The sequence below is a fragment of the Cinclus cinclus genome, chromosome 1 (assembly GCF_963662255.1).
Source record: "Cinclus cinclus chromosome 1, bCinCin1.1, whole genome shotgun sequence".
Taxonomy (NCBI): domain Eukaryota; kingdom Metazoa; phylum Chordata; class Aves; order Passeriformes; family Cinclidae; genus Cinclus; species Cinclus cinclus.
In genome coordinates, this window is record NC_085046.1 from 112,334,711 (window position 1) to 112,406,799 (window position 72,089).

Consider the following 72,089-nt stretch of genomic DNA (forward strand, 5'->3'; position numbering starts at 1 on the left):
CCACCGTAGAGATGAGGATAGTGAGCCTAGAACAAATGAAGCTACAACTCCGGGCTATATTACAGAATAAAACTAAACAAATTATTCCAAGAAGTGAAGCAAAAATTGCAGAGCACCACCAGCAGTTTCTTCTTTGTTCCCTGAATGCTTTCATGGGTTTGCATTTCAGGCAGTGAAGAAAGCATGGCCAGGAAATCTTAGGAAAGCCCTGTGATCCCATCAACCTGTCCTTAGGCAAGGGAATGCAAATGCAATCAGTCTTTAGCTCCAATTTCTGATGTAGTTTGGGAAAAGGGACTGGGGGAATGGGTTAGGAAGAGAACTTGGGCCAAGGAAGAGAGCAGGGCATCCATCTCCAGGCTTCTGTGGAGACAGCTGAGGAATCAGTCCAATAGGTGGAAAAGTTTAGCCTGAACTGTCTTCTACATTTCTTATGTAATCAAAGAGAGCTCTGACATAGCATGTGCAGTCTTAAATGCCTTATTAACCAAAGTAAAGTGAGACATCGCTTGCCAACTGTGTTTTTCCAGTGTCCCTTGGCTCAGCTGTGCGCCATCTGTCTTTAAATCATAAATAACATTTACCCTTTAAGTCTCTAATCACCTAGGCTTGAGTAGCCCTCAGGTCATAGGCTCATATTCAGCTCAAGTCCACTACACAGACCAAGTGCAACAAACGGAGATAAGCTCTGCAAGATTTGGTTGATGAGAATAGATTCTTCTGAGAGCAGAAGATAATTTAGATAGACAGGCTTTTAAGACATGACATACATTTTTTCACAGCAGGAGTGTTGCCTACTATATATGTTCCATTATCATTTAAACATTCAAGCAGTAAAGCTTCCACTGTATTAATTGGGAAATAATTCTACAAAAATAGCCACAAAATGAAAACAAAGTTGGATCATGATTTTCCTTTAGTTTTTATGTTTTATCTCATTCAACATTTTGAAAACAAATATGCTCATACAAATGAAAAAATTTAGGAGGCAGCTGAATAACTCAATGATTTTAATAATATTTTCTTTTTACAAACCTTCACCATCTACTGTAGCTCCAAGACATCTTCTAAAGAAAGCAGTGAAGAAAGAAAAATAAGAGGTTGAAAAAAGTCAAGCAGAGAAAACCTCCTTGGCCTTTTATACCTTCCTGTCAATAATTCTAGGGCCAGTTTTAGCACAACAGCTTCTGACATGGCAATATTTCCTGTGCCACACATTTGTAGGGGTATATACATCTGCATAAAAGTGGAAAAACAACAACAACAACAACAAAAATAAATAAATATATCGATATTGTAAAGAAAGGATGCACAAAAAACAGAAAATCAGGAAAGCTGAAAAAAAAACTGAAATAAAAGACCAGAAGAAAAAATTGCGTTAACAGAATCAAATAGTATTCAAAAATTTATATTCACTCTGGGAAAACTCGTTGCATCCTCTTTATTGACAGTGAAACAAGTGTGTCATTTCAGAATATGTGCCCACATATTGTCTCTGTGATAGTATAAGCAAAAAGACATAAAAATAGAAAAGAAAACAAGAGGCAAACTCAGGGCAATTATTTCCCAACTTTTCAAGCAATGCTCCTTTTACCTCATACAGTTGCAATTTCAGCTGTCTTTTCCAGTCCCTAACTTTGCTTTTAGTAGCAAACAGAGCTTATTCTGTAAAGAACATTACCAAAGCTGCTGGACTGTATTATTTTACTGTTCTTAATAGTTACTATTTCAAAGACAACAAATGAAGAAAATCACTGGTGGATAAACATTCATAAAAGAGATGGAAAATTAAAGATAAACCATTGTCTTATATGTGCAATGGTTTGTTCAGATTTACTGTATTCATTTTGAATGATATTTTATGCCCTCAGGGTGAAAAGTTCTGTTTATTGTACAAATTAATTTCCTACAATTTCTTACCATTTTAAAAGTAGACTCGAATCTGTCCACCTCTGCAAAGATACAGCAGAAAAGTACTCTGAGCTCTTCAGATACATCCAGACTACTTTGAAACACAAGTGGTGCCTGACGACAGAATTTCATTTGAAGATAGCAGTTAGAATATTTAGCATTGCCTAGTCACACCAAGAAGAAGAAAATAAGAGGCAGTTGTGGGAAGATGGCTTGTAAGAATAGTGCAGAAGGCAATTTTCCTCAATGAATTAGAGCTGTACTGATTATGAGGCGTGGAAACAGCCTTGCCTGTGCAATGAGGATGGATGTTATAAAAGTGTGCATTACATGGTCCAGAGTATGTTGGAGTCGGAGTCTGCTAGTTGTGGGGAGGAAGGGATATGTGGTTGTGCCAGGGACAGATGAGGTAAGAAGATTCTGTGTGAGGGACAGACAGGGTTAGGCAAGGGTTAGGTTGGGTTTAGCTGGTCAAGCAGAAAGAAGAAGGAAACTTGCAGAGGGAAGGAGTCAGTGCTGCATGGAGCTGCCTGAGAGAAGTCCCCTGAGAGAAGGCACACAAAGTTTTCATAAGGGACTGGGGATGGTGCCAGTTGTGCCCATCTCAACAACTGCAACAGGGAATAACTGAGCTAACCCAAAACTTCAGTTAAGGTATTCTAGCAGCTCACTAGCATTTCATTGACCTATTCTGAAGAAGTTAAGAATTTGCATCACATGAACTAGTGGGTAGCAAAAAGCCAGTTGTGATTCTTACATATGAGATTGTCATGGCGTGGTGTGCTCAGAGAGTTCTGGTTAATAGTAGCACACAACAGGAAATGAGGACAGCAGAGAAACAGAGGTTACACAAACATTACCAAAAGAGGTGTGTGGAACTATTCATATATTGCCCATAAGGTTGCCTAATGATGTGCTAAGAACCACCCTATGCTATGGTTTTTGACTGTTTACCTGTTCTTGCAGTGTTCTGACATTGCCTTCATAAGACAATGCAGTCACCTCTGGTGATCTAGACCACCAGAGTAATGTGTGTAACTAGAGTAATTGGTTTTCGAATCACATCTGTGCTGCAGAGTAAAATGTTTTCCTAAGTGAGGATCTATACAATCATCCATAAGATGAAAGGGTCACAATACATGTGTTACTACCTCAGAGCAGGTCTGTCTGAACATTGGGGGGAAAGAGCTGCTGAGTGCCAGATGGCATAAACATAATGCTCATGTGATGTTCTTGTCCTGCACGCAACTGGAGCTTTGCATTCTTTGAAGACACACGCCACTGATGTGAATTTGTGCAAATCTGCCCCCTGCAGTCACCAGCCTCCTGCAAACATGGCCTTGTGTCTTTCCTCATGTTTTATATCAGCTGATCCTTGTCATCATTCAGATATACAAAGGACATATGGTGCAGATCTCTGGCAGGCAGGGACTCAGATTTGGCCAAATGGGAACCAAGCCATGAAGGACACAGAGAGAATGTTACTTTCATCACAAGCCAAGACTGTGAGAACAGTTCTAGACATTAGCAGACTTTTATATAGAGGTTTTTCAGCATGGAAGAAGATGCATAGCCTATTTCATGACAGCCAAACTAAACAGTGCTAGCAGGACTCCCTTATTTCTCTATTTTTGTGCTAGACATCAGAAACATTTGCCAGTGTGATGGTGACTGATATAAATTCAGTGCAAAAAATACCATCTTCACTGCTATTCATTGGCAATATTTTAATGCTGCTGCTGATCCTCTTCTGTACGGACCAGTCAGGCCAAAGACTGTTGCATATTTCTTTTTTTTTTTTTTTAAGTAAATCACATGAGGGGAATTCAGGCCAATAAAAATGAATACCAGAAAACTCTTTTGAAATACTAAGCATCTTTATTTTTTACAAAATTATTGAATAGGAATTTTTAGTCATAGCCTGGTTTTCATCCTCAGATAATTTAATGTCCCAGTACAGCAAGAATTCCTGGGTGGTTTGCAGTTTGTATCACTCTGGAGAGACATTGTCTTTTCCATTTCTCTGTCCAGCAGTTATCCAGGACTCACATAACTACTCACAGTTAGTGAGTACATCATTAGAGTGATGTTGGGAAAGCATGCAAGTGTTTTAAATATTTTTTAATAAAAAAGAAACATTCACTGTGTTCTGTCAGTTTCAAAAAAAGCTCAGTTACAAAATACAGTTCTGTCTATCTGATCATCCATCACATACCCAGCCACTAAGAGGGAAAGCCAAAACTATGTGATGCGTGTTAACTCAGTTATATAGAAGGGATAGTTGGCTTGTTCCTGTCTGTCCTGTATATAGAAAAAAGGTGTCAAGAAACAAGCAAAATTTTAATAGTTTAGGGAATAAGGGAGGAGAACTGTCATTCAAAATACTTTTTAATAATTTATCCTGGAAGTGCAGAATAGTTCCTGACAGACATAACTTTGCCTCTGGAATTTCAGATATGTCAAGGTTATCTCTATGCTATCAGAACAGCATTGAAAAATCTTCATTTTCTTGAAGGAAAAGGTAGGCCTAAAATGTTTTATAAAACTTCCTAATTATTGAGTACAGTCATTGCCAGTCTCCTGAAGTCTTATTTAGAAAGAAATGGGCAGAGTAAAAAGCACAGGCTTTAAGGCCAGAAGGGATCATTAGATTATCCAAATTTTTATGTGTTTCAGGCCAACACATCTTAATACATTTAGCTACCTACTAAGCCTAATAATTCATGAATTATCCTAGTATATTTTTTTTAAAACCCTCCACTTTTAATTCTTTCCTAATGCTCCCAGAGAATCAAACATAACTCAATAGATTAACTTTTTTCCACAGATCATTAGTGATTTAGGGCCATTCTAAATTTAAATCTGCATAACACCAGCTTCCAGCTTTTAGTCTTTATTGTACCTCTCCATACAAATTTATGAAGTCCCTTTGTGCCTTACTCTTGGGAAAGTAATTAAACATGGAAATCTATTCATTACTTGGTAGCCTTTAAAAATCAACTAGGCAGACTGAGCCCTTTAATTCTGTCATTCTAATGTATACTTTCCAGCTCCCAGACATTTGTATGCTGTCCCTGCTCTCTCTCCACTTATGCAACAAATCTACGTATCTTGAAGCTGTACAGATAAACGACAGATATGGAGGTAAAAAGATAAGTTTAACACTGCAACATATCACAAAGGTAGCACCACTTTTTTCCCTCAGTAAAAAACTTCTTCACACACCTAATATTAACCTAGAACTCTTCCCAGGGTTTTCAGGAAGTAATTCTTCATTCTGTATTTATGGTCTGTATTCCACATTTCTACATGTGTAGCCTTAGTTTTGCTGATATTAATGCAATATTAAAGCAGGTTTGTCTTATAAATCAGTCTGGACATCAAATAATCCATATGATTATATTTTTGTGATTACTTAATATGACTGTTACCAGAAATAACTTCATAGTTCCAAATCATAAATCAAAAATATTTAATAAGCTTTAAAAGCATTAGTTGATGGGGAGCCCTTTTTCAGCAACTCTCCCAATTAACAATGAGTTCTCATTGGCAGTTCATTTCAGATCAGCCTGTCAGCTGTTTGCAATCTGTCTGCAAAGACAAAATGCAGATTATATAAATCATAGAAAGCAAAATATAAATGAGATTGAGGAAATTATGAAGTTTATTAAAATGAGAAAAGAGCTCATACTGCCTTTTAAAAAAGAAGCTGATGGAATTCACTCAATAAAACACATGAAACTAAGATGGATAAATGTGTCTACAGTTTGGGGAGAAAAATCTGAACAGTCTTTATTTGATGTTGGGATCCTAATATAGCCATTGTCAGTTAGGATCTCATAGACTGCGAGGCAGTGAAGTGAATAGACATGCTCTCCTCCCACCTCTAATCTGTTTCTTCAGACTCAGCCTGTTAAAACAAATTGCACTTCTTTGCTTATTTGCATACTCAAGTTTGCTCTGGGAGGTGGTAAAAAGGTAGAGGGTATGTAATTCTTAGCAAAAGCTACAGCCACAGAAAGACCATGACACTTAAAACCACAATGCACTTACCAAGACTTGTGGGATCAGAGTATCCTCATTAAAACCTGTGCTGTTACTGGTTTTGCTATGCCCATGTAAGTTTCAGCATTTTCTTCCCTTACTCCAGTTCCCTATTTCCATATGATTAGATGTCAAAACATAACACAAATTAATCTAACTTTTATCAGTGGAGTGCTAAATCTTATAGAGTGTAAGTCAAGTTCCAAGGTCACCTCCAAAACTTTTTCTTATCATTGCATTACTTTAGTTAACAAGTGACAGGAATTCTATTTAGGAATGACAGATTTACTGTACAGACAGCTTCTTCTAGTGGAAGTTTTGACTAGATTTCATTTTCTTTGAGATATTTTGCAAATATCATGTTGCCAGTTATTATTAGACCTTACGTTAATTTAAAAATAAAAATTCCACTTGACAAAAATATTATCATTCATGTGCCTCCTTTGGCTCAAAGCTATCGATCATCATGATGAAGTAGACATAAGTTATGAGATTTCCATGGAAGAAAGAGTACTGGACCAGTGAGAGAATGTTATAACCCAGCTGTAGCAATAATTCCAAGCAGCTTTTAGGCAGTGAAGTCTTAATAAACTTAAACACTTGTTTAAGCCAGATTTATTGAAGCAGCTTCACATACTGTGGTTCTGGTTTAGGGTTTTCTATTCTGGGCAGAGCACCAACTGGAAAGGAGCTTTGGAATATGCACTCCCTAGTCCACTAGAGTCCTCTGAAAACATCTTATACCTTTTTCTCTGCTCTTCCCTGTCCTCCCACTACATGTATTATTAATGTTAAATAATAGCACAGTTCACTATTTTATGATGAAAAAGTAAAATTAAAGCAAACCATATGGATTGTGTTTTATTTGCCAAAAGAGGATTCATGTAACTAAGCCTACACCTGAGACAGCAGGTTTCAGACAATTCCCATGTGGGAATTTGCCATTGCCTTGGATGTCTCTGAAAACTCTTAGTTTTGCTTATTTTGCTCTGGTTTTGTTTTGTTTTGTTTTTATTTTAATAAAGAATTATTAAACGAAAAATTTACTACTGCATACTTCATGATACATTGTGTCACTCATCCATGGTATCTTGAACTCCCTTTTTTTTAAAAAAGTGTAATTTGCCCTATATTTCTCCCTCCAGAGCTTTAGAATCTTCTATTTAGATTTTGTATTTTAGTCATTTCCAGAAGCTATTGTCATTTCCATGACCACTTTTTCATACATTTCTTTCCTCCTCCCTGACTTACTCAGAGGAGTTTTCCATTGGTATCTATTTCATTTCTGTTTACAAATTTAAAGGCATATAGTGTAATTTTGTGATTTCTAACAATCATTCCTTCCTTTCAAACATAAGCAAGTCTGGAACTCATCTCTATTCTTTCCAATAATAATTTATACACATGAAAACAAAGATTACTTCTCTTGCAAAGCACATTAGTCTTCACCATACTGTGGGGTCTCCAGGATGTGTTTGAGTCTAACAAAATTTTAGTTTGGTTCTAGTCTCATAAACTAAAAGCAATGCCTGAAATATGCTGCTTTGTATTGTTCTCCTAAGCCTCCAAGCTTTCTGCTGCTTCTCCAAAAACTAGTATTGTGATGAAAGATACAGTGTGACCCCATCAGCATGTCTTATTATTATACAATATGGGTGAAAACTGAAACTGGAAAGAGAATTCTCTCAAACTGTCTCTACTATTGATGCCATCAAGTCTTAATGAAAAATTACTAGGAAAAAGTCTCAATCCAAAGCCTTCTTTAAGCAAAGCAGTGACAATGACTCTGACACTCTCCACTAGATTTGCATTTGGTTTGAGGAACTGTTATCCATCCTGGCCTGAGGATATCAGACAGTGGAGAACAAGGCAGTTTCCTCAGAACTCTGACATTCAGTTAGGTGTCAGCCTTCAGCCATGAAACTCTGTATGGATTAACTCCAAGAATTCAATCAGTATCATGGATACACTTATTTCATTTGGGAAAATGCAACATAACTCCATAAACAGAAAATCCAGTCTCACCAAGAGCAATTCAGCCCCAGAACAACTTAAAAACACATTCTGGTTCTTCAATTGAGAACGAAGTATCGGCTGAGTATTTATGTGCTGTGTCAATCTGCTGTGTGCCCTGTGTGTAACTGGGCATGTTCAAAACTCTGGAGTTCAGAAGCAGCCTTTTTGTACTTTATCTCTGGTTACCACCTGTAAATAAACCATAAGGCTGGTTCATGTGCCCTGAAAGCTGTACAATTCATGTAAGAGAGGTACAACTTATTCTCAGGATATGGAAAAAATGAAGGAACTCTTCAGAAGCAGGTAATGTTTAAGACCCTTTCTCCCCATCTTGCAAACTTCACTTTCTGCTGTCATCAGTGTTATTATTTTTCTTTGGGATATATATGAATGGGAAAGACCTCTTAAGATTCAGAATTAATCTATTAGACAAAGGCATTTTATAATCTTTTAATGAACATATTTTAATAAACATAACTGCATCCCCTAATAAAAATTATTAAAAACTGCAATTATGAGATTGTCTCAGAATGACAGTGAACTTATTCAGAGTCTTATACTTTCAAAACATCACAAAGTTTGTCCATAGTCAATTCCTATAGACTACACATCTTCCTGCAGTCTTTTCAGACAGTGAATTGCACCAAGGAGTTAGTGATTGATTCTGTATGTGTAAGGCATTAAGGATGTGGAGGTCATGCGATAAAAAATTATTCCCATTGAAAGTCCTAAATAGCTCAAGTTCACAGAAGTTTAGAGACACAGAAAATTTAAGCAGCATTTCCATATAGTACTCAAAGTGGTATTCAGGAATATGAAGTTATATGAAGTATGAGTTATATAGATCCTCTTACACTCTAGTTGGAGCAAGGAGAACATCATAAGGCAGGGGCATATTTGTTGGGAGAAGCAGAGTTCAAAATGGAAAAGGAAGGCTGCAGCTTGTTTGCTTTCTTAGCCCTCTCTTATGACCAAATGTGAAATATACCCCTCTCCAATGAAGCACAATCAAAAATTGATCAATTTGAAGTACTTTTGTTGATGATAAGAAGTCACTTTGGGCACCAAAGATGAAAGGTGACCTGTAAAATATTCCTACCAGACCTTAAGATACTGAGTGACAGGGAAACAATGAAAACAATACATTTTACCTGGATAATCACAAAGCAATGTATATGAGAAAAATCATATTGCATTTTCTGCACGGAAATAATGATGGGCTTCAAGCTAACATTTTCTGAGATATGGAAGTCAAATGCTTCCATGAAAACATAAATTCATTGTTCAGCTCTAAGTTAATATTACTAGAAAAAAAAATATCTGTTATACAAACTGGAAATATTTAATTTATATACTATTTGGACAATGAGTTTTAAGGGAGGCAAATGGTACAAATGGAGTTCATATTGCAGAGAACAGAAGACTACTGCAAAATGTGCTTCATAAGTAGAGTGCATGACCATCAGTGAAGATTTCAAATAAAGATAATGGTTTTGTTTGCAGTAAATGAATTAGTAATTATTCCTTGAACTTGTTGCTTCATGTGTAAAATGCAAAAATTACCATATTCAATGTAAAAATGGACAGCAATTGTAATGGCAGGACTATTCTTTTTAGAAGAAATGTCTTTAATAGGAGGGCACAAAAAATAAGCAAATTAATCAACTAATAAATCAAGGGGCAGAATTACTGCACTTCCATGGAATTGCAGGAGTGATAAGGACAAATAAGCACCAAAACTAAATTAATTACACTAATTACATTGTGCAATGTAATTGCATTAATAACACTCTACATGGATAGAAAAATGATGCTGGTACGGTTGAAAAAAATACTCATCCTTGGGTCTAAAATCAAAAATTGTGCTATCAAATGGTATAAATTTGTCTTTCAAAATACTTAAGAACTATCATCTTACAGTGAAGCTACATGAAAGCTTCAAAAATTATTTACACCATGTTCTTTCTTTGGCGGGCTTTTAATGATGAGAGCTTATATTTGTTTTTTGTTTTGTTTTTTTTTTTTTAATACCTGTGAGGATAAGACTTTCATATTTGTAGAGACCGTGAAGGATGCAAGACTGGGTGGAAAGTTCAGCTATTATATGCTTAATAGAGGAAGAAATAAATTAAATGCAGATCAGCAGCAAATATTAGCCATGAGAATTCAAATCCATATTCCAGAGTATTAAGTGCTGCTCACCCTCACTCCTTTCCTTTTCTTCTCTGTAGCTATCTTTCCCAGATCAGGTCCAGTGCAGGGAGCCCCTGATAATGGGATGGTGAGAGCAGTGGAACCTGTTTCAGGCAGATACTGTTTTTCCCAGCATAGCAGCTATTCATCCTGGTCTTCTGCACCGACCAGCTGTTGCAGCTCAGAGTCTGTCATGCCAAACCACCTAGCTCTGACAGGTCTATAAGCAGCATCTCTTATTCTGCTGACCAGTGCAAGCTTCTGACCCAGGTGAATTAGAGATCCAGTGGTGGACAAGGAGGACCAGGTGGGATGTAAAGAATCCGTGAGGTGCTGGTTTCTTTGGCCATGTTGAAACAATCAGGATTTCTACATCTCCTGTGCCTGGTGTATTCATATATCTAAGGTCTCAACTTTACCAATTTCTTCCTGCAGCTGAACACCAACATAGCCATTGATAAAATCTTTTGTATATGATCTGAACATATATTTATTTTGTTACTTTACATCTCAGTTACTCTCCCAATGCTTTTGCTGATCTTCACAATAGGTGACAAGTGCATGTGTCTGAGGTGAATCTGACAGCTAATCTTTTCCACATTTTTGTTTATTCTCATTTTTGGTGTCTTCCATGACATAATTTTCTTTTTAAAACTATGTCTCATTCCATATTAAAATTCCAATTTCTGAAACTTACAAGGTGTTCATACCATCACTTATTTCCTATGTTGGGAAATGTTGAGTTCCTATGTGTAGTGTTGGGTTCTTTTCATTTTTTTAGAAAAGCTCCTCTACAATGGGAGTCCTCAGCACAGGAAGAGTTCCTTATAAACTCTTCTTGGCTGTCTTGCTCTGTGCTGTCAAATCTCCAAGTGATAGGTTTAGACAGCTGACAATAGACTCATTTTCCACCTCACCGATCATCACAAGTTCATTGTTTTCATGTACACTTTCTTCACAGAGTTTTACTCTGTGGCTTTAACTTCTCTGAGATGAGAATAAGGTCTCTCTCCTGCATTTGAATAGGACACAAAGCATAGCCTAGGAAAACTTTTACAGTGTTGTGATAAAAAGTTGGTCTCAACAATAAAGATAGAAAATTGAACTTTGGGTTGTGGTATCCATTCACACAGATCCATGTTAAATTGCTGTTGGCCTTCTCTCTGCAATATGCCAGACCAACAACAGTATTTGCTGACAGTTATTTTCTTCAGTAATTCAGAAGTCTAGAGCAATGAATTTGTTTGAAAAAGGTGAATAGAATGACAAATTGGGATGAGGCACTACTGTAGACACTGGTTCTGTCCCTATCCAATATTCTTCACCAGGAAAGAAATTAGACAAAAATTTTGAGCATGCAAGGACAACACGGTAATGGGGAAAGCCATAACCAGAGGTATTTCTGAAGCCAAAATATTTTTTTACTTGATTGCATGAAGAAAAATGAAAGAAAATCTGGAAGAGAAAATGATCATGTGAAAATGTGACAAAACTGCGGTTTACTTGAGTGTATCATCTCTTCTCAGCTTCTATGGCATTTGGTTCTTTACTGTGTTTCCAAAAACCATCCTCTAGATTTGATTCCTAAAATGTAGGACCATTAACAGATCTTAGAAGGACTACAACTTATGTTTCAGGTTAAACACTAAAGTGACTGTGTTATGCTACTTTGTGATTTTTATGCTACTAACTTTAGCATCCCTGCATCTAAAAACTATGATGGAGTATAGCAACAAACAAATGTGTAGAACGGTTCAGAAATGTTAGTTTTATTTCCAGCTATTTAGAGCATACTGAGCATTAAAAAGGGACGAAGAAGAAAGAAGGGAACCATGCCTCAAATGTTTCAAATTATAATTTGTTTCCAGAAAGAAAAATCTAAATCTAATCCATTTGACTTTCTGGGAAAGCAGAACTATGGGGTTTTTTTTTCCTTTTAATCCTTTCACAGGTTTTTTTTCCTCTCATAAGTATTTTAGCTTGTTTTACTAATCTCTGTTCTGCATCTTTGAAAGATCTATGGATCTTCTCTAAGATAGCTGACTTGGTCAGCTTCTACTCAATAGAAAGATTTGTTTATTTTTTAAAAAGTGAAGCTCTTGATTTAGCGCATTAGATTTGAGCTGAAAAAATTCATTAAATATACCAAATTAGGTCTTCTGATTGGAATTTAAATATCACAGAAGGTAATTTTTAGGAAAACAACACCACAAATACTTGAATTCTTTTCAGCCCCTTGAGGAAAGAAAGAAGAAACTTTTTTTTTTTTTAGACTGAGAAGCTAGCAAACCAGAGTGGAAATATCAGAGGAACTAAAGACAAATGCTTTTCTTGGAGCCTGATTGCCTGCTCTGAGCCTCATCCTTTCTCCTCTCCTGAAGTGTTTAGGCCAATAATCCTTCTATGATGTGCGTTACAGAGATACAAAGATACCCTTCTCACTATTCAAACCACAGGGATTTTCACTATGAATATAGTTTTCAACATGGATTAGAAGGAGTCTTGAAAACTTTGCTTTTACCAAAAGAACATGACTACAGAAAGTTTGAAAACCAATCCAATTAAACACAAAGAGCACAGGACAACCTTCTAGCTGGGACTATCAATGGAGTAAGTACTTCTAAAAGTTGGGGGTTGGACTGCTTAGGGCATCAGAGGACACTTCACAGCTTTGGTGGGGTAATGCACTGAACATATGGAAAGAAGGAAGAAAACCTCTCTAGATAACAAGGCAGCTCTTTCCTATTTGATAAGGAATCCCAGGGCAAAGTTTTCCTGCTATTTTGTAGAGGGAAAGGTGCAGGGCATAGAAGTTAAAGGGCTTGTGAAGCCTACATTGAGGGAAAAGGTAGAGGTAATATTTAATCTGAAGGGATTACTTTGCTCAGTTCTGTGATTTGAGCACAGTAATCAATGTGTGTTGTCAATTATTCTGGGTAATAAAACCCTCACTAGACACTAGGTTCTTTGTAAAGCAATCACATGAACTTGCAACAAAAGAGATGAGATAGAAAATGCATGGCAAATGTGACCAATACAGCTTGATTTTAAATAAAAGAAATATGTAGCAGCTCTGCCTTGGAGTCTTCCCAAATATTTAAGACTGATGTACCACCAGCCAAATTAATTCATTATACTCCTTGGATTTATGGTATTATACTTTAAAATATTTTTTCTTCTGTTAGACTTTATTGCCCTCTTTGCATACTTGTAGATGTTTTCTGTTGTTCACACTAGGTACTTGATGCATTTTTGTTTGCACTTATTCAGCTGAAGAATAAATGATTGGATAAAATTTACCTCGTGAAAATGAACTGCTGTAAAATACTAAACCCACAAGTTTGAAGTTCTCAGTGGAAGATTATTTCATGTTCACCAGCAGATTTAATATATATATATTAAATAAGTGATGTCTTAATATACTTAAATAACTCCTCCTGTAAAATAGTTTCTTTTTATGTTCTTTATTCCACCAAAACTGCATTGCAGTTTTCCAGTCTTTATATTTACATTATTTGCAACTCTTTCCATAAGTGCCGGTACAAATGTAACTGATGAAAATCCAAAATAGTCATACAAATGTTCCTGAAAGCAAGGTGCATTTCTGAGCAAATTTTTTCTGATGCACAATAATATATATGTATATATTAACAAAGCTTCATAATATAAAATATCTTCCATGGCAAGTAAAACTTCCCCACTTACAGCTTATTCAGATTTCAGTTACACAGACTTCTGCATTTCAAGTTAGTGCAAATAATGAGAGTAAGAGCCTGAGCAGAACAATGTAAATACAACGGAACAAGAGAAACAGCAAAATTTTACCAACTCCCTGCATACAGTTATAACATTTAATCAGTATATCATTAGTATTCTTCATATACAATGTATTTAAATAATTGGCTTGTCTGAACTATAGGCAACAAATTTACAAAATAAAATAATGCTTCACACAAATATGGAATGTCAGACAAATATATGAAAATAAAATGCATCTAATAACAAAACGTTGTAAATCAAAAAGATAAAAGACGTCTTCTCCGTTTTTGAAGATTTCAAGGCACTTTCTTGGCAAATCAGAATTCTGTCCTTGGTAGAAAGTCTGCAAGAGAGAAGGATATGCTATTTTACAACTAGTTTCAAACCAGAGGAGCAGACCACTTAGTAAAACTCTGTTCATAAACCGCAGTTTCCTGCGGATTGTGTAAATCATAAGATTAACTTCAAATGCCAGTGAGTCCTTCCCTCCTGTGAACACTAATGAGTTTTACCGTGGCAAATCGTCAGCATCAGTGCCAAGAGGTTTAACACATAGCGGTCTGCGCTGCTGCACCTTGCAGGGAAGTTCCCCACGCACACAGTCACGTGCAGCTCTACATTCTGGGTTTCATCAGATGTTGTACTTCCATTTCCAGGGATCTGATTCGGGAAATGAAAACAAATCCACCCAAACCTCTAAGAGCTGTAAGGGCAGCGTGTGCCCGGTGTCCCGGCCCCGGAGCCACCCCAGCTGCTGCACGGGGTGCGGCGCCTCTCCAAGGTGCTGAAACTTCACGCCACGGCTTGTGCCACAGGGTCCCTCAGGCAGAGGATTGGCTTTCCCCAAGCAAAAGTTCATTTCGAAGAGAAAAAGACCACGTCTTCTTTGTATACCCGGATATTTACAGACGAGGAAGGAAAATATTTGCATAATAGCACTGCAGCTCTTTTTTTAATGAGGAAAAGGCAGCCTATTTTAGTACTGGCAGGAAAAGGCTTAAAATAGCTGTCAGTTCTTCAAGTGAGAGAGCCTCCTTCTTCAAGGCAACCAAGAATCTCCAAGATTCTGTCAGATATTAAAGTGAAGGCAAACTTTCTTACAGGCAACAGGATCTATGGCCATGTCCTCTCTACACTAGTGTGAGGGTGGTGAGGAAAACAGATCCTTTCTGCCAAAAGATGAAGTAGAAGCAATCAGAGAATCATGTTAGAAATGCAATGTCATTGAGGGATGAATGTATGCAACTCCTTTGTTGCACTCCCTGCTAACAGAGAAGAGAGAGCAACTCCTGCCATCTCTTGACTCTTCTCAAGAGAATGTTTGCATTTCAAGAATCAGTGGATGTCAGTAAACATGAAGATCTGAGGTGTCTTATTAATAATGGAAACTATCCACTGTACTTAGTGGAGGAATGGGGTGAGCACAGAGACAGCTGGGAAACACTCAGATCATGGCTCCACTTTATCCCATAATGTTTTCTCTATTTTTAACAAAGTAGAGAGAAAGCCAGCCTAGATACAACTTCAAGTGAAGCAGTGCACATGAGCTGCTAGCAATGCTTATCATTTTAAACCTTCCTTCCCTATTTTTCATGTCTTTCAGTGTATTTCTGGCAGGCAAATTAAAACACCTGGCTTTGTAAATCATAGCAACTTTTGATCCTTTTGTGTTTTAAAGATGGAAATAGGATGAGATAGATGCTTCTGTACTGTGGATATGTAGGCAGATCTTTGACTCATTCTCTTAAAAGAAAAAGAAAAAAAAAATGGAACACCAGAAATCTCTCTGAAAGCCCTGATACGTGAATCCAGAGGCATAAATGGATAATGGATATCTTTAAAGATAAAGGAAAAACAGAGACTAAAAAGGTAAAACTGCAGAAAGTAAAAGCGGTGGATGCTTGAGAAACCTGAGATTTAAAAGCGAACACTAGAAAACAAACAGGAATTAAAGTACCATCCCCACCACCCCCCACCCCCTAAAGAAAAAAACATCTATATTTTTAATAAGGCATTCAGAAAGGGATTCCTGCCTTGAGTCGTGAAAAGGAGATACAGGCAAAGTAATGAGATGCCTAGTCAGTCTCAGTTACATTGTCCCTGGTATATTCAAAACCATCTGCAACACCGGGAAATCAAGAGGCCAAAGGGACTGGAAATAGTTAAGAAGAGAGGAAGAGAAAGAAATTATGTCATTTCTTGTCAGAACTGAAACATTGCCACATTCTTTAAAGCACAGCCACCAAAATGAATCCCACCTCCACTGAGAAATCAAATCAGCTAACACTGACTCATATCCTACTCTTCTTTTCTTATTCTTGATTAGTATGAATTGAAGTCTCAATGCAGGAAGAAGTGACATACACAACTCCCCCAGGCTCCAAGCTTGCAGTATTTGTCAGGAGGAGGTGGTGAAAGGAAACTATATTTAAAGAGATTTAAATAAATAAAAATCATTGATTTGATACATTTTAGTGGTTACTAATAACAACCAGTGTGTGTATTTTCAAATTAACTTTTGAAAATATAACTGTCTTATTAATATTCAAACAACAGGTGAAAACAGCTCACTTGGAGATGTTATTTTTATCCAAGATAATGCTGTTTAATTAACACATTTGACATACTATTCATAAACAATTAATTTCTTCCTCTGGTTTCTTCCTTAGACTATTTAGTGAAACCATTAGTTTTCTGCATCTTTATGTTCAGTTTCCTTCCATCACCATGAAGGTTGTTTTCAGAAATTCTCAGGAGACAGTATGGGAATGAAAAGGGCTCCCAGAAATGAATGAAGTGTCAGGATATCTATGAAGATTGCATTGGTAGACCTGAGAACAAGAAATTCTGTTTCTTCCATGGATTAACAACATAGTCCTCTGCAGAGTGGCCTGAAATAAATGTGCTGATGATGTCATTGGGCATTTTTCTTTCACCAAGCAGACTTCTCTTGAAATTTTGAACAGTAAGAGGCCACCCAGTACATAATCATGGACTGTAGTGCCATAAATGAATTTTAGGAAATTACAGTGGGGTCTGGCAGAGGTATTTGTGCTTTTATGCATTGCCAGGAGGAGCCAATCAGTTCAGCAAAGACAAAACTGCATGTTGATACACTCTGATAATATCACAATTTTGTATGTACCTCTGATAATAAGGTACAAGTGTGAAGTAAACCACTAGACCATTCAACAAATAATAACATGAGTGGGGAAAATGATACTTACATAGCAAACATCCTAGGACTGTGTACACAAAGGGCTCATTGCTAATCTCGTTAGCAATCTTGCACACCTTTTGTAATCTATAAAACAAAATTACCCACAGTAATAATGAATCTTAGTTTCCAGATACCCTCAAAAACTGCATAAAATTAAAGTTTGTAGTTGAATTTCAGACACTCTACACTGTGAAACTATAATCTGATGGAAATTCATTAAATTATGTGTGAAAGATGCAATATTAGATTGTACCTTAGCTCAATCAGTGCTCTAAAGGAAAAGTACAAGTGATGGCAGGAATTTAAATTTCTACCAGGTAGCTTTTTACTGGGATGTGGAAGACCAGGAATCTAACTCATTAACTGGGAGGCTATTCTAACTATCAGACTATAACATAGTCAGAAGTCAGGCTGTTTCAAACATATTATTGTTCCATTTAATATTAATATTGATTTAATTCCACATTTTTCATGTTTAAGTACATCTCCTGATCAACAGACTAAAGATACTAACCTCCCACTTCCAATCCCTCTGTCGTGTGTACTTGGTTCAAATGACATTTGGTTCAACTGGACCCTGAATCACTGCCATCTTTTCTGATATTTGCTAACAAGAAATACATAGGTGCTAATTTCTTCTCTTGCTTGATAAGTATTTTAATAAAAATTAAAATAAATTGTGCCAAACAGCAAGAAAGGGATTGCTATATGGGTTTCAGTTCCTCAGAAAATATTTGTACAGTGTATAACCCTGTCAGAAGGAGAGGAAATAACTCATCCTCAGACATCCCATGATGACTAAAATGTCCCTGAAAGAATATATCAAACCTCTCTAAAGACACAGGGAAAGATCTTGGCTATGGTCAGCCTGAGTGATGGATAAAGTGGAGACAAATCTGAAGATTTTTCTCTCCTTTTCAGAACAGCATATTTCAGGTGAATGTAGCCCATTGTCTGCTTTGGGTTTGCTTGATGCAAAAAATATGCTGTGGCTTAAATCACTCTTATTTTACATTTTACTTTGATAGTTGGACTAAAAAATAAGTTCACACCATTCAAAATCACAGTCTTGTTTTTAACTTTAAGAAAAGCTTAATTAGAAAAAAAAATAATATTACTTTGTTTCCTTATAAATAAAGTGAAACACTTGGGCAACACTTAAGAGTCCAAATAATATTCACATGCTCCGGATCCAGGTTATCAAGGCATACAACATCCAACATGGTATTTTTGTGGCACAGCGTGTAATAGAAATATGTTTTGCTTACTCTTTTGTCTGCTTAGAAAGTTGTATATATATGTATATCTTTTTAGGATCAGGCACGGATTCCTACATTCCAGCTTCTCATAAGCTTATAAGCAAAAGGAGATGAGGGCTGCTCCATCCCCTTTCAAACACTAAATTCTCTGAGCTCCCAAGCTATGGTGAGAGAGAATCTCTGCTGCTCACAAGCAGTGCTTCTAAGTGATGCAGTCATTGTTTTTTCATGTGAAATCCTGAAAAGCCTCCAAAGCACAAACTTTGTCCACAGTATGTGCTTATGCATCCCTAATGAAATTCACCTTTTCTAGTTAAATAAAATGCAGTGCTTATTTTCATTGATTTTAATTGGCTTGTCCATTGCAATAGAGAATGCTGAAGTAACTTCTATTTAAGGAATTTCCATTTTGATTTGGGGTTTTTATTTGTTTTTTTATCCATTTTATCCAAGAACTCTTCTATTTTTTAGTGTCTGACAAAATTATATGCAGGCTGTGTTAAAGCAAAACTGCAATCTCAGAGAAGAAGGTTGTTTGATGAGAACTGAAAGTATCAGTTACAGAAAGATGAATCAAATTATGTTGTTTAACAATGGGTATATAATAGAAAATTATACTCACGAGCTAAAATATACTAAACCCTAAAGATATAACCCTACTATTAAGCATTAATAGAAGGTAAAGAATGGTTCAGATTTTATCTTGCACAAGTAAAACTAAAGAGGGCAGGAAGGAAAATATGGCTTCACATCTGCCCTCTTATGCATGACCTCCTGATTTTTTTTAGTGTAGTTTTAATTTCATTTATTTCAGCATCACTTTGAAGGAACTCCACAATGTTCTACTGACAGCAAGTGCATTAACAGAAAATTTTTATCTCTTAGAAGACCTTGGATATGTTTTGTAATGCCTTGGTTATGCTTTGTAATGCCTTGGTTATGTTTTGTAATGTAGTGCTAAAGAGCAGCTGTTAAAAAAGAACCAGGACATCAAAGACTTAATAGGAGAAGTGTGTTGCTTTCAAACAAGCATCACAGATAGCATTAAAAGGTGCTTTGCTACTTACAGGTTGGTGTTGAGCAGTCCCTTGTGTTGTGATACAGTCGATGAAAGTGCTTGCTACACTCTGAGGAAAATGTGACTGGCCCTGTTTGAAAGTAAGGAGGAGTTAATAACAAGCTCTCAGTGTCTGCTCTGCAGCTTCAATGAATGACAACAGCACACAGCATGAAGTTCATTTCTTCTTGGCTAAAATTGCATTTAGTCTCTTACTGTACCTTAAACAGCTATGATGCAACACAAGTGTAATAATGCTAGTAAAATATTAGAAAGAAATTCTGTTGCAGTGTCTTTATGCTCATGATATAAAAAAACAGAACAATGGCACATTAAAATGATGGGCTGGTTTAGCCTTGAAATTCCAGTAATTCAAAATTAGCAGTAAAATTTCTTATATGGTGAAAAATAGCATGACAATTACAATAGATTTTAGTTTATTCAATAGATGTCTGTAGTCTAATATAGAAGGAATAATCCACCTGGGCTGAGGACACTGTTTGTAAAGATAAATGAAAACAACTTTTTAAAGCAAATATAAGTTTCCATCCCCTGGAAAGATGAAGCATTTTCATGTACTAATTATTTTAATTTGCACATAGATGGTTTATAAGATTCTTAATATACAGTGTGGGTGTTAAGGGAAAAATAAATGACAGCTGAATAACATCTAGGAACTTGATCTCCTATTAAAGTAATCCTAGTAGAAAAGCACACAGGTGTGCAGAACACAGGCTGTGTTTCATCTTTGGCAAGGCAAATCCCTGCATGTCCAGGGTATAGTGTGCTGCTCTCTTCTCTGGCTATACTGTGCTATTTGTTTATATTAGTATTTAATAAAAAAGGTGTCACTGCTCGTGGCCAAGGGGTTGGAACTAGATGAGCTTTAAGGTTCCTTACAACCCAAACCATCCTACAGTTCTATTTATCTATAAAAACATGGCTCAACTGTGACAAGTTACCAAAGACCCCTTCCAAAATCATTGATGGTCCCAGAAAAGTATTACTGGTGACATTCAAGTTGAAAAGGAGAGCAAACTGTAACATTTGCATCACATAATCTGCTTAGCAAGACTGTCACTGACAGCTGGGGAGAAGTATCCTGTGGTTTGGACAGAAAACATTGACATAAACTGACATTAAATGAATAAGACTAAATATAAATCTAAATTTAGTACAAGCAGGAGCCTTGAATAAGAATAGCTTGTTTCAAGCAATGCTACAAAATTATCTACATGAAGAAGACTTTGTTGGCCAACTTTCCTTTCAGAGGAAGACAGGAAGCATTTCTGGGAAAAAATTATTTGTTTTGTAACTTGAAAGATATTTTATGAGCCTGGTAAAATATATCAAGCTAATTTTCTCTGGATAGTGAAGCCACACTGCCATGAGCTCCAGAGAAGTTTCCTCTCTATGGCTGTAAACGTACTTGAAGGTTAGATATATTTTACAGTAATACATGGTTTTCAGTAAATTTTATCAGCCACAAATAAGATTTTTCAACGAACTGGAAGAGCAGCCTTTGCAAGTCTGAACTGGAATACGGTTGCATTTTTTTTTTATAGCTGAGTGAGTAATTAGGCTCAAGGAGAAATATGTAATTTGAAATTATCCAGCATATATGGAAACAACACTGGCTTTTGTCACTCAATAAATTCCATGTCCCTTCAGATAATGTATGGTTTTCTAGCACTCTTCCTTGTCATCAAAAAAAAAGCCTGTTAATTTTATTTGTGCCTTACAAAACACTCTGTGTCAGCTGGCTTTCCAAGCTAAATTGATAGATTGCTTTATGACTCACAAGATTATTTATGATTTTTCCTACAGTCAAGGACTGTTACATATGGTTCTTATTTGGCTTTAAAATGTGTCTATTATTCCTGGCATATGAGAAGTATGCAATAATTTTCTTAACCCTGAAACTATAAAGATAATGGACTATAAAGATAATGTTGATTTCAGCTTCTCTCTTTTTTTCCCCACAACTTCCTTAGTTTAGGATGTCCTAATTCTTGAACTGGTAAGGACTATAATCAAACAGTTTAATTAATGAAGATTCTGCTAGAAGATTATGATTGGAACAGAATAACAAAGCTCAAAGTTCCACTGTATTTTAAGCAAATGCTTATGGATTACAGGATCTAATAAAGCCATGAAAAATAAAATAAAATCAAAATCAGCAATAGGTAGAAAACTCAAACACTGAAGATCTTAAGATATCTTTTTAAAAAAAAGTGAAAGAAAGAGAGGAAAAGAGAGACAGACAGAGAAAGAGAGAGAAAGCGAGAGAAAGCAAAAGAGAAAGAGAGAAAAAGATAGATAGAGAGATAGATGATAGATAAAGAAAAGAAAAAGAAAAAGAAAAAGAAAAAGAAAAAGAAAAAGAAAAAGAAAAAGAAAAAGAAAGAAGAAAGAAGAAAGAAGAAAGAAGAAAGAAAGAAACTGTAGGCAGAAATTCTGAGCCAACAAATAAACTTCCAGTATTTTGGAATGATCCTGCTTTCCTTGTTCATTCCAGCTAATCTTACTCCAGTAATTTCAGCAATTTTGATGGCAACTATTCATGCAGAAAAGGAGTATTAATTTAATGAATGGCTCCAGTGACTGGCCTTCAAGCTTTTTTTTTCTCTTTTTCTTATCTATGATTTACCACACTCAAAATACCTTCTGTAAAACTCATGGTTGTTTTTCCCTGGTTTTGAGTAATAAAACTCATTCTGTATTCATTACTTAGCTTCCCCAGATTCTTATGTTGAGCTTTTTATGGTAGCTGAGGAGTTTCCAAAACTAAAAATGAAAAGGAAATTGATTAAGTACTAACATAAACAAATCTTTCTTGCCTTTCCTTCCCAGGAGAGGAAAATTCAGTGTTGCTGTGTTACATAGCATAGCATAGTTTGAAGCTCTGTGTTAATTTCTTTCTCACATGGACTGAAAACAGTCAGGTTCACAATTACTCCTGTTTGCTGCTAGGGTGAAGGGCCAGCTGGCTCTGGCACATTTCCTGTAGATTCTGTTGGGTTGAAATGAGCCATTGGCAGAAAGATCCTTAAAGCTGTGCTTATCCCAAAGGTTTGAGTGCACTTCCCCCATGTGAAAGAGACAACTTTCTCATCAAACACTGCCTGAAATTTCCAGCAAAGAGGAAATGCATAATTATTTCCAGTTCTCTGTTTCATGCTCCATCGGCCAACCGTTTCTCTAGTTTTTAGTTTCAATACTTAAAATAACCTTGAAAATCACCAAGAGATTTGCAGTGTCATGCTTTGAAACCTTCACTTTTCTGAGTGACAGAAAGCTGGAACTGGAGAGCAAAGAATCAGTGCAAGCACCTTGTCACTGGCACTTTGTGTTGCACATATTCAGAGGGTACAATATTTTTCTCAGTAGTTACAATACAGTCCCAAAGTTAAGTGCATTATGCAACTTCACCTCAGTTTTCAAGTAATTGGCTGTAAGCATCATAAATTTTCATATTTGAAACAGAAAGTTATTTTTATTTTTCTTTACGCTAATTTAATCCTTCCATGTTCTATCTGTTTCCACTATTAAAATAAGTATCCACGCATAGACATCATGAGACCAATGCAAAAAATCTTCCTTGGTTTGGTGAAAACTTTCTTGGCCACAAAGGTCTGTTTCTTAAAGATATGTGCAGTCCAATGAAAAGTTCTAAAAATTACTGAATGTGAAAATAAATATGGAAAGCACAATAGGAGGATAAAAAGTTAAACAATGACTTTTAAATAATGCCTTAGCTTACCACATTTTGAAAGTTATTTTAGAGCAGATAGTTCAGTTGATTATTCAATGAAACTAGAGTTCTTAAAAAAATTCTAGTTCTAAAATATGCACATTTAACTTCAGAAATGTTAATTTGGTGTTGAGCCTCAAAAAAATTAGTGGTGTGACATTTGTAGCTACTTAGAATATGCACATGTGACAAAACACAAACAGCTGCCTTACCTGTAAAATGTTTTATGAACTTGTCTTTTAGACTGGAATCTCTTGGAAAAATTTCTGAGGAGAGAAGAAAAAAAAGTTATATTTATGTAGCCTAGGAATTACAGTAAAACCTCTGAAAGCATAATATGCCAAGATGTCTGATGTCCAGAGACTAAACACCTTCCCAAATTTAGTATAGAATTAATTTTCATAATTGTGGAGTGTGGGCATGTAAACATTGTGAACTATTTCAGGTAATTCCCAGATGAATATTAAATGGTCATCCCACAATACACAATCATTTTCTGACACTAAATTTTGCACATCTTAGGTCTGAGTGGGTCTGTAAGTATGGAAATACTGCAAATAATATAAATACATTATCATACTTAGAAGTACATAAGTACCTGAAGAAAATACGTAAAATACTTACATAAATACCAAATAAATATCACTTTGTGTGTTTTGAAATATCAAGCAACTGAAAAGTCTCCTACAAATTTTTCACAATGTTTCATTGCAATATTAGTAAAAGAAAGGTTGTCTTCGTCTCCTGTGAAAAATGCTGTGAATTTTAAAATATTCACTTTCCATTTATGACATTTCTTTCCCCAGAAGGTACAAGAGAGTGGAAGCCTAAGAACATACAAAAGAATCACAAAGAACAGAAAATGGAATTAACACAAAAAGATAAAGTTCATGTTTCCTTTGTTTTTTTCTTTTTTTTTTTTTTTTTTCAATGGGATGCTGCCTCTGGCTGACAGCAGAAACTTTTGATGCAAGTAAATATCCTCAGAACCACTACACCTCCCCCCGTCTCATGATTTTTTTCACTGAAAAAACCCATTACAAAATTTTTGGGTACCTGCGGTTATTACTGGAGACAGCAACAAGCTGCCTGTTATGTCAAATTCAAAGAACATTCCCTGGCACTTAGAGAAGGAACATGACTAACTTGCAGCATTAGGACCTGTAGTTAAATATATTTATTCAATAAAAATATTTTTTTACATCCAAAGTAGTTTTAAATCTTTGTATTCTCCTACTTTTTTTTTTTTCAATTCCCAATCTGAATTAACATTTAGCTCAGAAGAGAGCTAGTTTCCTTTCATGCTATAGGAAGATGTTGGTTATCTGCCAAGATAAATTCTTACCACTGGCTTTAGGCAGTTTCTCAGAGGTCATATGGGTGTATTTTTAGGCTGGGATTTTAAGATAAAATGCCCAAGTCTTACAGCAACTCATCAAGCTTAGGAGACCTACTTTGTTCAAGATTCCTTTTAAATACCAGTTTTAACTATTTTCTTTTCTTATTGCAGAAGAAATGCCACCCCTTCTTCAATAAACTTAAAAATTTAATAAGAAATGTCAGGTAGCTTAAAACTAGACGGAGTGAAGAATATAAAATGGTAAGAATAGGGAAACAATTGGTGTGAGTTTTGAATGAGATGCCTCAAGTGGACAAGTACTGATGAATAACCACAGCCTGGTGAAGGGTGGGTTAGGACATTCTTGCTCAGACAAAGAAAATTTAGATACAGACACTTGCAAAGCACATGGAATTTCCTATGGGAACAGCAGCTGCTTTTTTGCCCCATAAAATTCTCTATTTGCCCCATAAAACTCTTTAGGAAAAGTCTGTAAACAGCCAAAACCCCATCCCTTAACACCCAGGAGGAGAACCAGGAGGACAGATTGATGCTCTGTCAAGGAGTTATTCATCTCCAGTATAAAATTGCAGCTGGTAGCTGAGATGGTAACCCTGAGAAGGAACACTGCATGCTCTGCTTTCCACCAGTAACACACATCGGCCCGGGGTTGCCCCCAGCCCAGCCTCGCCTGCCCCAGCAGGGAAATGTAGGTCAGCTGTGTGTTGAGAAGCAGCCGAATGTGACATTGCCGGCGTGCCTCTGCTCCCCCCGCTGCGGCTGCTGTCCCTCCGGGCAGCGACCAGCTTTTCAACATGTGCCCACGGCTCAGCTTCCTTCAGCGCTCCTTCGCTTAACAGCACAGTGCATGTGCCGGGTAAAACACAGTCAGTGAGCCCCCAGCCCCGCACAAAGACAACCTAAGCTCATTTGTATGAGAATCACGGGCAGCGCAGGTTACTGGAACGCTTCTGGCTCTAATGGCAAAGGAGACTCCCCCCGAGCTATGAATTGCCCAATACGAGCACAGTCATTTTCTTCCTTATTCCAGCAGCCCTTCTGTCTGTACACAACTGCGAGTCTGAGGTCTCAAAGGACTTAGCATTTCAAACTAATGAACATATTCTTTGAATAGAATATGTGTCACTGACTCCTGATCACACTGCAGCCAGAGGCAGGCTATCAAGTTCATACATACTTCTAACTAGCTCTTCTATAAAGCAGAAAAATATCACCATGAAAAAGTCCCTGAACTAGGTTTTTCTGGGTTCTAACAAGTTCTTAGTTGCTCCAGTCATATTTCATGTGTTATCTATCACTTATTAAGGTGTCCATTTTCACAACAAAGGCTCATATCTTCACAATGACAGTTGAATTTCTTTGACATACTAATTTCACAAAATAAAAGCAGAAGTGTTGATATAATAAAATAGATTGGCAAAGTATTAGTAAATTCAACACACTTCAGGGTCTCACTGTGCAAAACTAAAAAAAGAAACAGGAAAATGAAAAAATTAAATGTTTTAAGTGTGAAACCCAAATGACCAGGAAATACTGAGTGGAGAAAGTTTACTCAATCCATTCTTGCCTCAAGACTACAGTACACAAACTATTAAAACACAGCCAGTGTATATTCAATGGGATATAGTAACATTGGTTTTAATCAACTGGAAGAATATTTAGACTGTGGCGCTCTTGGGCCCAGGCTTACAAAGTCTGCACTGCTCACCACAGAGTACATCTGAGTTAAAAGGCACTTGAGCTATTGACCCTGTATTGGTTCTGAGCATAATCTCAGTTTATAATCATAAATAACCTTAGTTCAAGGATTTATTTCTTATTTACATCAGGACCTCTATGTACATCCTTACATATTTACTCATCTGGGGCAAAATATTGTCCATCCTTCCACAGACATCACTGGACATGGGCAACTATTATGTGGTGATAAGATGGATTTGCTACTGGCTCTTCTGTCTAAAATAGCAGAAATATTTATGGTGAACTCTAGGGACAAGACAAATTTAGAGGGCTCTGCTTCACAGACAGAATGGTTACGTTTGTAATGTAAAGTTGGTTCTAAATCAATATATACTGTTTATTTTATCAAGCTGTTACATTTCAGAGATTTCATGGCTTTAGGTAAGAGGTGACTAGATCTGCTTGAGTTTTATCTCAGCTGGGATAAATGTGATGATGGCGAGAACTAGCCAGTGTGAGCTAGGAATCAGTAAAGTGCTGCTTACTGATCCAGCTCTCCTCTCTCAAATTTTGTTATAAACTTTACAAAGTTGATTTAGCCACTGTTGCAAAGCCAATTCCCCAGAAGATTACTCTTTCAGTTGCTATTCAGCACCCAGCAGCTGACAGGAATGTTTAATTTTTCAGTAATTTGGGTGAAATTACAAAAAGTTAGGAGATTAAATAAACTACAGCTTGGTCTCGGGTTTGCCCTCAGCTTGCAACTTAAGACATAGTTGCTCCACCTTCAATGGGTCTTTTCATCATTCTGTGCCTTCAGTTTCTGTGTTTTATCTGTTCAGACTGCAAAGTTGTGACAGCAAGTGCTGATTTTTACCCTGTGTTTGCATGGTCTCCAGTATCATGTCACCACAACTGAGCCAGGAACATTCATGTCCCAATGGAATATAAAGAACTGTGATCACGGCCCTGAAATAAGCCAACTCCACACAACAGTTTGTTGACTTGGAACATAAAACCTCCACATCCTCAGGCAGAAAAAAACCCCAAGATTTCAAATTTTTTATGCTCCCAACAGACAACTTTTGTATATTTTTAGTTTATTCAGAGAATTAATGTCAATCAGGAAGCAAAAGTGTTCCACTGGTCAAGGCTGGGCCAATCAAAAATGGTGCTAACACTTTTGTGATAACATATTTAGGAAAAAAATACAAATAAATTATTGTGCAGATGTAACTACAAGAAGAGAAGAGCAGATTGAGAACATTGAGAGGAACAACTCTGCAGACACCAAGGTCAGTGGAGGAGGAAGAGGAAGGGGAAGACATGCTCCGTTTTGTTGGAGCTGAGATTCCCTTACAGCCTGTGGTGCAGACCAAGGTGAGGCAGCTGCGTCCCTGCAGTCCACAAAGGTCCAGGGGGATGCAGAGATCCACCTGCAGCCCATGGAGGAGCCCCACACCAGAGCAGGTGGATGCCTGCGAGGGAGCTGTGAACCTGTGGGAGGTCCATGATGGAGCAGAGTCCTGGCAGGGGTCTGCAGACCCATGGAGAGAGAAGCCCATGCTGGAGCAGGTTTCCTGGCAGGAAACTTGTGACCCCATGTGGATCCACACTGCAGCAGCCTGTCCTTGAAGGACTGAACCCCATGAAAGAGTGGCCCACACAGCCACAGTCTGTGGAGGACTGTTCCCCATGGGACAGGCTCCAGCTGGAGAAGTTCATGAAGGATTTTCTCCCGTGGGAGGGATACCATGCTGGAACAGCAGCAGAAACAACATGCAATGAACAGACCCAATATCCATTCCCTGTCTCCCTTTGCCACTGAGGGGGAGGAGGTAGAGCTGAGAAGTCAGGGCTGGGAGAATGTGTTTTTAAGGTCTTATATTACTTCTCATTATCCTGCTCTGATTTTGTAAGTAGTAAATTTAATTAGTATCTCTAATTCCAGCCCGTTTTGCCCATAACAATATCTGGTGACTGATCTCTCCTGGTCCTAATCTCAAGTCATGAGCCTTCATTATATTTTCTCTCCTCTGACTAGTTGCAGAGGGGAGTGATAGAGTGGCATTGGTGGGTGTCTGTCATCCAGCCAGAGCAAACCCACTACATTTGAGCATTTTCCTCTTTCTATCTGTGAAATGGCAGAAGAAAGCTGTCAGCAGTAAGATGCAGCTGACTCTTCTGCTATAAACCCAGATGCAAGCTTCCAAAACATTTTGGCATGAAAATAGCATGTGGGTTTGGGCATTTTGTTTTGTTTTGTTTTGTTTTGTTTTGTTTTTTAGAAAGAATATTTCACGTCATGAAACTGTTTACAACACAGTACATTTTAGCAGTTTTAAATAAATGGGACATTCTAAAGGACAAGGCTCCCCTAAGTTTCAATTTATACAAGGGCTATATTGGTTCATAGTATGCAAATAAATCTTGCAATAGTTGAAATATCATGCTCCCAAAAATATTGGAGCACTGTCAGTAAAACTGTCTTGAGTACTTACACAAACAAGTCACATTTATTTGGAGGGAGCTTTTCTTTACTACAAATTCTCCACCTTGCCTAAAGATGGCAACTCCTGCCTACTGCAAGAATGCAAGGTGAAACATTACTAGGAGGAGGTTTGCATACTTTCAACAATGTCAAGATGGTTTGGTTAGCAGAGAAAACAAAATGTTTGGTGATAAAAGTGATAATAAAATCTTTCAAATGTAAATTTCTAAAGAATTTTATAAGTTCCCACAAAAATTGAAGCAACAGAGATGAAATTCAACTGGAACAAGTTATAATAACCAAGTGTTATGCTAGGAAGATGAGTGGATAGAATGACATGGCAATGCTAGGATGAAAGTCTCTTCAGCATGATTGTCCCAAATATAAATGAAGCCCTAGAAATACAGTGCTCAGAAAAAAAAAAATAAAATAAAAGACCCTGAAAACCTTAATGTCCGAAAATATCCTTTCTCCGCATTTAATCTACATACATAACTGTAGAGGAGACGAATCCCTCTGCAGATACCCCTGTGAGGCCCCCTTGGCACTTTCTCTGAGATAAGAAAAACTACTTGCTTAAAATGACTCATGCTAGAAAAAAAATGTAAGCTCTTCCTCTTATCTTTTTAGAATATTATTGGTTAGGTTTGATTCTTTATAATTTGTTGACCCAAACAAAGAAAGATAATGTACTTGGTTAAAATGTGTTAACCCTGTTTTCTATTGGTTTACCTCTGATTCCCCCCCCAAACCCTATAAAATTACATGCATGATCCCCCATTTTTGGACTGCAGCCTGACCTCCCTTCGCAGAAGATAATGAAGCCTGTGGAAAAAGTCTGAGCTGCTTTCCCGGTCTTTTTACGCTGGCTGGAAAATATAGGTCCCTGTAAGAAGCAGAAAAGCTAAGTGCCTGAAAGGCCAGCGCTTACATTCCTTGTAACATTCCCCTGCCCAAGAACAGCAGGGGCAGGGGAGACAAGAAAAAGTTACACATAACTATTCCTACAACTTTTAGAAATAGATGTACTGCCTCAGTTTAAAAAAAAAATAATAATAATTTTGATCAAAACAGTTCAAAGCGCAAAGATAAGGCATCCTAGTGCAGAAAAAATTGTTAATGCTCATTGTATAAGATTTCAGTGTGATGTGGAGTAAACTTGTGAATCAGGGATAAAATGCCCCGTGAATAAATAGGGCATGAAGTGTCTGCTTAGAGCTCTGACTGGGTAAAACTGCTAGAGGTGGACAGAAATATGAGGTCACTGCTGTGGACAGCTGTGACAGGGAATCGATCCCAGTCCCTGGCTGGGCACTTTCCACACTGAGGTTTCACAGTGCTGCTCCCAACATAGCCCTCAGCAGCAGGGGACATTAAGCATGGTTGAATCAATTAGCCTATACTTCTTTCCTCAGTATCCCAAACAATGAAAAGGTCTTAATTTCCTCCTTTCATTATTACACTTCAGCTATGACCAGATTACACAAAACTCTTACTTCTGGGCCCAGGTCTGGATAAAGTCTTTACCTGAAAAGCTGGGGACATCCAGCAGCTTTGGCTAGGCTGGAAATGCACTATTTTCTATCCTGCTGTGCCATTGCTACCACAATGATATTCCTTTTTTTTTCTGTACATAGTAGACATATCAGTATAGATTGAAATGTTTCTCTGGTTCCTCATATGATGTCTCAAACAGCAGGGAAATAGAGTATGCACTTTGCTGAAAATGTGTGATATTTTTATTCCCTGCTAAGGGACCACCAATTGATTCTGAGGTCCTTAAGAGTGCTCAAAATCCTTAGGATGAATTTTTGGTTGTATTACAACTCAGTTCACAGACTAAAAGATGTAATGCTTTTCCTATTGCAGTCTCCCACAGAGAAGGCAAAAAAACCTCACCTTTTTGCAACAAGCAGCTCCTTCCACCATTATCAATCATAAGTCATTAAACATTTTATATTATTTGTGTTAGAAATAACTGCCGTTCGAGAAAATAACTACTTAAATGATGCATTTTAATTCTCTTGGACTACTCATTTGCAATTTCTACTACGTAAACTGCATTTCTGCTTTTGTATTGTTCTTTTTCTTCCTGTTTTCTGCAATCAAAAGTTTTACAATAATTTCCAATTGTCTTAGTAATTTGTTTAGAAACCCCCACCCTAAGTCACATACCCTTCTTTCCCTCACTGGATCTGCAGTTCATTCCTTTAGACAAGGGAAAATATCTATTTCTGTGGGTAGTGTTCTAAGAAGTCACTGTGTTACTACTCCTGTTAAGTAACACACACAGTTCCCACTTAGTGAATATTTTTGTTGTGAGACTTTGGTGTGTACATACTGAGCATAGATGGAAAATGAGTTAATGCTCCAAATAGACACATTCCTTTTTGGATGTAATATTGCTGCTTGAAATTCAAAACTCTACCAGATTCCTCCAAGGGCTGTGTAATGAAGATTACAATAACTTGGGAATTTTTTTTTCATTTTCTACTTTCTACTCTAGCAAGTGAAGAACTATCTAGTATCTCAGTGTTTTCTGGGGAAGAAAAAGCCCCAGATAAATCCCAAAATCAATAATGCTTGGATTCATAAATGTAAGAGCGTCTGCCTGAGAGAAAATTGGGAATTAATATATCACTGCATACCACTGCCATCTACTGAATGTAGAATATGCTGAAAGTAGTCATGCATACCTTCTTGCTCTGAGAGCAGAGTTCACCAGGCTTCCCTTACCCTGCCTAATGGAAGCCCTTTCAGCTCCCACAGCACAAAGTATACTCCAGAGCTTAAGGGTTACACATAGAGTGCAATTAAGAGTTCATAGTTAATGGCTTGGTCAGTTTATGCTCTCAAAGAGTAGACATAAACACTATTCTAATCTCTTTGGATTTATTTGATGCCCATAAAATTTTTGTTTGGCATTACAACTTTATTTATACAGAAAATTGGAAGGCACATTGTGATATATTATTGTACCACATTAGTGAAGTTTTAAAATGCTAATTCTGCTACCATGTCTAATAAATGTTTCCATGTTTATTATTTGTCCAGACTGGAAATAGTGCTCCTAAGGATACCTAAAACCAGTGGCTTAACATTTACTTGCCTTGGTATTCATTCCAGGAATATTTTTCTGATGTGAACATGGCAAATAATACTCCTCTTAAATGCAGATTAATTGATATATCTTCAAATTCCCCCAAGTTTAGTTATGAATGCAATATCTGGTCTTTTATATATAAAATTTTAAGGTTTTATTCTGGAACACTCACCAGAAACTTGACTAATGAAGTAGGCTGTGACATCAGGCAGTTTAGAAGTACAACGGAATGACCCCAAAGAGAAAGCTTGCCAGGGTCTGCTTTCATAATGGTGGATGAAGTTTACCAAGTCAGCCACCATTGTCAAGAGTATTACACTAAAACAAAATCAGTGTTGTTATTAACTCTGCTAAAGATGGGTGTAAAAGGAAGCACTAACTTTCAAAATCACAGTCTGGCATTTAGTCAGGATTTCTATTTTTGTCCTCTCTTCACTCTAGAGTAAACCATTCACTCTTATCCCAGAATGTCTATTCACGTATGTCCCATCTCTCTTATTCACCCTTGTAAGTATTATCTTCATCAGCTGCTCCCTTAAAACCAGGGGGATTGATACCCACAGGGCATTCAGGAGCATAATTGCAATCAGTTTGGTTCTACTGAAGCTGCAGTATTGCAAATACTGGGCATTTGAAAAAAAATGCACAAATTATTGTACAATGGGATTCCTAAAACTCACAAAAAAGCCCAAAACAGAAAAGGACAGCTACAAACGGTGGTAAAATGTGAAAATAAGCCCATTAAAACCATACAAGGAGCAAAGACATACAGCTTTCCTAGTTCTGCATGCTTAGTTTTGCTCTGTAGATCTATGTTTATATGTCCCCATAAAACTTGTTCGAAGGATTGACACCTGCACACTACAGATGCAAATAGATTTGAAGTATTCAAAATTTCTCATTGTTCATCTTTTGTTTGGATTTCTAAAAATATTTAATTTGATGTGCTGCTTTTTTACAGCGACTGGAGTCAAATTCTATTCTCACTGGTGGTCGTATACACTGATCTACACCTCATTCATGTAATTGCAAGAGAATTATGGAAGGCATTTTTTAAGTAGTTTTCAGATTTATTGCTATTGCAGAGACCTTCAGGTGGATATCATGAAAATAAATGACAAATGTGAGACAACTTCAGTTGGATTTATAGAATTTATCTGAGCACTGAGGCAGTAACTTGAGGAACACAGTTATAAACAGTATGGAAGAATCTGTACGTACTATAATATAAATAGTAACATAAAAGGTGTGATTTGTACCTTTCTTCAATAATAAAGGAGCACTTATTTATCTCTAATAACTGATAAACAGGCAAGAGAAATCTTACATTATCTCGACACATTCCATTTATTTGAAAAAGCTTTTGAACAATATTATTGGATGTGCTTCCCAAAATAGCAGATAGCTGGATTCAATAAATCAAATAGGCTGCAGCCGAATTATTCTAAGTGTGAAATACCACTTTTAATTCAAAATAACTGTCTCAGTTATGTTTAATGTTCTATCATCCCCACTGGATCATGGCCTATGAGCACCAAGAGGGATAATTTCTCCTTAAATCCCTACTGCTACCTCTCTCCTGGAGTCCTTCTGATTAAATCCTACCTCTTACCTAAAAATGTTCCAACCTTGTAAACCACGAACCAAAACATGTTCTTAAAACTTGAGAATTACATTTATTTGCCACGGTGTTTTATTCCTAAACCCCCTGTTCTTTGTTTACTGCAAATCATTAAATTGAGTCAGTTTCTGAATTAATTCAGTTTACCTACTACTACATATGAAGAAGTACATGGGATTAGCAATTAAATGTCTCAAACTCCTTGCCACATTTCTGGAAAATCTGTAAGTAACATTCTACTGATTCAGTGTTAGTTTTTATGAAAAAACTGCCCATTACCCAGGCCCTTTTTTGAATGTTTCCAACTGTAAAACATCACGGTTTTTAGGAAAAGCACATGAACTTTGGTATACATCATGTGATGGGTAATTTTTAAAGCAGTCCATATTTTCCAAGTTTCTCTATCTGAAGCACCAGAGCCATAATTGTGCTGCTGTCTCAGAAGGCGTTATGTGCTCATTTCTATTCTAAATTTATATTCTAAATTTGTGCTCATTTGTATTCTAAATTTTCTTCACTGCTGCAGTTTTTGCTCCATTCATCTGTGGCAGAAAATGAATGAAGTCTTTTTTTAAGAAAGCAAGACCTTTAGTCCTGTAAGCCTTGTACCTCTCTATTAAACATCACAGGACATAATGAGAGCAGATTGCCCCAGCCAGGGACTCTGTGCTATTGCAGCTAGGATCATGACAGTCCAGCAACAACAGTCCATCCCGAGCATAATGCTGGATGGACTGTGGGAAATCTGCCTTCTTTCATGCAAGTGCAGGAAGGAGTGACACAAAGTCCTGTGAGAGAAACTTTTGCCTCCAGGATTTCCTGTTTCGGGTGAAAACAATTTTTCAATAAAAACGTATGCAAAATCAGATCAGTAAGAGTAAACAAAGCAAACACATATTGATTTACTTGACTTAGCTTTTTCATGTTATTATGCTGCTAATTGGAAAGAATTGAGAAGTTCTTTCCTTTCCCAGCTTTCTGACTTGAACCCCAGGGACCATCTTTGAGATACCACAACTGTTCATGTAGTCTCAGTTTCCCACTCTCCATGATCCACATCACCATATTGTTCAAAAGTAAAGGAACCTGTGACAGTGTAAGGATGGGGACGGGAAAATCCATCCAGATGTAAGAGTACAAAATAGGAGAAACGAGCATAGAAGTATTTGGTGTTGATCTTGCATCACTTGGAGCACTTTTAATGGATACAAAACACATTCCTACCTTTAGTCATACCAAGGTCAATCTTCCAGAAGCTTTGCAGGACAACTTTACTTAACCAAGGTCCTTCAGCAGCCTTAGAAGCAGAAAAGGTTGACTTGCATTCAGGGGAGGACGATACAGATCTGTGCATGTCCATGGTAAGGACCCAGACAGATACTTCCCCCACCCTTCCCTGTCCCTGCCCTACTCTTGCCAAGCCATTGCCCTTTACTTTCTCCCCTCCCTTGCATTCTTCTTGGCCTCCCCACCTTGTCTGGACTCTGCTGAGCTGTGAGGGGGAGCAGAGAGCGACAGGAATAGTTAGCAATCGTTGCTATGAAGACAATTAACGGCATGAACAGTAATTCCAGGGAGGCCTTCCCACCTCAGCAGCGCAATGACTATTTACGGCCTGAAAGGGCTTGCCAGCCACCAGTGCAACATCCTCTTAAGGGCAACAGATTATCCCTAGAATTGGCTCCTCCAAGACTGGGCACTGTACTGTGGGAAGGACATAACCTGAAGCTGGAGGGAGATAACTCACTCAAGCTACAGAAGTAACATTTAATTGTGTCTGAAGTGACAGGATAGGTGTACTGAGAATGGGGAAGATTGTTTCTCCTGCTGCGAGCTCTTCACATTTTTCAACACTGGGAATATTATGTTTCTCCTCTTCCCTTCAAACTTTGATTTTTCTTTGATGAATTCACCATTTGTGAAGGAAATATAATCACTCACTAAGTGCCTAGACACTGTACTTTCATTTCACATAAAAAGAAATCACAGTTCTGTTCTGGTTAAAAGAGTGTTGTAATGATATTGTCATCATCACAAACTTGAAGAAGCTGAGCCCGAGCTGCAGTATGAATGCAGAAATGAGCATGTGAGAACCACCCTATCTAAATCAGAGAATTTCCCACAGCATCTTCCAAGTATGTCCAGACATATGATACTAAATTATTTCTCTATCCTCTGTTCCTTTATAGTATATCAGTTACATGCTGTACCAAATCATTCATCATTCAGACAGAATTTGTGCAAATATATGTCACTCTATAAATTGGCTGTAGATGTTTCCAAACATTTTTTTTCTGTCACATGTCTACCAGTATTTCACCTTGTCACTAGTACTATGTGAAGGATCTTAGCCAGATCATGGAAATGTACTTCAATTGCACATGTGAAGCCTTCTCCCATCCTCTTCTTCCTGAATGTAAGATTGTCAGTCAGCTCCAGGTAATTTAATTTTGGTTGTAACTAAAAATTCCTTTCAAGTTTTCAGGTGCTACTCTCCTTCTTTGGATAGTTTCCTCACTCCTATAAAGCCTTCACAATTAAATATGGGGGAGGTGATGGGGGAGGGGGACAGGTGGTGGTGTTAAATTTTTAATAGAGAATTATAAAATATTAAAAGAAACATTCATCAGTGTAAGGTTAAAAGCGTTGACATTAAAAAAATCTCCTTTTATTCATAAAAGTAACAAATATATCTTAGATGCTCATTACAAGAAAAAAAACTTTCTATGAAGTTATAAGTCTTTCAAAACTACAGTTTGTCAAGAAGATATGTATAAGCTAATGTCTTTGAGCTGGGGAACAGGTTTAATTTCAAGACTGGAAGAACTGTAATGCAAGACTACAATAAAGGGAGAAAAATAAATATACATATCAATGTACATCTTTGAGACTGGCAGCTGTCAAAAAACACTGTCTGAACCCAGAGTTCCAATTGTTGTGGCCAGTGATGGAATCCATTGTTTGAATGTCAAATTTTGGAATAAAAACCAAGAGCAACTAAAGAAATTGATTCTGTTTAGAGTCTTAGCTTATGTTTACAGCAATAAACGACAAAGTAGTTGTGTAGAAGCAGTTCTCTGGATTCCCGGCTGGCACAATTATTCTAGGACCTGGTGTTGTCTCAAATAACATATTTTTGAGGACTGAAAAATGCTGGAAGGAGAGTATGCCCCAATTCTGTTCTCCTTGATTTCAACAGGAGCAAGAACCAATTCCTCAATCTGTGTGTAATTCACATGATCTACTTAGCTAAACAATTAAGTCACAGCTCTGACATCTGATATTTATTTTAAGTTCTTTGAGCCAGATTCTCTTCTCTGAGCCAACCCTTTTTTCTGTTCTGGTGGCAGAGAGGCTATAACAACCATGGACTTTCCCAGCTGGAGATTCTGCCAGCCTGAATAAGTCTTTACCTGTCTGGCAAAATCAGTTTTCTTGTTATTTCCTCCTCTTTTTCACCCTCTGAATCTTTACCATACTCTTATCAGAAAGAGTAAATTACTAGTCCTGGGCTACATTCTTCATTACCACGCTTCAAATATCCTTAGCCTATATACTTGCCTCTTCAAATTAAACCTATATGGTTAATTTGAAAGAATCCTTAGGCTATAGTAACAGAAGTAAAAGTACAATCTGCTTTGTTGCTCCTTCTGTGGTATTTCAGAAAACATACAACCTAGGATCCTTCCAGGGTGTGTTACAAATGAGATACCTCAGCTCTAAACCCACTTACTCTGGGTCACTTCTATCTGTGCAGGCCATGCTTAACAATTTAATCATAGTGCAAGATCACCTCTAAAGAGCCTCAGTCCAAGCATGCCAATTTCTTAGCCCCCATCTCCACTCTAAGAGAGCAGAGGCTGTGTGAAACGACAATCTGAAGACAGGTTCAGCTGAAAAAATCCACACAATCTGAATAAAGACTGTCAACCATTGCCTGAGAGTGGGGAACCTTATGGCTCCTTTTACATTATTGCAGGGGATGCATGCAATGAGAAGAACTTTAAGTAAGACTAGTTTAGTGGAGATGAAAAAAATCAGGATGCAGTTTAACACTGTGCTTACTTGAGTCTACTTTAACCAACAATGCAGAGTGGAACTGATCTGCTGGGAAATGTGAATGCTCACAGAGGGACTGCCTCCTATGTATGCTGTGGGAAGTAATGGAACAATGCTGAGACTTTGTGAAGGGACCACCAATTATTCAAACTTCATCCACACCTTTGAATACCAAGGAATTAGACAAGGATATGAGTCCAATCTCAAGATACATTCGCATCCTAATCCCTTATGCCTGCACTCTTTTTTGATTAACTAAAATCTGTAGCTCTCCACAAATATGTGCTAGCACATGATGCAGCCACAGCTCTTTCCCAGTGTCACACAGTGGCTTCAGTGTCACAAACAGATATTTTCACATTATAGACTCTGCCTTGGACAGCTGAAGAGTTATTGATTTCGGAGGAAAAACTGGGAGCAAACACTTTTACCAAGCAGAAAGAAAGAAAGAAAGAAAAGAAAAGAAAAGAACTAAATATGAAAAGTGTGGTTTCCAATAAAAAAAAACTAAAGGTTTTCTTGGGCATCTCACTTATTTTGTTCTATCTCCTTTAGCTACCATATAGCTGTACCCCATTTCTGGGGAGAATCCTATTCTAAGGTGTGAGTTCCAATGAACACTTAGAGTGTTCACCAAACAGCTACCTACCACATTTATCTTCCAAATATAATGGTCCAACAAAGCAGCCTCAGAGCTTCATGCACAGAGATTGTTGGCCAAGGAAATGAGGGAGGTAACTTGGGAGGTAAACAACATCAAAGAGAGCAACATACAGAGTCCAGCAGCCTCTTCTGATCCAATGCTTTTTAATCAGCCACTTTCCAATAATTCATTAAGACTTGAACAAAGAGATTGAAGCATTGGCTTCTTTTAGGGCTTCAGCCAAGCGTAATGAAATTATACCAGGATATATTTCCAAGGTTGGATACCTTGAACTCAGCTGTAATTATGTTTATTAGTAATTCTTCAATAGCTGCTCAGAAAGCATATTTGTATTAGTTAATCCTTGCCTGTGGAGACCCTTATATTAGCTTGGCAAAAGAACATTAAGAAGGATGGATTTCTTTTTTTTCCCTCTCAGCAAATCCGTTTCCATCAGAAAATGCTTATTTTATCAAGAAATAAGCCAACTGTAATGCATATCTTTAATGTTCTGCTATTACTCTTAGCGATCACTTTAGAAAACTGTTAAAACTAGAAAGGATAGAGATCTAGGTTTACATATTCTGTTAAGTTTTCATTTGAAATAGAAAAAGTTATTTAACAGCTATACTTTACATTATGGGACTGGAGCAGCACCACATACGTACAGATCATCAATATGTGCATACTTCACCGTTTTTCTTTTCTCCTCTGCCAGAGATGCGAACATGTAAAACACTAAAATACATATTTATTTTGAAAAGTAAAGAAAAATAAATCTCAAAACTATTACAGATCTGATGTATGAGTTTAAGCAAAAGATCCCTCTTTTTAAAATAAAATCTTATAAACAGGATGGCATGTCCCTCAAACAATCTGAATGAGAAAATGTAGGGTACTATGAAACCCCTGATATTTTGAATACTAAGCCATGAATATGTACGTCCCCCTTTCCAAGAGGGAAGATGTATTACAATACTAATTGTTCACTAAACTTACAAAAAGATAATTCACTGAAAATAATGTGACATATAGCAAAGACCAGACAAACTATTCAAGGCATTATTTACTGAAGCTATCTTTCCCTATTCAGATGTGTTTTTCTGTAACAGAATAAAATTTTCATTAATTCATCTATTAGCTACTTGGAATCACTAAACTATCAAGATATTTCAGATGATATTTCATGAATCCAGAGACTCCAAGTTATGCCTGGAAAGTTATTGGAGGGCTCCTGACTGAAGACAAAACCACTCTTAGAATAATATACAGAGACTACATATCTGTAAGTATTAAGAGGAATTAAGAGTATTATTCACTTCATGCAATTCTGCAGGACTCCATTCAAAGCACTTTGTCTTAGCTATCATGGCTGCTAATAAATGTAGATTCTGGAATATTTGCATAAATTAAACACAAGAACAGCTGCAATACATCAAAGGCAGTATATGAGCAAGTTGAATTGACTGAATGAAAACTGATGACATGCTTAACTGCATTACAAGCCAAACTCAGCACTGACAAACATAGGCAAACTCTATTGGTGTGAAAGGAAATAGAATCGAGTTTGCCAGAGCTTAATTAGACCCTGTTCTTTTTTTTAAATATGAATAGGCTCCAGGTTGATTGCTGTGCAAATGGTAGTGTTTAACTGTACTTTCCCTGTGCTTATTTTAGAAATTTTTATATTTCTTTCTGAATTAGAACAGATACAGAACTGTCACAAATGGATTAATGATACACTATTTCTCCATTATAGATACTTGATTCTAAACTACCACTTTATAGATGTTCCCTTTGATCATATGTCCAGTTTATACTCAGACTAAGGTAATTTTACCCTATCATAGTTACATAAGGAGACCGCTTATAAAGTATAACTAAGATCAAAATATTTTTATGTGAGTGTTACGTGTAAATGAATCAAAGACGGTGAGCTACTTAGACATATTAGTATTGGAGTTTTTATCTTCAAGGACCATAAACAGGTGTAATATACATGCAAGCATACATTTAAGTGGGCCAAAATGTGTTGAGCAGAAAGAGCTAACCTTAAACAAAAAAGAAGAAAACACTTTCCATATTTTGTGACTGAGTGACTTTAATATTTCCCTGACTTTTTAATACCACTGTCACTCTTATAATATTCTGGCATTCTGAGATAGAGTGTAACTGCAGAGAAAGTTCTACCCTTAATACTTGAGAAGTTTTCTATTTATTCTAAGATAACACTTAGCATATTTGTAATACTTAATCTCCAGATTTCCTCTTTCTCCTACTCTTCGTTCTGACAAGAAAGAAAGAGCTGTCCCAGCCAAAACTAAAAAAGGAGAAGCAATGCTTTTCTGGAGGTGCTGCTCAGTTCTGGGACAGTGGACTTCAGTATAAATGTGTCATTTGGATTTGTTTCAACGATTTTGAAAGCCCAGACTGCATCTCATGTAAGTGATCCTCCTGAATCACACATCCACGCATGAAGTGATGTCTCCATCACGTAGGTAATGAAGAGCCACCCTGTTCATGAGAAGTAGATCTGAGTGTAAATTTGTTGTACCTTTGCCAGTCTTATCCACCCAAATAATTTATTTTGTAGTAGTCCCTTTTCTGAAAGAATGAAAGTTGTCTGATGTCTGGAAAAGTGACTTAGTACTGAATAAAGGGGGAAATCTGTATATGTTATCTTCATATACAAACATAGCATTTGATCATATAATAATGGGAAGCCCAAATGGTGGGGTTTGCTAATTTACTACTGGCCAAGACGTCCATTCAAATTTTAGGTGTGTAGTATCAAATATGAGCAATTAGCCTGCTCTAGATTGCCTTCTGACCCAGAAGATTTCCCTGAGGACCACAAGAAATCCTCTTATTAGTATGTCTCAGCCATAACTCTTTGTTTACTGTGTAAAGGCAAGTTCTGAAAATCTCTTTCCTAAATTTCCTAAATTGAAATTTCTGTGACAGCAGAGAAGTCTCTCATGTGTTAGGCATGCTATGTCATTAACAGACAAAGAAGTAATTATTCTATCATGATTAGAGTAATAAAATCACAGCTATCGCCTTAATTATTTTAATCCAATGGGATTTAAGGGTTTTACTAATCCAGGGCATACATCCACTACTGCCACATGTACTGACAAGGATGCATTTTATAACACTTCATTTCAAAGTCATCATAACAGCACAGGTTACAGAAAAAAATTGTCAGTTTTCCAGTAGGGTTTTATTTTGCTTTTCACTTTATTTTACAGGCTTGAGTAAAAAAGGAGAAAATAAATTTGAGTAACAAAGCATTAATTAGATTTGTGCTATGGCACTCAGGATGCTGTCTAAAATCAGCAAGGAACATGACAACAATTGCTCTGATAATGTAACTTTAAATGTTTTTCTTTAAGCCAAAGAATGTATTTCAAATCATGTAGTAAGATAACACATACTAAAAAATGCAATTGAACCAACTTATTTGAATTGAGAAAGAAAAACTCAGTAGACTTTAAGAAACAACAAGAAGAAACTTACAAAAAAAAAAACCCAAACATTTAAATATTCTTAGCATTCAAAATTGTGCCTTTACCGTGAGTGCTTTTTCCTTGGCTAGATACGTTTTAACAGTGTGTTTAAAAACAAAGCACTAGAATCAAAACGTAGCCAAAATTTGTAACTCCAAACAGTATTTTTCATTGGTGTTAAAACCTGTATTAAACAAAGACATTTTTAAGCACTGTTTTGGTAAAATCAGTGGAGCACTGTACATTAATGATTTTTTTGGTTATTTTTGCAGAAGCAGACATCATAAAATATAGGGTAATATCAAAATGGTCACTAATCAATCAAATGCTTGGATCTTTCATGTGTTAAATCTTGTTTATAACCTAAAAAATTGTGCCCTCAGTATGTAATCAATAGTCAATTTAAACCCTCACTAGAGCAACTGTTTTCCATTTGGCCGACATTAAAAACCCACAAAACTTGAGTAAATAGCCTGTAGGACTTACACAAAAGTGGTAACCTCAAATTCACAAGTGACAAAATGAAACATTCATCCTTAAATTGAACAGAAAAGTGTAACCATCAACCACAAAACCAAACATAGGCAGGTAACTGAGATTTTTTTTTAATTTTTTTTTTTTGGGGGGGGACACCGTCATCTGAATGCATGTAATGAAAAAGAAGGTATTTACCGTGACTGTTACAGTGTACTTATTTGGTATGTTTTAAAATAAGTCTTACAAAAGATTAACATAAATTTCCATTTCAGTTTTTGGGTATTCTTACTTCTGTGAATTGCACTGGATAAACCTCTGAAAATATTTGCTTTCTAGAAAACAGGTGTTAATAAGGGGGATATGTTCCCTTTCCAATAATTACATTCATGTCACTTGGAGAGATTTTTTTTTTTAAGGATAAAATTATCCCCATGCAGACAATGGTCTTACATACACTTTGGGCATGGAACCAGTCACTTCTTTCTCTCTGCAGACTTTCAGTGGTTGTTTTTGGAGATAGTGCATCCTTCTCAGGTATCTCATTGATTAGGAAGTTTTGGTTATAGCCTTCCACAGTGATGACTACTTTGCAATTGTTTTTATGCTGTGTTAAGCACTTTGGAAAATACAACCCTCTATAAGTCACATTGGTAACTACGAAATCACAAGTGGGCCTAAAACATCACATCATTCTCATGTAAATTAGCCTCAAACCTTATTAATTGAGGAGTCTCTCTGCCTGGATGTATGGATGTATACATAATTCTCTTTTTATATCTTTCTCCCTGTATACTTATTTTAAAAGCAATGTCATCTCCACGCTTGAAGTAGTGTGTTTTCAAGGCTAGAGGCTATCTATCAAACAATAAATTTATTACAAAACCTTTTACCTGTGCACTGCCATTTTCCCACCTCTCAGAGACTTTCCCTGCAGACTAACACCTGAAAAAACAAATCACAAAACCACAGAGACCTGTCATTGTTTCTTGATTGAAAAGTTAAATTGTACATAATGTAAAGAAAAAGAAACCTACACAAAATATATCAGCTCTTCAGTTTGCTCACAGGCTCAGGGCCAAGCGAGACTAATACAAAATGCATGCTGCTCCTGAATTACAGAGAGTAATCCATACAGATCTTTGAAACAAAACTTCTGTTTTCTTTGCTATTCACTGCATATGGGAGAAATCCTGGTGTACTTCAGGCCAAATCCTGGTATAATACAGTGAAAATTCTGGCATTCACTTTGTTGGGGCCAGAGCTGCACACACTAGTAATTGTGTCATGCTAATAGGAGTTTTACAAAAATATGAAATAGGATTAAAACAAAACCCAGAAGATCTCCTCCCATTGATCAAAGCAACAGCTCAACAGAAAAGCTTTTCAGTATGCTGACATCCTATCTTGCTCTGGGGACAGCACAGTGCACTCTGAAATGTTTGCTTCTCAGGGTACTGCAGCTCAACGAGGCTTCTCCCTTTTTATGCCAGGACAGCAAAACATCCCAGGTATCGAGTGCCCTTCGCTGGGATTAATGTGAGTGAGAGCAAAGCCCCCTGGAGACCACTTAATTTGAAGGACTACTCTGGTGCTTCACTACATTTTAGGTCTCCATGTATGCAACAAGTACGTTTTATCTTTGCTCACTCCCTCGTCAGCTCTCAGCATTGGTCCATGGGTTTGATATTCTCCAACACGATATGGGAGACTTCTGTCTCATCCTAGATTTCAGATGCTTTTTGGTCAGTGGCCCTGCTCTACTGGCAGCTATGTTTGCCAAACACAGAGTACTGCAGTTAAAAGTCATATTGCACAACACACCTAAAAACCCAAACAGGCAGGGAAAGGAATGTAGCAGTGGTGTGACAGATCACAAAGCCTTTGTAACCATGACTGACCCAAGCACTGTGCAGAACTGAAGGAAGATACAACTTCTGCAGCATGCAGGATTTCCTTTCATCGAAGGAAATTAAAATCTATCCTACCCACTTGTATTTTGTGAGTGGAACTGACACCTAACCATGGTACAAACAGAGATAATAGTTATTTCCACTGAACTCTCTGGGACTGTTTATATTTCTGCCTCATGGTATGATGAGGTCCTCACAGCCCCTCCTCTGATCCTGCCTCAGGAACCACTGGCCCGGGAAGCATATTGCCCTATGGAATCTTCACTCCTCTCAGCACCCAAGCCAGCTACCCTATCCCAAGGACACTGCCATACAGATGTTTGGCCAAGAGGAACAGTATTTGATGATTCATTACATTTGTTAACTTATGAGAATATATTTTCTTTTAACCACTAGATCAGGAATATACAAATTCAGAATTTATTTCCAGATCATGTCTACCTCATTGAAAAATAAAGGAAAACAAGCCCCTTGCCCATTTAGAATATGGATTATATTAATCTTTCAAAACCAGAATATGTTTGCCTGCTTTTGTTCCAGAAAAGCCTACCTACCAACCTGTCTGTAAAAATAATTTATTAAAAAATGTCAGAGCATCAGGAATTATTACTATAAATCAGAAGAACTTTTCTGTATTTTTCAATATAACAGTTATTCTTCTTTTAAACCAATTCCATCCACTATTTTGCTAATTTCTAAGATAATGATTTTTTTGTAAATGTGATTTTGGAGAATGTCATTTTATCAACTCTCATTTTCTTCTAAGTCTCCTGAATGCCTAGCAATTCCTATTAACACAATAAAGTGTAAAAACAGAAAAGAAAAAAAGTTATTTTATTAACAGGAATAATAATCAGATGAGGCTTAAGTATTACAAAGAACTCTGTTTTATGTCATACCATACATTTTAATTTCTTAGAGACAAAGTTTACATTCCTCAATGATCTTCTTTCTTTTGTTCCAGATCTGTAATTACATCCACTGAAGTAGTTTAGTATTAGTCAAAACAGGTCTGCAGAATTAGGGACTTCCAGCTGTAATTATTGCTACACTTACAGGAGACCTCTTTAAATGAGGAAAAATAACAAAACTTTTCTTACACCTTATATAAGATACAAGGGCTTGATTTAACCATAAACCAAAATAAACCCCAAAGATATCTTTCAAATCTAATTCATGATGAATAATGGCTAAACTTGCACTATGTAGTAGGACAACTTACAGTTTTCTGCTGCTGATGTGTAAGAAATTTTGGCATAAAACTGAACTCGTAAGTGCAACCTCAAAGTTTAAATATTTTGAGGGCCAAATTCTCTTCTCTGATGTTATTCTAAATCTGAAGTAGATACGCTCAGAAGGTTAATTTGAACATACTCGTAAACTCAGAGCAATATTTATCTTCATTCCTTCATGCTTGAAAAATGACTACTCAAAATGTTTTAAAATGTCTTGTTGGTCTCCCAGGACAAAATGGAAATTTCAGCCCACTAAAGCTTGTAAATTTTGATAGCTCCTTGCTTCACCGTGGTGGGCAACATGTAAGGAAAGAATAATCAAAGCAGATTTTTTAATTTCTCAAGATTTCTTTAAATCTAATTACATGGAAGCTATTCTGGTTTTGAAGAAAGTGTTTGAATAACTGTAACAAAGAAAATCTAAGACGAGTGACAAACTATTCTAGTTCCCCTGACGTGACATCCAAAAATAACCTGAAGCTGAATCTTTTCTTCGTGAAAATACATGTTTTCTTCATAAAAGAGGCTGACCACAGTTATGCATCAGAAAAAGGACATAGCTATAAAAAAAGATTATCCATTGAAGAGCTTTCATCACTCAGCTTAAAAAACTTTAAAATACTTCTTAGTGAAAAAAAAAATCACACTAAAGCATAGAAACTTCATGGAAATCAGGCAAGTAAAGGATGTTATGACAGAAATTTTAATCTCACTGGATATAATAACTCAAAGGAACAACTTGTATTTTTAGCAACAACCTACCAGGAATCCTAAAAAATATGAAGATCGTTTTTTAGTTAGTTGGAATTTCTTCTAAAGGTACTGCTCAGAGTATGTTCTTACTCTCATTAATCAGATCACCAAGAAAAACAGGGACAGATCTGTGTAAGATAAGACTTTTGAACATGTAGGGATAAAAGAGATAAGAAGATAAGACAGATAAAGTGATGGTGAAACTGTTCTTTCTATTGCATATGTAAGTGTCCTGGGTCATACAAAAACCATGACACAAATTTTCTAATGGTTAAGAAGCACATGACATGGAACATAACCCTGGTCATTGAAGGAAAAGTGCTGAAGAGTTCTTTCCAGGCAGGTCACAGCATCTCACTGTCCCACACAGTTGGGCAGGTTTTAGTATCCACTGTATTTCAGGCATGCCCCTTTGCTCTGTGACAAAAACACATGAAGTAGAGCACTACTCATTCCCATGGCATAGCTCTGGCTCAGGACCTGTCCATGAACCACCTGCAAGGCACATCCAGATGGAGTATCACAGAACAAAACCACTCTTGTTTTCATATCCTCTTCACATATCTAAATGATGTCTGACAGATAAATGTTTCACTCTTCTTTTTCCTGCCTCAACAAAGACACCCTGTAGGTGCTGTGCTTTTCCATTACAGCCTGAGCTAAATGAGCAGGACCCCATTAACCTAAGGAGGAGGTCCCATCCTCTCTCAAACCTCACCCCTGGACATGTGCTGTTGCCCTGTGCTGCCCCTAGAGCTCACCCGGTAATACTCCAGGTCAGCTTTCTCACTATACAAATAGTTAACCAAGCCCCTAAATGAAGTAATAGAAAGGTGAATGTGGAGGTGTGGTTCAGTGCGTGGTTAGACTAAAGCTGGAGAGAGTCCTGAGAGCGAGGGAATAAGAGGGGAAGCACATTTCAGTCCTCCTGCGACTTAAGTCTTTGATAATAAAGAGTATAATAAAGAGTAGCATCCTCAGAAAAGGAAAAAAGGAAGAGAGAAAACACACAAAAATTCTTTGTCTTGCATTTTCTGTTCTGCATACAGCACTATTCTGGATGCTTTTTGTTTCAAACAAAAGAAGTAATTAGCTGCCAATTATCTTTTAAATCAGACACTTGGATTTGATTTTTAGCAGCTACAGACAATCAAAATACATAACTAGAGTTTCAAATGCTTGGCTGAGTACTCAACTGAATGCAACAACTTTCCTGTCTGAGGGGAAGATAAGCCGTTCTGTTCAGCTGATGATCAGGTACTACCAGCTGGAGTAAAAAGCTGCCATTAAAATGTTGATGACAGGGGTTATAAAAAAAAGTTGTTTACTTGTAAGAAAAGCCTTGTCACAGTCTTCTATACCCCCCCCCCCAAAAAAAAAAAAAAAACCAAACAAGTGCACACCATCATGACAGGTACTAATTTGTACCCTTGGTGTTGGTAACAAAAAATGAGATGAATATAAAAATTTGACTACTATTTAAACTGTAGATTTGCTCTTTCTAGGCTGGAGAGACAGCTACCTTTGTGGCTGCCCCTAAGACACTGCGCCTATACCAGAGACAACTGGAGAATTTCTCTAAGGCTGTTCAGCTGTTCCTTTTTTGTACCACATTGTTACTAAAAGTAACCACTAACAGAAAACACGAACTTACTATGTATAGTACTGATGGATTTATGACAATTCGCCTTCGAAGTTGCATAAATATTATGAGGTATTTATGCTTTCTGTAGCTAAATAGAATTATTTACTTAAGAGCAAATATCTCAAATGGGAGAGACTGTTGTCCAAAACAGGATTTTAATTTAAAACACTTGGTAATAGTAATTATTGCAATAATTATTGCAAAGAGACTAATTCTCAGGTTTATACTACTCAATCTTTCATTCTCTTGATAAGAATAATATAAGCCTTCATGCTATCTGCCTTGAAAAGACCATTTTATGTTTTTTCTTGGGCTGAGGTCTTGCCCATAGCGCATAAAGAATTCAAGCCACAGTAAAAAAACAGTTATGACCAGTCATGCTGATAACCCGCAGCATCTTCTCCAGTCAGTACACAAATCCCTGGCAATCAGTCTGAAAAAGCAAGAATATCTGGAAACTCACTGGGACAATAAAACAAACCCCTTATGGATGCACAGTTTGATACCTGGAGCAGATCAGACTGAGGAGCTCTCAAGGCCAGAGCACTGATTACTTTTTCATTGATAAATTTTAGCCCAGTTTCCTTAGAATGCGCAGCAATCTCCCTGCTCAAGAGCCACCCTACCAATCAGTCATTCACCTATTAACTTCCGAATTTGTTACCCAACTTCAAGTTTTTCCACAACGGGGCTTAATTTAATTTAAAACAGACTAGCGAACAGAAAAGTCTCAGTGAGACTTGAGGAGGGCTGCATCTCAGCTTCACCCGTTACCAGCCATCAGCCACAAGGGCGCTCTCCAGGGACACAAATCCCTAAGAAACCAAACTTCCTTGGGTTCTCTCAGTTTGGTTTTCTCTCCAGCAAGGTCTGTGGCAGGCAACAAGAGAAAAATGTTAGTGGGCTACAGCCAGGGACAGTCACTAGATTCTCATTTTTTTTCAGTACTGCAGCATCCTAAGACCCACAAACCCCTCAGGCACCTCCACTCCAGGAGGAAATGTTTTTGCACGGCTCTGCACTAAGCCTAGCAGCGTGTCTCCTAGACAAGAACAGAGTGACTATCACCAGGCAGCTGTGCTTGGCCCTGAACTGTCCCTGCTGTCACTGCCAGGCCTGACCCGTGCCAGTGCTGCAGATGGCTCCCTGTCCCAGTCTGAGCAACCTCCGAAAGGTGAAATGAGACCCATGCCCGGCTCGGTCCGGATCTTCTGCACCTGCCCTGAGAAACTAGAGAAGGGCATCACATGGGAACCAGCAAAGTTGAAGTTTAAGAGAGCTGCCGCGCAGATTGGCCATTTTATCCTCTTTGTGCATATCAGAGCAGCAGTCCTAAGCCCGGGGAGAAACGGGGCTCCCCCAGTGCTGAGCTGCAGTATAGGGCAAGTTGGAAGGCTTGCTCTGAGAGGCTGCAGATCAATGCTGGCCGCAGCTGACCTCCCGGCAAAAATTGCCGAAGTCCCAGTGACCCTCTCCTCCCTTCCGTCTCGGATACCCCCACAGCTCCGGCCGGGGAGCGGGGCTGGGCTGTGCTGCCCTCAGCGGGGGTCGAACTCAGCACGGGCAGAGCCCCCGCCGCGGCAGCCCCGGGGCGATGGGAGGGAATCCCCCGACCCGCTTTCCTCTCGCCCGCTCCCTCCCGCAGCGGGATGCGCCGGCAGAGGAGCCGTCGGGCTCGGCCGCGGGAGGAGGCGGCAGGGACGGGATCCGGAGGGGCTGCACGCCCGGGCTCCCTGCGCGGGGCAGCGCGGCGTCTCTTACCTCCGTGCCTGGCGGCGGCGAAGAGCCGCGGGGCCGGCGGGGCGGCGGCGGCGGTGCGGGGCTCTGTCGGAGTGGCGCTGCCCGGGCTGTACCGCCGGGAGATCACCCGCTCCCTCCGCGGCGGGCGGGGCGGCAGCGGGCGGCCGTCGTCGCCCAGGGCTTGGAGGAGGATGTCGAGGAGCGCCCCCCGCTCGGCTCCGGCGGCGGGCACGTCCCTGCCCTCGGCGCCCGGAGGCGGCGGGGCCGAGGCCAGAAGCAGGAGCACGATGGCGGGCAGCGCCTGGCGCTTCTTCGCCCCTCGCATTTCTGCGGCGCTGGGAGGAGGCAGAGAGCGAAGGCGGTCAGCGCCGGGCCCGGCCCGCACCCCACCCGCCCGCCCCCCATGCCGCGCCCGGGGGCACCCCCTCCGCTCCCGACGCCCGGGCCGGGCGCTGCCCGCGGAGCTGGACCCGACGGGCCGCGAGCTCGCCCGGCTCCACGGAGGCTGCGTTTAATAGACGAGGATTAGGGGAAGGTTATTAACAGCGCCGCACATATTCGCGGTGCAGGGTTTTGCAGGGGATTTGCTCGGCTCCCTTTGCCCCTGGAGTTCCTGCGCCCGCCGGTGCCTCCTGGTTCAGCCGGCGGAGCGGGGCGGCGGGGAACCCCGCGATGGGCCAGCCTTGTCCAGCCGCCCGGGCAGAGCCGCACCGGGGTTTTGGGAACGAGCAAAGACGGCGAAAGGATGGAGTTCAGTGAGGGGCGAGTTACATTGGAAGTGCCGCGAATCAGGGTGTAAAGGGCGAAAACAATAATCAGAGGCTGTTGCTTCGACAGCAGCACTTAATGCCCTAAGTAAGCTATTCTAATTATAGAAAAGGGTAGGATTAAGAGGGAGGGAGGGAAATTCTGTTATTTACAAACGGTTTTCTAGTTGGCCTGCCTTGCAGATCCGCTTGGGCGAATGAGTTAATCGGAGCCTCAAGGGAGCCGGTTTTCCCCGACGGTGCCGGGCTCTCTCTCCCTCCGTCCCCGCCGTGCCGGGGCGCACGGCAAACCCGGGAAGTAACCGGGGAACGACCCGCGGTTCCCTGCCGGGGCAGCGACACCCCCTCGTTCCACGCCAGGATCCTCTCCGGAGAGCCGCTTACCTTCAGGCAGAGGCGAGTCCGGCTGGGTGCTGGGTGGTCCGGGCTGGGGAGCGAGGTCCTGTGCCGCCGTCGGAGAACCCGTGTCCCCGCGGAGGCTCCGCCGGGCGCGGAGTGGGGCGCTCGGTGCTGCGCCTGGGGATGGGGGATGCGCCCTTCAGGGCCATGCGCTTCTCTTATATAGTCCACACCGGCGTACTCATTTGAGTACTATCGACTTTAGGTGGGTGGCAGTCGATGGAGACACCTCTGGTAATCACTCTTGGGCTCAGAGAGGGTCTTTTCTGACAAACTTCCTCCTCCCCGTTTGTCCCCCGGTGGATGGCAACTGAAAGCTGCGTTTGAAGTGACTCTGATCTATTTGTGAAATTAGATTTCCCTGAAGATTGGGGAACGCTTACTAATAAAGCTGCCGGCTCAAGAGATTAAAATGTGCTTTAACTTAGCGGGATTCCCTTGGGAATACAACAAGGAAACTATTTAATTCCCCCCTTTTTATTGAACCAAGAAGCCGTGAACAAAGTCTGAAGTGTGTATAAATTTGGTTCTGTTTCAGTAACAAGGAAAGTGGTAGTCTGTCTTGGCAGGTGAATTCAGACTATGAACCTTGTAAAAGTTTGCTTCTTCAAAACAGCTGTTTTCATTTTTGAAATGAAACTTAATGAAAAGGTCATAGAAAAGTTAGCGACCTAACAAAACCATTAAACCCACTGGTTAAAAAACTTGAAGCCCTAAGTAGATCAGCCAAAAATTAGTGAATAAAATCTCACCTTTCAGAGAGCAGCTGTAGGCAGGTGGGCTTGATAGATTGAAAAGCAATACACATTTTTCAAATTATACCAGATGTTTTATGTAGGTATTTTGCAAGTATAACCCTTTGTCATAAGTTGCCACCTATATATTGACCTAATAAGAGTAGGACAAAGAGAATAAACATTTGAGATTTCCTTTAAGATGTGAAAATGGGGAATTTGGACTTGAAAGAGATTTAAACTATTACAAATCTGTATGGCAAACAACATTTCCCTACGAACTTTGTGTCTTTCCCCAGACTCCTTCATTCATACCCTTCTCTGGTTGTCTCAGACACCACACACTCTGGGCTGTATCTCACAGGGACTGTGAGGTGATGGGAACCAGCTTCTTCCCCACATCATCCTCTGCTTGGACTATTCTCACTCACCTTTGGGGGTCTGATCCCAAAAAGATTGGACACCAAACTATGTTTAACTAAAAAAAAAGCTTGCAAAGGGTTTTATCATACAAAAATTTTTTAGAGGTCAGTATGCTGCACTAGATACACCGGGCTGACCGGCAGATTCCCAGGATAACGGAAGCAAGGTGCCATTCTCTTTCTTGCTAGGTGATTTCCTGTTTTTGCATCTTTATTGGGTGCATATATGGAGTTTACTTTTGTCAAGCTGAGAGTTAATTTCAGTGAAGAGGGAAAGGGGAGCAGCAATCATCCGAGAAATAATGCAGCATATTAATTAACCAGCTGCAGAATAAATCCCGACTCTTCTCTCCATTTGCTTATTTGTTTCTATTATCTTATTATTCTTTTATTTTGCCCTCAGAGACATATCTTGACACCACAGAATGGGACTGAAATTTTCCGTGGAACCTACCAAAGTATTGCCTTGACTTGAGCTCCTCTGCCCAGCTCCATTACTAGTCATGGACTAGATTTACATCTTCTAGCCCTGGCAGCAGGTCACATGGGAAGGAAATCCATGTGTCACTGTTAAGACAGAATAATTTTGCTGCTCATAAGAACCCCAAAGTCTTTATGGGATATCTGTTAGAGGCAGATAGCAGAATACTCATAAGGGTTAAAAGCAGTATTGCAAAAGGCAAGCAAACAGTCCCTCTTTACTCACCCACATCCCCAGAGAAGATCTAGGCAGTCTGCAGACTGGCGTGGCTGACTGCAATATTGATGGACAACATCCTGGAGTTGCCAGTTTGGGAAATTTCTAACCCCTTCGTCAAAGATTCTCAAATATGTCACCACCATGCAGTGGGTCCCTAAGATACAAATACTGCTATGAATACTAAGGCCATTAAAGTTTGTATTCTTTAATTCACATGTTGATTATTTAGGGTTTTGAAGTTTTGCATTGGAACCCAACTAGGCCCTTTACCATTATGAGCCACCCAGTTTTACCCTTGTCCTTTACCTCTGCTGTAACTTGTTTCTCTCCTTTGGAAGAGCTGTATCCTTCTTTCCTTGGACGGACGTTATACCCACCCAGAGGGCAATGAACTGTTTTATAATTAGTTTTAAGTTAGACAAAATAAACACGTAGGTTGCTTAATTTCTTACCCCTTTTTATGTTATCTTTTGGAATTTTCAAAAGAATAATCAAGAAGTCAACGAAACAAGAGTGGGTGTCCCTGCAGAGCAGCTTAAGAGGCAAATCTATCAGCCCTTGAAGTTGCTGCGAAGATTTTCATTCACTTCTGTAGGAGTTGGGACAGGCCTTAAAATGAAAAGAACCAATTACAACCACAGCACATCTAAATCACAAGTTTTAAGTAGCTTTTTCACATTCTTTCTATGCTCAAGAACTTTAAAGTCTTGCGTAAAAACAAAAAAAGATTTGTTTTCTATTATTGTGCAAAACCTTGTCTCCTTTCAAGTTGTTTTGATATTTGAATACTTCAGAGAGCAGTTGGAAGAAGGAAGACCAGACTGCATCCAGAGGATGATGTTTTACTAATCCTAGGCAATTCTGGCAGGATGAAACCCCATTCTCATTGGCCCTTTTGTTCGTAGCTCTAATGTCTCTCCTCATCATTATACAGAGAAAGAATCTCAGCATGAGATTTACATCAGAGAGACCATCTTAAGGCTTCACTCAGTATTTTATTTAGGAACAGAAAACCTTTTAGTAGTGAGCCTAAATAAGTCTGCTTATTTGCTTCCCCTAGCTAATGGATTTAAACAGGTACATCACATTATTTTTCCTGCGACGTGTTCTTTTCGTTTTCTAGTCTGCCTTAGCCACAAGTATGTCTGATTGAAGTAAAAAGCAAACTAGTTATGTTGAAGTATCATAGGGCTGACAGGGACTCAGAGAGGTGATCTAGTGCTTTCCCTTGCTCAGCGCAGAGACGACTGTACCTATGTCATCAGGGCTCAGCAAAAAAACTTTTAATTTCTCCCGTCAAGCTCAACACTACATCACAAATCCATTAAATGAAAAACTGGTAAATGTGGGTTTGGAAGTGACATATCACCTCAAGATTTACACTGAAATATAAAAATTATCTAAATGTATTCCCAAAACACACACTAAAATGAAAGAGAGGCTAAAGTGAAGATTTAAAATGTAGGTGTCTTGCTGTCTCTACATAAATCTGTCAGCCACAGACTTCCATGGCTGCTCACCTAAATCAAGAAGAAAAACAGAGAAAGCCTGTTTCTCTTGAAGTTCATGGGAATTTTCCTGTTGACTTTGTTGAGCGGGGATTTAATGCAGGATTGTTACTAAAGGAGAGGTGAATAAGTGAGAAATCACCTCAAAAATATGAATGTATTAGCCAAGGCAGTAAATTATAGATGGCTGCTGTAATTTCTGATAAGTAACAGAGGATTCCAGCCATTTTCAGACCATAGCATTTCCTTAAAATCAGAGTTTTTACACAGCCACATGCATACATGCCTCTTGAGGCTCAGCACAGAGGACTTGATCAGATGGCCTTTTGAATACTTTTTGCAGTGCTTTGTTTTTATGAATCTATAGGGGTTTTTGCAAGTGGCTTTTAATGCACAGGTCATGCTAATGAACTGCCTGATGGGGAGGCTGTACAGCTAAAGAAGTCAAACAGTGTTACTAACAGAAATGTGAGAATCAGTGTATCTTAAATAAAAACTTAGTGCATCTCCATAACTTGATGTTATTTTTTTAACATTTTGGGTAGGAGTAGCACAGCAAAAAATTGTGGCGTGTTCTTAACTGAATTTTAGATAGTGGGTTGCAGTGGTTATTCCATATAACAAATACCATCATCGTTCCCATTAAAGAATAGCATATAAATTTTATTATTACATACATATTTAAGCATTTTTAATGACAGAGCTCCAGTGATTTTTACTGGCCTTATCATTAAAAAATTCTACAGTGAAATCACCGCATTTAAGGTTTGGGGTTATTTTGCACCTGCAATTACAATATAATGAGTAATTTTTTTATGACCAAGCTAGAAACATGAAGTTTCTGATACAGAGATTTCAAAAAATAACCTGAAAACTCACCTGCAAATTGTTCAGCAGGAAGCCAAGAGGATCTAGGGAGAACACTGAGGAGCCAAGTTTGGCAGGACTGTGAAATAAATCCTTCTATATTCTTTTATTTTTTCCTTAAACAGTTTCAGTAGTGAAGGTTTTATTTCAGCACTGATTGACTGTCCACAGCTGGGAGACTGTTCAGCTGAAGGTGGCACATGGGATAAACTACTGAGTCTGAGTCTATAGATGTTATTTCACAAGAATCTCATTCAAGCAGTTTCTTCCCTTAGCCTAACAGATACTGAGAACTTAATAGCAATAAATGAACATGGTTAGCCTTTCAAATTGTTCCCTGGACAAAATCTTCTACAAGATTTTCAAAGAAGAAAAATAGAAAGACTTTGAAACCTGGAAAGATTTTCCAGGACCTAACAGTTGGGTACCGAGGACAGTTGATCTCAAGGGCTGAGAAACAATCAGTCTGATCAAGGGACCCTTTGAACTGCATACAGTTCTTCACAAATGCAGGAACATGGAAGATAGGAAGGCAACAATCTGTATTACCATGATTCTGAAGATTGACAATTGAACTTATTTTTAGAAAATATCCAATAGTGGCTTGGTTTGTTGTCATCTTTTGATTTTAATCAGAATTACAATTAAGAAGGACAAAGCAGACCCTCCACCACAAGAAACCTGCTGCAGGCACCTGCTGTTTTCTGACCCCCAAATACCAAAAAGATACAAAATTGTCCCACTGGTTTGAGCCTTTTTCTTTTAAACCAGATCCTCAGCTCTGCCAGATGCACCACAAAAGACAAAAGTTCCTTTTCTGAGGTAATGGAAACTTATAACACCTGTCATTATAACAGCTAAAGAGTTTATTTGCAGATGAAGCAGGTTTAAATTAAATATCTTGCTTGGCATGGAAGACATCTTCACCATTATGCCCTTTGTGACAGCAGATTCCTGAAAGCAACTTACTGTCAACACCAAAAAGTTTAGGGTGACCAGAATAACTGTGCAGGTGACATGGCTTCCTTGAAGACATCTGTCTGACAATATGAGGACCATCACCCAAATATTTCCTTTCAACACCAAAGACTGAGTGACATTTTCAGGGTTTGGAAACAGGGGCAGTATCAAAACTTTGCATTCAAATCATGGAGCCACTGATTCAGAAAAAAATATGTTTAATTTAATCTTGCAATGAGAGCCTTCATCAGGAGAACCTGAACCTAGGGATTTTTGTGGGTGGAAAGTTTCAAGGGTGGTCTTCATTGCAGATAGAGGATCACTCCTGGTGTTCTGCAGCAGAGTGGTCTGAGTTGAAGCTCACTGACCTCCACTGCTGAAGTAATCAACATTTGAAAAAGAACAAGAAAATTTGGATTTAAGTGTTGTGCCAGTGGTGAAAGAGGAGGCTCAAAAAGTTTTAGAAAAAAAAATGAACTGTAGGGACCACCCCAAAAGAAAAAGCCCTCCAGCTTAGGTTCTTGCTACTTCCAAAGCAGAAGTTAAGATATTTGATGCTAAAGATATTTTCTGATTATCTATTACATTAAGGATAGATTTCCACAGTGGTCTCCTGTGAATCCTTGCTGATTTCTTGTCTGATTTCTCATCAGACTGGCAAACTTTCTAGATCTGCTGTGTGTTGATGGTTTCAATGTAAAAAATTTCTAAGCATTTGACTTTGTGCCTCTTGGCAGTTTATATAAGAACTTTGAAAGTTAACATGGTCTGAATTCAGTTAATTAACTGGTTCTCTGAGGCGTTCCGTACTAAAAATGTTATTGGAGCAATTTTATTTGAATAAAACACACATCAGTAATGATTTGGCAGGAGATTTTCAACAGAAATTGATTTTTAGACTGGAAAGAGGTAAAGAAAATTGGTCTCTATTTTGCAGGCCATTATGGGTGCTGAGGCTGAGGGGGCATAATCAAACAGAACACAGTCACATGCAGAGAGTGAAGCTCTCTGAGGGCAGATTCCTGCCTGAAAAAGAGTTGGCCAAGCAATGCTGATGATGTCCTGAAAGAAAAATATCAAATAATACTGTTTCTCACTGGTGAGACTGCTGGTCAAATCTTGTACTTTAATAGTCAATTCAGACTTCAGGAAGAATAACAAAAACAGAATAAAAATAAGGAATATGCTTTTAAGTTTGGTGGGAAAAAAATATTTTAATGCAAAAGACTTAAGTTTATCAGAAAGAACTTTGAGCTTGATCTAAAAATATCTAATCAGAAAACAGAAATGTGATGTTAGGAATATCTTTTGTATAAGAACATGAATTTGTAAAAGACCATCATGGTCATTCAGTCCACAATCCTGAAGCTGTAAGAGTGCAATAGAGACCTACTTCAGACAAAGTATAAGACATGCCCTCCACATGCCCCTATAGACTTCAGATGACACAGTACCATTTAACAGTCTAGAGCAAACTTAAAATGCCTGTGACAGGTCAAAAGTCAATTTATAATGTCTTAAGGCACTTCAGGAAAAAAATCCAGAACAATGCCAAAGCCTTAAGGCTTTGAAGGAGTAGGGGATTTTTAAAATAAACCAACCTGAGGAAGCAGGTCTTCCCCTTGCTGTGAGTGTCAGAATTTTTCTGCCTACCTGACCTAGAGGAAAATTTCATGATGACTCCAGCCCTGGTGACTGACTTAAAGCTGAACCTGTGATTATGATACACAGCAAAGCAGCTGAGAATTTTATAAATTACTAATGGATCTTTTTGACATGTTGTCTCCAGCTGTGAAAGTCTCCAGTGACTCAGAGGGAAGGAAAAAATACCACTCTGTTCCTCTGCTTCCTGAGGCAAAGAAGGCACCCAAAGGAGGTCTAAGGAATAGTTTCTATTTCATCAGGTGAGAACATGGAGTTAAAGTAATGGGAATGAAATAGGTGAGCAGTGTTCCTATAACTTCTAAATTCATTTGGATATAGTCATTGTTATTTCTAATAGACTTCTTCTGGGTCTGGCACTCTTCTGGTAGTAGGGGCAGTGGGACCAATGACTTTATCTTCCACCCATTCCCCATTCCCACCCCCCATATTTCTTATTAAATTAAATAATGGTTCAAAGGAATAATTGATTGCAGATTTTCCTTATTTCTTACAATGTCCACCATTTGATAAAAGCAATTTTGTAAAAACCTCTGCCAACGGCAGAGAAAATTCACCTTATAATAAATTATGTAAAAGTGTCTTTGGACCTTATATATAAAATAAACAAACTGTTTAATTTGTTAGCATCAGGTCTGAAATGCTTTTAAGGACCCCACAATATCCCTGATCCCAACCTAAGCTTTTCTTTCTCTTCATAAGAGAAACTAATAAATTGCACATTATGTAATTTATATGTGGGTTTTTTTCTGATAAGTTTGAAAAGAACAAGCATTTAATTTTATTTCCTTTCTACTGTGTTGCAAGACTGGACTGTTGAAGAATTCAGCTCCAAAATCACATCAAATTTAGAGGGCTAGATCTTCCTAGCCTTCTTAAATTTTTTGTCCTCTTTTCTAATGCCCTTCCTGTCATGCTACCCCTAAATCTAAAAACATAATTTAACCTGTTCCTTCAACTGCCTCAGCTTCTCCTTGGTATACATTTTGATCCTGCTTTCCTCTTCTCAGCCATCCATCCCCAACACCGTGGGGCTTTTTTTCTTTTCATTTAAAATGATGTATGACACTACAGCTGAAATATTAAATGAGTTCACTCATGCAGTGTTTTACATGTCCCTCATATTTCTAACAAATAGAAAGCCATTTACTAAGTTCTTTGTTACCAAGGAAAAGAAGAAGAAACCCTATTAAACATATGCAAAATTTCTGCTGAACATTAATTTTCGTCCTGGTCTACAACACCTTAATAAAGAATCTCAGTAACAATTTTAATATTTTTAATTATTTCATTTTAATAATAATTTTAATTTTGGCGGTGGTGATGTATTTCTTTTTTTCTGTGGGGATCTTTTTCCAAATTGTCTTGGACGTTTTTTAAAAGAATAAAGATTGACTGACAGAAAATCAAGCTGTGCTAATTACACAGTGTATTGTTGCTGGAGATTATTTTCAGTCTAGTTGAAACGAATATTAAAACTGGAAGTTGTGCTGAGGTTGTACATTCCTTATTCTGAATTACTGCATCTTTTGCCACAGGTCCTGGCAGTGAGACCCTGTGGGAATAAGTGGTGCCTGCCTAAGAGCTTCCACTGGATCCCCTTCTGTTCACCACTAAAGGGGCTCCACAGTTCAGGTAACCCACCTTACATCAGTGTCATCTCTCTGTCAAAATGGGACCACTTCTGATATAGAAAGGACCAAATAGAGCAGAAAATAAAGAAAAAAAACCCAAATATCTATCAATCCTTTCCAGTCACAGACAGGATTAGTACGAGGCACACCATGATCACAGAGTCATGGAATAACCTGAGTTAAGAAAAAAGTTCAGATGAACTGGCTCAAGTAACCTTTTTGAGCTGAAATTAGTTCCTAATGGCTGGTTCCTCCACCAGGCCCACTGTATAGCTCACAACTCCTCTTGGGAAAAATACAAAGAGGACGACACCATGGAGATGTCAGTGAATTGCTGGTAGCAAAGGAGAGCAGGAGTGTCTCTTCCAGAAGGATGGCTGTCCTATATTGTTCATAAATTTGTGGGTCCAGAAGAGACTGTCATGCTCTCTGCCCATCTCAACAAGGTTTGAGTGCACTGGAGATTTCAACCGTTTTGACAAATGTCTAACAGTTAAAGGTATCATTATATTTTTCTAAATATAAAAGACAAGACAGCAATTCAGTAGTGTATGGAGAGCAAAAGGAACTAAAAGAGCTTTGTGAGGGATGTCAGGCTCTTCTGCTCTTCCCATATCAAGACAGAATTGACTCAGCAGGAGGTCGGACCCAGGAAACAGGGCTCATCTCCTGTTTTCCTTCCTCCACAACTCTCATTTCATTATAATTGCAGGAATTTGCATATGCTGCTCAGCAAACTGCACTGGGCTCCTCCTGTGCTGCCTACTCACCTGGTAGGCAGCACCAAGACATGCAAAACCCAACAGAAAGCTAGGCAAAGACTACATTTCCCAAGCCCTTTCTTCCTTACACTTCTAAAAAAGAAAAAGATTTTTATCTGCCAGATGTGATGTTTTGACAGTTTATAAAACACTGAAAAAACGTGTTACTAAAGCTAGTGGATCTAAGATAAGCAGATCTCCTTGGCCCAGACAAAGACCTTCAGATGTTTGAGAAGAAAGATTAAGACTGGGGATAGCCTGACACACTGTCTGCCTGCAACATATGGGCCTTTACTAAATCTGATTTCAGTAGGTTTAACTTATTTGAATGTAAGCCCTAATAAATATTTGAAGAGCAATGTAGAGAAAAAAAAGGCAAACTTTTTTTTTTGCTTTGTATGACAAAATGTAAGGCAGAAGAATAAATACTGCAGATGATACTGGAAAAGAAAGAATATGGATGTCTCTGACAAATGGCTCCACTGACACAGTTGAAGCACTCCTACTTGGTTATCTGAAACAGCTACCTATCTAAAGTGAGCTTTGCAGTACTTTAATCCCTAGCCCAATTTTCCCTCAGGAGAAGATTACTAAAACAACAAAGTGATGCAGAACTAAACAAGGACTTCATTGTCCCATTAAGTGACATTGCCTTCTTCAGTTCTATTCACCTCACCTTTGTCTCTATAATCTCTTTTTATATTGTCAGGTTCATTGGCAGAGACCCCTTTTGCTTTCTATGGAAATCTTATTTTCTACTATTATTATTAACAATAATAACACTGAATGAGTCAAGCAGAGAATTTAACTAGGGAAGATAGCAAGCTAGTGGAGGAGGTAGAAAAAAAATTGAAAAGAATGTTGAGTGAGTGCAGCGAGGAGGAGGGATGCAGAGAGGAGGAAAGATGCAGGGCATAGAAGGGTTAAAAGAGGAGCAAAAAGAAAGTCTGAGTCAATGCAGAGTAGGAGGAGGTGATTAAGAAGAGACAAAAAGTTGAATTCCAAAAGGAAGAAAGACTTCTCTTACATGAAATCAGAAGGGCAAGGAGAAAGAAATGGAAAGACAGAATAGGCTGAATAGGCTGAAAGAAGGAAGTTCTGCTCCACACTGTTTTTACAAAGTGGAGAAAGTGAAGCAAATTAAGAAGTAATTAAGGAAATGGAATACATGAGGTAGACAAGAAAAAAAGAGTAATGGACTGTGGTAGGGAAGGACATAATGGAAAGCAAAAACATGTGTTAGACATGTGAAAGGGAAGAAGCTGAGGTATTGGTTTAAATATTTTATTCACTGTATTTTTTTAGAAAATGAAGTGGTCTTTTCACAGGGAGTGTTAAGTTGGAATTGAATATCTTAAAACAAAAGTTATAAAACCCAAGCAAGCAACCTTTATAAACTGAGGGAGAGGTGTTTATAAGACAAATACCACTTCAAATATAATAATTTATAGAGAAAAACCACTGTCAAAATGTCACCAAATACATACCTGAAACACATATGGAGAGGTCAGATTCTTTTTGTGCACTCTTCTCAAATATGAATTGTGTTATATAGATTTTGGTTGGTATGTTAGTTGGACTTTATGTCATTCACTAGCTCAAAAAATCACAAAGCAAAACATTTTATCTGGCATAGGGCATTATAGAGGAATTTGGTTTGCTACTGAGGTAATAAAGATAATAAACTTGGTTTGCTGTTGCATAACCAGGGGTGATGTTCTTTAACTATCTTCTACTCATGCAACAACCCTGAGCTTTTATAAATTGACTTTGTGTATTTCTGAAGCATGACACACTTATAGCTATCTATGTCTAAAAGCTGAAGACACTGTCTAGTCAGGATTTCCACCCCCTGCCAGATTCTTCCCGTTCTCTGGGATCATTCCTATCTTTTTGAAATGCCCTACTTGCTCATGACTTGAAATACCTGGGTGTCTTTCACCACTGTCAGCTTTCAGGACCTCTGTGGCTCATTTTCAGTTTTTCTTGAGTCCTGTTTGAATACAGTTCTGATACATTGGCACATCCTGAAAGAGTGCTGAGCGCACATTAGTGCAGTCTCAGCTAAAGCAGATATTTGAGAAGAGCACTCCTGCATGCCACAGAAAATGACTTGGTTTACTGAGGAATATCACTTTTTGTCCCTGTAGGGTTGGTGCTCCATCTGGGAGTACAGACTAAAGAGCACATATGGATCCTGCAGGAGTCCATAAAAAATTCAACAGAAATAATACAGGTTTCCCTATACAAGGCTCCAGACACTTGGCAGTGAGGTGGGGAGGTTGCCTGCTCTCCACATAATCCTGCTCTTCCCTGTTGGAGCAGCTGGCTCCTCAGGCAGCCAGCAAGCCAGCATGGCAGCTGGGCAGATGAGCATCCAGGAAAGCATTTGGAGTGGTGGGAAGCAAAGGAGCTTGGCAGCTAGCAAATTAAGAGAGACTTTAGAAGGATCTCATTCCCATACAAAGTGTCAGGTTCCTGACTTTTCATCCAGATTCATGATGAAATATACACATGTGTGCACATATGTCTATGTATAAGCAAAAAAAAAAAGTTATATATACATATGTCTGCATATATGTACACCTATTTTAAAATGCTGTTTTTTGTGGGAAATTAAATCCTTATTCCAGTTGACAATAATGAGTTTTTGCTGTTCTTTGCCATGAAGTTTCTAAGGAGACAACTAAAGGCCAAAATTAGGCAAGATAATTTCAGGGATCCCAGATGATTATAAAAAATTTCATGTTGCTGTCACTGCAAATTATTACAATAAAATATGATCCAGGGCATGAGGTTAAATTGATAGAGCAGACTTTTTTAGTCCTGCATTAAACAACCATCACTAAATGCTTTTTCAAGCTTTATTAATTATAAGGAAAATAAGAAGGCAAGAGGAAATAAATTTAAGTAATTTAATTGAATTTAAAAATATATATTATGTGAAGTAGGGCTTCCATGTCAGCAATATTTGCTCTTACGTTTCTCCTGTTCCTATTTCTAAGAAAAAACATTCCTCAGTTTGACAACACTGAGGAAAAAAAGAACAAAGCACAAGCTGAGAGGAACATAAACTCTTTCTGAGGATTTTCTGGTCCTGGTTCTTTAAACTAAAGGGCAAATTAATGGAAATACTAAGAAAACAAACAATAGCAAATGCTGAAAATGCTGTAATATGTACATCACTGCTTCAGACAGAGGAGTAAGCTCTCCATTTTGGCAGCTGCTGATGGAAGTGGCCAGCAGAGCCATAGAAATATCCTGAGGATGTTGCTTTCAGCTGGCCAAAAGCACAAGCAATGTTTTGAGGAATGTAGTCCTGGCTGGCTGGACCAACCAGCCAGTGGTTTTGTCTAGTTAATGAGCAGGGTGGGGGGGAGAGAGACACACAGGTGTCTACTGTGTGGGTGACCATGCACTAGAACAGAGTGCCCAGAGACATTGTGGTCTCCCTCTCTGAAGTTATTCAAGAACCATCTAGATAACAATCCTGTTCAATGTTCTCTGGAATGACCCTACTCAAGCAGGGAAGTTGGACCAGATGGCCCACTGTGTTCACTTCCCACCTGATCCATTCTGTTATAATTCTGTGTCTTGAAAGTGCAAGTGACTGGCCCAAAGGACAAACAGTATGAAGACAAAATTACTGCATTTTAGAAACTGTTTTCCTCCCCTTGTATCTAGAACAAGGGGAAATTATAACAAGGAAGTGTAAAAGGTGCAGGAAACCTCCTCATATGAAGATTCCTTCCCTTAAGCCTAAACAAGTACAGAAAAATTTAACACTTTTTTTTCTTTTAAAGAACAAAATTATTTAATCTCATTTTACAGAATCAGAGAATATGCTGTATTGTAAGGGATCTACCAGGATCCTTGAGTCCAACTTGTGGCCCTGTGCAGGACACCTCAAGAGTCACACCATGTGCCTGAGAGCATTGTCCAAACACTCCTTGATCTCTCAGGTTTGGTGCTGTGACCACTTCCCTGGGGAGCCCGTTCCAGTATTTAGCCATGCTCTAGGTGAAAATCTTTTTCCTGATGTCCAGCCTAAACATCCCCTGACACAGCTTCAGGCCATTCCCTTGAGTCCCATCACTGGTCACAAGACTGAAGAGATTGTTACCTGTCCCCTCCTCTTCCCTTCTCAAGAAAGTTGTACACTGCAATGAGGCTTCCCCTGAGTTTCCTCTTCTGCAGGCTGAGCAGATCAAGTGACCTCAGCTTCTCCTGTTAAGGTTTCCCCTTCAGAGCTTTCACCATGCTCTTATCCCTTCTTTCAACGCTCTGTAGTACCTTAATATCTTTCTTATATTGTGTTGCCCAAAACTGCCCCCAGTGCTCGTGGTGAGGCTGCCCCAGCTCAGAGCAGAGCAGGACAATCCCCTCCCTTGCCTGGCTGGTGATGCTGTCCCTGATGCCCTCCCCCCCCTCCCCGGAATATGGGTGGCCCTCCTGGCTGTCAGGGCACTGCTGACAGCTTGACACCAACCAGGATCCCCAGATCCCTTTCTGCAGTGCTGCTCTTCACCATCTTCCTCCCCAGTCTACACACATCCAGCATTGCCCCATCCCAAGTGAAGAAACCAGCACATTCCTCCTTGAACTTCATATTGCTGATAATTGCCCAGGCCTCTTTGCCCTTTAAGGAGTTGGCAGCTCCTCCCAATTTGCTGTTGACAGAAAATTTATTAGATAATGGCAAATCAAGAAGACTCTTTTTAAAGAGAAATAAGTTCAAACCAAAGTTAACAATATAATATTTCTTTTATTGATAGTGAATTTCTCTTCTGAAATACCTCACCAATTTAATACAGTAAACCTGCAACATAAATATATCTATTGATGCCAGCATGCTTTGATCCCCTTAATACTGGCAGGCCTCTGTTGCCTCCCACTCTTGACTTTGTTAACAGTAATTTCAGCAGCAATCCTTTCAAGATAAAAGGATTACAACTATGAAAATATTCTCTTACAGAATTCAAACAACCATTCATAAAGCTTGTCAGGCAGCTTTACTTGCCTTCTACTTCCGTAGCACCAGACCCTGAAATCCTTGGTTTGTGCTGAGCAGTTTCCTCCTGCAAGCTAGTAGTCTTATATTTTATTGTGGTTCAAGTTGGTAAAGTTTTCTTTACTGCTCCAAGCACCTGAAAAGCATTCACCTTAAATGAATGAGAAATGAAATTTTAGGCTATTTGAATCACCGTTCTGCTTTTACACAGAATATCAGCTTTCATCTTACTTGGTGAATCTACGGTGATTGTTTAGAGGAAAGGATGTCAGCTGAAGTAACTCAAATTCTATAATTGGAACACAAATATGGATGAAATTTGGGGCTTCTGAAAAAAATACATCTGTTAATTTTCAAGAGGAACCAACTTCCTTCAATGTGTTTAGGAAGGTCTATATGCCATTGACTAAAGATAGGAAAAAAAATTCTTTCTTCCAAATTTGTTTTGACTAATTCCCTAATCTCTAGTCACAATAATGTCACTGAAGTATAAACTTACACACAGCAGAAAAATTTGTTTTTGTGATAGTTACAACGCAACTGCAGTTATGGCATTACTCAAGGTAAATTTATATTAGATCTTTCTAGCATAAATAGCTTCAACTTCTAATAAAGTTAGTGACATTGAGCCATTGAGGATGTGTCTAAAGTTAGTTTTGAATTATTTATATGCAGGTATGAAAATCTTTTGAACACATAACATTCAAAATAAAGCTGTTGAAGAACACTATATAGTGCATTATTACATTTGTTAGTTCTGTACAATTAGTATCCTTAAATATTCAGATATCAAAGATAAACGTTTAAGATATTAATAAGGGGTTTGTAACTTATTTTGTTTTGCCTGTGATTAATTTGATAGCTGCTGGTAGGGTCAGTTCTCCTTTACATGTTTAAATTGGTAGGACACCCATGCAGCAAGGGTTTTCTTTTCTCTTAGGACCAGTGTGATAATAATAAACAAAAATGTAACAATCAGTGCATTTCTTTTAGAAGATCTCATGGTTTTCCTTCTCACAAGATCTGTGTCATGAGCAAGGCACTAAATGTGCCACTAAATGTGGTGATCATTGCTTTCTTTGAGACTATCTCATGGTGTTTCTTTTCACAAGATTTGTGTCACGAGCACGAACTTTTTTCCGTCAGGCAACCAAATGATCTCGTACTTGGAAATTTCAGTTTTTTAATCCCCTGGAGCTGTCTTAGCCAGGTGTTTGTTGGAAATAGGAGCACAATCTCATGCAAATCATGTAACTGGAGATTTGTGTTGTAAGAGACAAAAACATTCAACTAAGACAAAGAAAACTAGCATAAGTTTACATTTCATGTGTGGTAATACTCTCATTTAAAAAAAAATGAAACAACTTTAACAGCAGCACGCTCAATTTCAGGTCAATTATGTAATTTCTAACATTTTCTCAGTGGGATAGTAATGTTAACTTATTTGTTGCCAATAGATGGCAGTGATCACTCAGTTTCCTTCAGGAACAAAAATTGTGTAACAAATCAAGTGTTGGGAGATAGGTAGGTATTCAGAAAGACCCTTCTATAAATCCTGAAATTATAGCTATTAGGTGTCTAACCAGAACATTTCCATACTTTTATATGTTCCAGTATCAGGTAGTTCTTGGATTAAGGAAACCTCTTTTGATGCTTCCTTGGAAGTCAGTTTCATGGTGTGGTGTCAGCCTACTGGACTGAAGCCTTCCCAGAGCAGTACTCATCCCTCCTCAGGAGGCACACAGGCAGGTGTACTTCCTTTGCTAGCTCATAGCACACGGTTTGTACGCATGTCTTCCCTGCCATCTTCCTTTTCTTGTTTCTGACATGTCCCTCTTGCTTAATGGGCAGCTACCAAAGGCAAATCCACAGGCAGCAGCCACTCTCTTTGGAAAGGTGCAGTCAAAAGCAGACTTGATGGACAGGAAGTTTTGGGGCATGGGAATCATGAATTGCCCAAATTGTTTGTGTCACTGCTGATGCAAAGGATCTCCTCATCTGGCGTATGAAATAGATTCAGAATTTCTCCTTTCACTCACTTCCTGTAAGCAAAACAGAAATCAGCTGGGATTGCTGTGCCATCAGCACGAAAGCAAGAGAAGAGAAAAGCAAATCCTCATCAAATCACTGGTGGGTTCTTTTCGGACCCAAATGGTATCTACTGGGCTTGAGTTCTCTGCAGCTCTCAGCAGAACAGATGTATTTTTCTTGGGTGACTCAGAGCACGCAAACATTCACTCCTTCACAAAGATCAGCCAGCCTCTTGAAGGCCCTGAGTATGCAAATGGTAAAATATGCAACACATTCAAAATTTTCTCTTTGAGCATTTGCACAGCTTGCCAAGACACAAGGTGACTTTAGCTCAAATATTATCTCTGACAGATGTATCTTCTCCCGACATATTTCAGTCCATATCAAAACATCTCATAGCTTTGGTAAAGGAGTTATTATTTTCTTTATTTTAACTACTTCCATGACCACTCTCAGTTGTTTACCTTCAACTGTCTTAGAGGAAAATGAACCCTTCCCAAACACTTCTTGAGTCTTCAGGAGCCTTTAAATTGACTAATCACCACATATCCATTAAGGGACTTAGACATTTTACTTCTCCTTTAAATACCTAAGTCAAATCTCTAGATCCTCAAAATACCACTCTTCTCTGTCACCTAATCATGGTTCCATCTGTAGTCTGAAGGTACTTCTGTTTCTATAAGTTCTTTATATATTTGACAATCAGCCAAACATTGTCACTGTACTGGAGTTCCAGCAAAACTAACAAATTAAGAGCTTGTCTTCTGAGTTGAATGAGGGAACTCTCAGGACAGTATTTGCACACACACCACCAAAAGACAAGTGACAATGGCAGTATATTTTTGCTTATTAATACTGTGGATAAAAATTTACTTGGAATGAAGAAAACCAAAGCTAACTCCCTTTCCTGCTTGAAAATAAAAAGATTTGAAATTTGACAGCTGCTGTACAGCTGCAAATTCACTGAAATTCACAGGAGGCAGGCACACTTCTTTCTAAAATTTCCCAAGCCACTGATTCATTTTTCCTTTCAATACCCCTTTTCTCTTTCCCACCACCACGTAGACTGCATCAATGTTTTCCTAACTACAGGACAAACTTCATGGATATGAATATCATAAAAAGAAATACCTATTTTCCAGCCTTGAGATAAAAGTCAGACTTCCTAGAGGAACTAGTGGTGGCTGAAGATCCATGTCAGAGACTTACAGAAAGACAAAAGGGATGTGTACCTATAGTACTGCAAGTACCAACTTGAATTTCTGCTTCATTTCCAGCACAACTGGCTGAATTTGGATCCAGCACACATTGCCTAGTCCCAAAGGTCTCCTCTACTCAAAGTCCTGTCCAGGACTTTGAGACCTGTCCAGGTCTCATTTGTAGCATGAACCAGTAAATATATGAGGAGAATTATTTAGCAATTTTGATGTCTTAGGATGGGAACATCTCTGGGGCTTAAGAAAGATCATGGTAGGGATGAACAGGCATTTCTCACCTACCAAACTTCTAATGCATTATTGTAAACACATAGATGGCAATTTTCTCTCCATGGCTCAGTAATGAATTAGCTGATAAAGTGGGGTTTTCATTTCGATCTGAAATATCACCAAAATCAAGCTATTTCTGATATTTGCACTCACACGCCCATCAGGAAGCCAAAGATGTTATAGAAAGCAAAGTATTTGTGGTCCATTGTTGTTGAAAGGCTTGAATGTTCCCACTTCCCCTAATTTAGAGAATGTATCCATACATAAGAAAACATATAAAGAAAGACTGAACAAGTCTTCAGAAAAATGCACCAGTCAAAGGTCACCAACTACACTAAGACATGTGTCTTAAAACATGCACAAATATGTACACAATTTAAACAGTTCTAAATAAGTTTGTAAGACACAGATTCATCTCATTTTTTTCTTTCTTTGCACAGTACATTCAGAAAAAATGACTATTTTTACACCGACTGTTTGGATCAACCCTTGTAGAAAACATCTCACTACATCCATTTGAACTGCTATTTTTACCACTGGAAAGTTTATATTATTCCTCTAAAAGAAGTATATATTTGTTTTGTCTATGTGGCAGAAAATATATTTTTGGAATTTTTTGCTTCCATCCTTGCCTTGAAGCACAAAAGACCAGTACCTAAATATTAGGTTTCCATTCAAAAAACCTGGCTTAATTTGTCCTAAAAAGAGAAGAGGGTAAAACACAAATAAATGTATGTTTAATCTGTTGTCATCAAATCCCTGCCTCTTGCCTCTGGTGCTGCCTCCACTCTGTACTTTGCATTGACTCCTTAATCTAAATCTTGAAGGAGCTCATTTTCTTTCCTGGTAAAGAACAAACTCTTTAAGATTTGAAAACCTTGGGACAGAAATATCAAGAGGAATTCTGAACACTTATGTGTGAGGAGACAGAAAGCATTGAGTGCAGTTTAAACAAAAGGTGCAAGGAAGAAGGAGGAAACTGCAGCCAGAGAGACACAACAGACAAAACCAGAAATATTGCTAGAAGCATCAGGGAAAAGGGGAAGGACAGCACCGCAGTGGAAAAGGGAGGATAGGAAGACTGCTGGAGAGGAGTCTGGACTTCAAAGTGAATGAACAGACTTAAAAGACAAACCAGAGAGATTGGTACAACAACAGTAATAGAAATTATGGGAGCTAATGAAATAATCTATGCAATGGTTTTCCTTTCTCATAAAAAAACCCATGAACTTTAATTTTTAACCTCTAGCCTCTCTCCTCAGAATCACCCCAAGATTATCAAAGAGTCAGAGATGGTGATGACACTAGTTTTAGCAGTTTAGTCATCATATTATACATTAGAAACACAAGTGAATACTTCACTTGAGAAGGTCATGGAACAACGGATATGCAATGCAAAAGAGATGCTGTCCAAGGTCATCTTCTAAAAGCTTTAGTTTTAGCAATGTTAGGAAATGTGCAGGCAGCTTTGGCTGACTCTAGGTCCTGTTACAACAATGAATAAAGCATAATTTCCTTCCATTACATTTACGAAATATTTTTATTATTATAAAATGTATTAAATATAAATTAATTGCCTCTTGTTAAATTTATGCTCATATAAGTGGCACATGATAAAATACAGCAAAATTTCTAAATTATCCATAGGTTCTCTCCAACACAATGAAACTAAGAGCAACCTAATTTTATTTTTCACTCACTACAACCCAAATAATGAAATTCAAGCTATGACAGTTTAGGTGAGAAAGTACAAGATACAGAACTGAGTAACTTCAAACAGGATCTCCCTTACTTTTTTTTTTAAGTAGAAAGAGATGTAATCTGATGCTACTTCCCATGTAAATTAATCTAGTCTCGGTATGCTCAGGAGAACTAATAATTACCATGGTACAAACAGCTCATGAAAGACAAAAGGGAAATAGCAAATAATCCGTTGTATTTTTAGGATGCCTCCAACATGACAGGCTCAGCTGAACTGGGCAAAATTTGAACCCAAAACACAGAACTTACATCCAGTGTCCCTCATTCCTTTATTGCATGTGTTTCATAGTTTGTACCAATAATATTCAATGTCATTTCATACCCTTTCATACCCTTTCAATACTTTTTAAAAGGAGGAGAGATTGGAAAAGAAGGGATAGAATCTGAAACAGAAGACAAAGAAAATGAGTTGAATTTTCTCTGCCCTCCTGCCTTAGCTTTCAAAACTAATTAGCCAGGAAGCTCTTAAAAATTAGTGTTTCTAATTTCTAATTAGAAATTTCTAATTTCTCTTCATGTATAAATCTCTAATTTCTCATTAGATCTCTTTTCTGCTTTGAGTCTAAAGAATCAGCCAGAACCATAAATCATAGTTTTGACATGTGTTTCACTACACTTTATTCCAGTGTAAAATTTTAACTTAGCTGTGGCCCAGACTTTCACAGCTGACTCAGTGCAAGACATCCATAAATAATGTAATTTTTGACACAGAACTTAGAGTCATCAAGACAAGATGCCAGGAAGTTTTCACAGTTCAGAATTCCTTTTTTCATGCTAGCCTTGATTAGTGTCAACAATTTTTCTTTGACCTTTTTAGAAAGGAGTTCAGTTCTCACTCCTAAACTCCAGCTACAGATTGCCTTGATGATATCTTGAGTCTCCAGACTGTGCCAGAAGAGTTGCCAGAACAGCAGTACTTCTGTTTATTTATGAATTCCATTGGTTTCTCATTCACCTCTGAATAATTTGAGAGTCATTACTGCATGCTTTAAATATGCCTGAGGGTTATTTTATTTCAGATAGCTAAAAATTTACCTCATTTTTTCATCTGTTACAGTAGCTCTGAAACAAAGATGCTCTTCATCTAATTGGCTTCAGAAGAACATTTATGGTTTTACTGACTTCAAGATCAGAGTGCCAGATGTGTTGCTGTAATCTAAGATAAATCTGAATGGAAAAGAAATCATTAAGAGTCTGAAAACACACTTTTTAAATTTTGTATTCTTAGAGAAGTAGGAAAACATTGTTAGATACTTAATTCTATATTGAGATCTATAACAAGCATATTTCATAATGCAGTTCATATACTGGAATTAATCCATTCATAATAAAGATTAGTAAGCCAAGATTAGTAACTGAGCACAGGTGTCAAACATTTTGTTGCTTTAACCAGATACAGCTCTTGATTCAGTGAGACATGCACAGAGAGAGCACAACAACAGCACAGCAATATATATATATATATATGTATATGACCTATATTTGGGTGAGGAACAACCTCCTCTTTAATGAGGTCCCATGTATAACATACAGACTTTTAAAAGAGAGAATCAACCCAGAGTAGTTAGTCACTGACAGAAATGCATTTTGGTTCTGGGTTGGTGTCTTTTTAGAAAAGCAAATAATTCCAAGGTTTTCAAAGATCAGAGCTTCTCTGTCCATCCTTCTTTTACAACAGAGATTGTATTTGAGTTGGAAAAATAATTAACTGAAACTTTAGTTGAGCTAATATATGAGTGTTCATATCTTTTACCAAATGCATCAGGATGGAAGGCAAAGTGATACAATCTAAGACGGATGCTATCACAACTTCACCAGTCAGGATCATTTCCAGATCACACGGAGAAGTTCCAGTGGATGCTCACCCTGTTAAGTGTAGGTAGTTCAGCTCCTTCAGTAGTTTTTTTAAGATTCCTTTCCTCTTCTGTGTTCTATTCACTGACATA

The 72,089-nt window shown here is 38.2% G+C and overlaps 1 protein-coding gene across 1 annotated transcript; it reads right to left on the reverse strand.

Moving 5' to 3' along the window:
- Nucleotides 1-17,162: 17,162 nt before the first annotated feature.
- ALKAL1 (ALK and LTK ligand 1) lies at nucleotides 17,163-49,764 on the reverse strand. The gene is made up of 4 exons (XM_062501656.1): nucleotides 49,461-49,764; nucleotides 23,426-23,479; nucleotides 19,470-19,550; nucleotides 17,163-17,227 (listed from the first exon to the last, which is right to left on the reverse strand). Exons 1-4 carry the CDS (start codon nucleotides 49,762-49,764, stop codon nucleotides 17,163-17,165), a joined length of 504 nt encoding a protein of 167 aa, XP_062357640.1.
- Between the last annotated feature and the right edge of the window lie 22,325 nt (nucleotides 49,765-72,089).

Excerpts from the sequence above, each read along its gene's own strand:
- ALKAL1 (XM_062501656.1), bottom strand. The coding sequence starts at position 49,764 with ATGCGAGGGGCGAAGAAGCGCCAGGCGCTGCCCGCCATCGTGCTCCTG. Across the intron at positions 23,480-49,460 it reads CGCCGCCGCCAGGCACGGAG|AAATTTTTCCAAGAGATTCC; the intron begins GTAAGAGACGCC and ends TTCTCTCCTCAG. Across the intron at positions 17,228-19,469 it reads GGACTGCTCAACACCAACCT|ATTACAAAAGGTGTGCAAGA; the intron begins GTAAGTAGCAAA and ends TTTGTTTTATAG.